This window comes from Rhineura floridana, chromosome 3 (genome assembly GCF_030035675.1).
Source record: "Rhineura floridana isolate rRhiFlo1 chromosome 3, rRhiFlo1.hap2, whole genome shotgun sequence".
Lineage (NCBI taxonomy): Eukaryota > Metazoa > Chordata > Lepidosauria > Squamata > Rhineuridae > Rhineura > Rhineura floridana.
The window spans coordinates 160,691,170-160,763,258 of NC_084482.1; the positions used below are offsets into that span (position 1 = coordinate 160,691,170).

Below are 72,089 nucleotides of genomic sequence, written 5' to 3' on the forward strand. Positions count from 1 at the left end.
ATTGTGAAGGTACTCTTTCGCCCACGCAGAGGTTTGCCATTTTAAAAATGGTGATACTGAAAACCTACGGTGACCCAACCCTTTACCGGAATTATTACAGGGCCCAGGCTGGAAATGCTCTTCCGGGGTACCATGGTACGCCTGTTATGTATGGGGCAGGAATCGGGGGGATATTCAGGAGCCTTTTTCGAAAAGCCGTACCACTTTTGAGAAGAGGCCTAGAGATTATTAAGCCACATGCTAAAACAGCTGCTGGGAATATTGCTAAAGATGTGGTAGGGCAGGTTACTCAGGCAGTTTTGAATAGAGTTAATCCACAACCCCAACAAGAGGGCTCAGGGCTGATGTATATTAAAAGGAGAAAGGCCTTGAAAAGAAAAGCATCACGGGTACAATTAACAGGCCCTCCTCGACCTTTTAAAAGAGCACCGCCGTTGAGGAAAAAGCCTCAGAAGCAGAAAACTTCAAGAAAGAAGAGGCAAACAGTACCGGCCCGAAAAAGAGATATATTTTAAACCAGCATGGCCTTCATCCATTGCAGTTCTGAGGAATGCACTAAATCTGAATTAGATCTATTCCAGATAGGGCCTACCCAGACCAGTATTGAGAGAAGCCTATTTATCGAGGTCCCTCCCTTGGCAGCGCTAACGGAAACTGCACCACTAGAATTCTACATTGCTGGAAATGGCGAAGATTATATGGATTTAAACAATACAATGCTATATGTGTGCTGCAAAACTGTGAACCACGATGGAACAAACCTGGCCAGAGATGCGAATGTGGGTTTAGTGAATTATCCACTGGCCTCCATTTTTAGTCAACTGGATGTGACCCTGGGAGACCGTCTCATCAGTCAGAGCAATAACTGCTACCCTTATAGAGCCTTCCTAGAATCTGTGCTGAACTACAGTGATGATACGCTAGCCACACAATTCTCTGCAGGACTATTTTACAAAGACACACCTGGAGAACACGAAACAGCAACCCTGGATGGGGATAATTTAGGATTTGTTAGAAGGGCTGCACTGACAGCTGAAAGCCAGAAAATAGACCTTCTAGGACATCTCCACGCTGATCTGTTTTTTCAAGAAAAATTGCTTTTAAACGGCGTGGATGTGAAAATTAAACTGACACGCAACAAAGACGCTTTCTGCTTGATGACAAATGATGCAAACAGCCGCCACAAATTGCAAATTTTATCAGCTTCACTTTTTGTAAAGAAGGTGAGAGTGACCCCAGGTGTCCGGTTAGGACATGCAGAGGCATTGTTGACATCCAATGCCAAATACCCTGTGGATCGTGTCAGCATGAAAGTGTTTAGCATCCCTGGAGGAAGCCGTGTCAGCAATCAGGAGAATCTGTTTTTGGGCCAGCTACCCAAGCAAGTAGTTATAGGGTTGGTGGATAATGATTCCTTCAGTGGAATATACAATAAAAACCCTTTTAACTTTAAGCATTATGACATCAGTTTTGTATCTCTGTACGTCGATGGTTTCCAAATTCCCACAAAGCCACATCAACCAGAATTTGAAACTGGGAACTGTGTTCGAGAATACATGAGCCTGGTGCAAACTGCTGGCAAACATATGAAAGATAGGGCTCTTTTCATTAACCGCGAGGAGTTTGCAAGAGGCTACACTCTTTTTGCTTTCGATCTGTCTCCAGACCAAAAATGCGGGGATCACTATTCTTTGATCAAAACAGGGAATCTGAGAGCAGAAGTTCGATTTGCTAGGGCTCTACCAGCTACAGTCAACATGATAGTGTATGGAGTTTTTGACAGCGTGATAGAGATAAATCACAGAAGAAATGTATTGTATGACTATATGTAAACATGGACAGCGTGCAGTTAACACGCATCCTCTCTTCAAACCCCTACACGCGAAAACCTTTCTACGGTGTGTTTCCATGTGACAGACTCCCCAAAGAGAGATTACTACAAAGACCTGTGGGGCTAGTAGTCAATACCCATCCAAACAACATGCCTGGAGAACACTGGCTAGCCATCTACCTGACAGAAGATAACAGTGGTGAATTTTTGGATTCCTATGGACATCCTCCAAACCACCCGCTGATTCCCAAGACCATTATAAAATTTCTAAGGAAAAATACCTCTAGGATTGCTTTTCAACCCCGACAATTACAAGCCCCAGATTCTGTCGCCTGTGGCTACCACTGCGTATTTTTTCTACAACAGCGTTGTAAGGGTTTAACATTTAAACAGCTTCAAGAACTGTATTCTTATGATTTAGAGAGAAATGATCAGATGGTGGAACAGATTGTAAACAAGAGAAATATGCCCAGACCTTCCTCATCTGTGTTTCAACCATTCCAGAGCTGTATATCCTGCAATGATTTTCATAGCCGTGTTTCCCAATAAAGCACCCTGAGGGTTTAAATAATTTATACTGTTGTGGTGGTTTTTATACCTGTAAAACAATCAGACACAGTCAGCATATAAGGTTAAGCACACATTTGAAAGTTTTATTTCTTTATAAAACATTCAGCAGAGATACTATAGGTCAAGCCATGCAGCAACATGTTTTTTAGAAGAGATAGAGGGGTTCTTTAACATGTCAAAAGATTCCCTGTTGGCAACATTGCCCACAACAAATGTAGGAATGTTTAGTTCAGCTAGGGCTGTCATAAAAACATCCCATCCTATGGGTCGGTGCTTTACAGAGAGGGCGCGGGACTGCGTGATTCCTTTAATCAGGTCCAAAATATTGGATCCATCTATAGCTTTGCCCTTATACACAAAGACACCATTGTCGTTCCACGTGGAAACACTCTTGTTCTGTAGCATTTTGTTTAACAACAACCTAGCATGATTCTTACATCTAGCAGGCAGACTGTCCAGTATTTCTTGAATGATTGCATCAGAATTTACAGGGGGTTCTGCAGAGGCCTGTTGGGGCTGTGGTAGAAACAGGTTTAGTTTTTCTTTCTCTGCCTCCCTATGTCTTACATGAATTAGATATCTCTGAAGCAGGGCAGCATAACGTCTGGCTTTTTCATCCTGAGATAAATCCACCCTGTGAAGAATTTCCTTCATTTCAGTATCGAGTGAATAGATAGTGGCTTTTCTGATGTCTTCCTCCTTAGGAGGGGTTCCTTTCAATTGTTCTAATTGATGGCTGGGAACCAGGTACATCTTTTCAGCATACTCCATCACTGTTTAGTTAACAGTCCTGTTATTAGAGGGATGGCAAAACTTAGTAGCAGTGCGAGAAAACCCCCAGACTGTTTGACTATTTGTTTCTTCCTTTTTATGGAGACCCTTTTGTTGCTGAGGCTTTTGATAAGGCTGCGTTTTTTTCTTAATATACGCACCTGGCGGGGAGACAGAGGAATATTGCCTTTTAAAGTATTGAGGGCTATCTCTGAGATTGCAGCAATGAGATCATCTGATGCTGCACATAAAATGGCTTTCCTCTGATGTGGAGGAGCCTTAATAAGAAGATTTAAGAGAGAGAGGTTTCTTTTTACGTGGCTGGACATGTTGACCAACTGGCTAACGAGACTCAAAGAACACAGAGCGGTTAAGCTACCGCCTTTTGTAACCACGAGTGGCCTTTTTCATAGCGTATACAACAGGCCAGTCTGGAGGGAAAAGCCCTGATCTTAATCTGTAAGATTCAGGTGTGCAGGCATTTAAATCAACAACCAGGTAACCATAAGGTTTTTGTGTTGCATCTAAGAACATAAGAACATAAGAAGAGCCTGCTGGATCAGGCCAGTGGCCCATCTAGTCCAGCATCCTGTTCTCACAGTGGCCAACCAGGTGCCTGGGGGAAGCCCGCAAGCAGGACCCGAGTGCAAGAACACTCTCCCCTCCTGAGGCTTCCGGCAACTGGTTTTCAGAAGCATGCTGCCTCTGACTAGGGTGGCACAGCACAGCCATCACGGCTAGTAGCCATTGATAGCCCTGTCCTCCATGAATTTGTCTAATCTTCTTTTAAAGCCATCCAAGCTGGTGGCCATTACTGCATCTTGTGGGAGCAAATTCCATAGTTTAACTATGCGCTGAGTAAAGAAGTACTTCCTTTTGTCTGTCCTGAATCTTCCAACATTCAGCTTCTTTGAATGTCCACGAGTTCTAGTATTATGAGAGAGGGAGAAGAATTTTCTCTATCCACTTTCTCAATGCCATGCATAATTTTATACACTTCTATCATGTCTCCTCTGACCCGCCTTTTCTCTAAACTAAAAAGCCCCAAATGCTGCAACCTTTCCTCGTAAGGGAGTCGCTCCATCCCCTTGATCATTCTGGTTGCCCTCTTCTGAACCTTTTCCAACTCTATAATAGCCTTTTTGAGATGAGGCGACCAGAACTGTACACAGTATTCCAAATGCGGCCGCACCATAGATTTATACAACGGCATTATGATATCGGCTGTTTTATTTTCAATACCTTTCCTAATTATCGCTAGCATGGAATTTGCCTTTTTCACAGCTGCCGCACACTGGGTCGACATTTTCATCGTGCTGTCCACTACAACCCCGAGGTCTCTCTCCTGGTCGGTCACCGCCAGTTCAGACCCCATGAGCGTATATGTGAAATTCAGATTTTTTGCTCCAATAGGCATAATTTTACACTTGTTTATATTGAATTGCAATCTGCAAAAATCTGCAAAAACTTCCATGAAGAACTGTGCATTTCTAGGGTACATCTGCCGTGCTAAAGTTGCAATCTGTAATTTATCTCTGGGATTCTTAAACAACACCATATATTTAGCGTTTAGGCTGATGGTGTGGTTGCTTTTTCCCTTACAGAAAATATTCTGCGTAATGAAAAAAATACTCAGATTTCTATGATGTACGTACTGTGTAAAAGCTTTTTCCACTTCTTGATCCTGTGACGCACAATTCATCAGATCATCAATAATAACATAATTTGTTTTATTAGGAGGCAGCAAATTGTCATCATCAAATTTCTCTGGCAAGCCCTTCACAAAATTAATAAAAGGGTATTTACATAGTAATTCCTGATACAACGGTTGCCAGACATTGTAAAACCATACAACATTATCAGGCATAGCTGCAAGTACGCTGTGAGCATTGTCCATCATGTTTTTTATTAAAAAAAACTTTTACCACAGTTACTAGGACCTGCTAGAATGGCCGAGAAGGGGTGGTGCCACCGTGTATCCATTTTAAAACCCGTAAGGAATGGTTTTAAACCCTTTGGTAATCACTCTCTTGTCATAGACAACCTTCTGGGTTTTCTTGAGAGTTTTAGTTTCAAGAGTCCAGGACCTTTTGTTTCGAACAATACCCGGTTGCTGTACCACTATCTCACACTGTGGCAACTCTTTACTGTCTGAGACGTGGGCAAAAACTAAGTCTTTCAGACTGTTGAAATTAATTTTTGTACAGTTATCAGCTGTCAAGGTTATTCCTTTGACCTTCAGGCATGCAGTCCCTCCTGACAATTTGTAACCATACATTTTAGGACCTGCGGAGACATACTCTGTGATATATTGACCTGCAAGGATTTCACTTGTGAGTTCCCCTAAAAAATCACCTAGAGGTGGAACCCATTGTCCCTTCTGACTCACGAATATAACAGAGTCTGTGTCATGATACAAACAACGCTCCTGCAACTTGTCAAGCAGGCTGTAGAGCTCCAGGCGAGCATAGGCAGTTGTAAAACATGCTATGAACACATTCTTCCCACCTGAGACTGTCATACGATCTTTTGAATGTTTCCAAGTCACACAGGCAGCATCATCATCAATAAATTCACACATCGAAACCTCAAAAGCATCAGAAAACAGAATGTTAAACAAGTCATCAGGATCTCTCAACACCTGGGTGTTAGCCAGATTGGGTTTCTGAGCAAATTTCCCCCACAAAGAATTTAAAAACAGTTTGGCAATATTACGCTTTGCTTTGTTTTCAGAGATCAGTTCATGGCGCAAGAACACCCCCTCTTTTTTGAGAAAGTCCTCTATATATTTCTGTTTATCATCTCCACTGACACACCATTCAGGGTACCCTGATGCCTCCTGTTTCTGATGCAGGTGCGTGTCTATATATTCTGAAAACAGCTGCGTGGATGTCCTTTCAAAATGCCACACTTCATAGATTTCTGCCACCCTATATCCCTTCTCTATAGCAACATCCAATTCCACTGTACACCACGTTCCTATCAGAGCCCGTTCCTCATCAGAATGGTTGCAGGATTCCATGTGTGCTTTTGCACAGGTTGCACAGAGGGGAAACATGAGTTTTCCATTCATCTTAACAGGTAGTACAGGGAAGAAAAGACCCCTGGGAGGGTACACCTTTACCTTCGCAATCCCAAAATAATTAGAGATGGGTTCAAAATTCTCATATATTACCTCTGGATGTGCTAAGGGATATTCTCTATTTTTAAGAACAAGTGGATACAAGCTGCAGACATCAAAATATTCTAAATGTTCTTCAGCATTTGGTTTATAATAAAGACTGATAGCATTAGTGCGTCCACCATAGAGAGCATCTCTAGGTTCTAGAGGCTCAGGAAACCCTGCTGAAGTCAGAAAGTTTTTAAGCTCCTCATCTGATTTCAACATTTGCTTCCATTCATGCTCCCATATGCTCCTGACCTCATACCCCAACCCTCTAAGTTCAGCAGTTTTTTTCTCTGTAGAGTTGTAAAGAGACTCGTAAGATTTACCCATCAAAGGATTCCTATTTTCAGGAGGATAACATAGGACACAGCCGTGCCAAAAACACCCATTAAATTCAAAAGCCATTTTCTTATTGTCTATGACTGCATAGCCATCAAGAAAATAATCACCAGCTTTGAATTCACCACCCTTTAGGGCATGCTGAATCTGAATATTTTCTTTATGTTCTAAGTATGATAACCATTGTACTGAAGAGGTAGAGAATCTCTTACACTGTCTGTGATAGTTGTCTGGTTGGGGTAGGGCTATGGTGGCCTTCTTCAGAAATTTAAACCGGAACATTGCTAAACTCACACTAGCCAGTGTGAGGTATTGGAATGGATCTATAGCGCGCCATTCAGTGCCAGACTTTGCTGCTTTCTGAGCCTTGGTCATTTCTATGATTTCATGTCTGTACTTGGTACAGCCTTGTACCAAAATTGCTACATCTGGCTTGCAATAAAACACCAACTCTTTCTGCATGTCAAAAATGTTTGATTTGTTCTTCTCATACCAAATTAAAAATTCCTCCCTTTCCTCAGGCATCATCTGATGTACACCATAGTCCTCGACTCTGGGCATCGGTCCCACATAATTCCAGTTCTCTGGAGTATTAAAATAATGGGGAAAATAGCCCTTACAACCCTCAAAACCCAAAGCAGATGGAAATTTAGAGAGGGCCATGGGTAAATGACTAAGGGAATCAATGAATTTGATACCTAGCCTGTTTACTGTCACACAGAGCAGTTTCCCCCCTTGAGCAACAATATCTACATCCATTTTTTCCTTGATCAATTGACTAATTATAAAATAACAGTCATAACCTTTAGAGTTGTGAGCTATAAATGTGCTGTTGCTGAACTGGCTATCCTTAGTGAAGGTGTTTATAAACTCAGCAAGGCATGACTCACCCTTAAACTCCCAAGATTTGCCTGCAGGGGGCCACTCATTCTTTTTCTGGCTTGGCTTCTTCCTCTGTTTGTTCCCCCTTTTCTTTTTGCAATCCTTGCGCCTACCCTTAAAACATTCCACAGTTTCCCCTGCAAACGCTTGTGCAAAACAATAATTTGGAATGTGAACGCCTGTTGACTGATGACATTCAAAATCATAAAACACGTATTTTACAGACACTTTAGGCTGCTTAATAGGTGCCATGTAACACTGATGATTCTTGTCCAATGTGATAAACCTCCAGCTAACACTACATTGCCTTCCTTTACATTTTTGGTCATCATGCCCTGGATTCTGGAGAGAGGAACACTTTACACAGTAGATTCTGTGCTCACATTTTACACTTTTCTTAGAGGCCAATTGTCTGTGTCTAAATAAGCAGGACGCAGATCTGCAAACCATCTTACAATTATTGCATCTCTGCAGTGTACCCACATTACTAGCACATTCTGTACTAAGACAAAGCCTACAGCGATACATGCAATTATGCATGTGTGTGTATAACGTATTGCAATACTCACAGTAGTTTTTAGATCCAAAAACAACTTTTACATTGTGTACTCCATAATAATGTTCATCATGGAGAAGCATAGTATAGGTTTTGGGGTATTTCGGTCCTATTGTGTGATACAGATTCCATCCCTTTTTTTTATTGAAGTGGCCTACTTGGATGTTGACCTTTAAAAGGTCTTCAAAAAAGGAAACATCATTAAGGGCCACTTTCTTTTGATCACTCCAGCCTAGTTCCTTATGCAACTCCCCTGCTGCTGTCAACAATTTGAAATCTGTACGGGTCTTCTCAGCCATAACAGCTAAGAGCCCCCCAGCAAAACAGAGATTGTTACCCATGGAGTTTAAATCTACCAGATATTGTCTTTTTTTACTGATGATTGCACTGTTGGGTATAGAACCTATTGCCCTATGGCCTCCACCATTTGGAGGCCTCACAATTGTAACAACCAAACACAGAGAGACATCTGCAAATATTTGTGCATTGCTCTGCAAGAGGTTGCTCATGTGCGTTAGAAAGTCCTCAGCATTCAGGTCATCCCTATTTCTTCTGACTGAAAATAGTGGATCTGATAGACCCCTACCCTCTAACCTTATTTGAACAAAATCCTCAGGAGCGATTCTACTATTAATATCCTGTAGAACCATCTGGATGGCATTGTATAATTCTGATACAGTGTGGGCATATGATCTGATACGGTCTAGATTAATAAATCGGAATACCTCAGTAACGCGCAATGCTTGGAAGCCTTCAAAATGTCTTTGGTATGTAGCAACACGTTCTACATATACCAGCCCCTCATGATCACTGGGTGCACATTCACCTTCACTATCTGGGGGTGGTGTAGATGAATGCGAGACAGTCCCTATAGGCTCCACATCCTGAGCTTGTGTAGACATGTGTGAACCTGAAGACCCTGCATCCTGTGGTGTTTGGAAATGTTTTAGAACTGCTGTGCCTAGAGGAGGAGTATTTTTACAGCCTTTTTTACCTGACCGCTTATGGCTTTTAGAGGCTGAGAGTGTTTTTTTAGCCATGCACAGTATTTTTTTAATCCTCCTTCTCCAGTACAGCTGGGACTGGGTTGGTTTGCTTTTCCTGAACCTTTTTTTGGGTTTACCGCCACCCCTTTGTACATGCTTAGCAATACTATTAGCACTGCAGTGATACTGTTGTTGTTTTTTAATCTCTTTAAGAAGTGTTGTCATGGCTGGGGAATCAATACAGCCCCCTCTACAAAACTGATTTGCAGCTGTTTGATACTGTTTGGCATTCATCATCAGCATGCTAGCTTTTTAAAACATATTCCTAGCTTTTTTAACCATGTTCTCAATAGCTTCATATGTGTTTGATACTAGTCTATACTGCTCAACGCAATTATGTAGATCTTGCTCCTCAGGCCCTTGTGTGGGAATCCATAATTTTAGGGATCCTTGTGATGAATGTAGGGGGCTGTCACACCTTCTCTGTATAGGTTCTGGATCAGGAACAGCCAGGATCTCTATGTCTGTAACTTCAGCTGTTGTTGTTGGTGGTTTGTTGTACACTGTGAGGAATAACAAACATATTAGCTCTTTTGATGGTTTCCTTATTGACCTTAAATGACCACTACAACTTGAAATATCTTATTTACCTATACCATCTGAGGTCTGCGGTCCTTCTATGTGGTGCGTTTTCTTTGTTTTTTGAAGGGACGGTCCTGCCACCTCAATTTCCTGAACCCTGTTACCTACAGCCAGAAAACATATCCGCGTTACACGTATGAGAATTTTACTGAAATTAGAAATTGTTTCTTTTCATAATCCTTTATCATACCATTATTTGAGATCCTGGAAGCGGTGGTGCTTATCTTTCTCTTCAGTTTAGAAACATTGCGAAAGCTTGGACCTGGAGCTTCTGAAGATAAGGAATACATGTTGAGACCTGCCCCCTTGGAACCAGTATAGAGCATGACTAGGGTTTAGCAGCACATTCAGAAAAAAATGGAGAGCCGACTTCCGGGAAGGGTGACTTCGCTTGTGCCTGCTTTTGAGACGGGCTCCCGCCTCAAAAGAAGCTTAATCAGATATAAATCAGTCAGAACATTTTTTTTTTGACTGATGAAATTTCTCCCGGGCAGGGAGAAACGTAGAGATCAACCTCAAAAGCCTGTTTTTGTTGGGAGGACTGGATTTCATTAATTTATGAGAAAAGGTCCAGCCAACAATGCCGGATGGACTTCCAAACTTTTGCTCTATCTGTTTAATGCGATACGTTTATCTTTTCTTCAAAGAGAAAACCGACTAACAGGCAAGCACCCTTCTTTCTATTATTTTTCTTACTTGGTTTAAATTGTTGCAGCAAAAGGAGATTTGTCAGATTGATCGGCTTTGAAGTACTTCTGGGTGAGCTATAACTCTTCTCTGTTATTCACGAAATTAACAGCTTATCTCTGTTTCTGTTGCAAAAAGCTGTCCTGGAAGTGCATTCTAAAGATATAAACAGAAGAGGGATTTCTATTCCGAGGAATGTTATATTGTCTGGGACTATTCTCTTTTTGGTCTATTTTATTTCGACGAATCTGCTTCTTCACGACGCCACTAACTGTTTTGATGCTGGGAACCAAATTTGTTTTGTATTCTTGAACATAGAGAGATAAGGCAGGTTGCTCTGTTTATACTGTGATGTCATCAAGCCTGGAATATTAACCCAATTGTTGCTGAAATAAGAAGTGGTTCTTCTTTACTTCTGTTTTGCTTTGTTTTCGTGGTTTTAAAAATGGCAATCAAGAAAGTGGCTGAGAATCTGGAAGTAATTATGTTTCAGAAAATAATGGATGAGATTGAGATAATGAAACAAACCCTGCGACAGGGCAGTAAGGAGCTGAAAATTGAACTGAGCAAAATGACGCAGGAGCTTAAAGAAATAGGGGATCCTGTGAGAGAGGAGAATGAGATCAGAGATGAGAAAAGAAAAAATAAAGGGAAGATACAAGCCCTGGAGATTGGAACAAATGTGGAATTGGAAAAAGATCTGGAGTTTATGGATTTTAGAAATAAAATCTACTGTTTGGAATTTAACGTTATCTCTGAAGAAATTAATGAAGATATTAGAGATAAAGTTATCAATGGCTTGGATAATCTTCTGGACTGGAATGATGTGATGGAGTTTGATATAGTGAAAATCTATGGAATTAACTGCAGCCATGTGACAATGGAAAAACTCTCAAGAGATGAGCCAGTGCATTTTGTAAAAAAGAAGAACAGAGATATGACTTTACAACAGTACTTCAGCAACTTATCCAGAATGGATGGCAAGAAAATATTTGGGATAGAGGAAATTCCCATCAGACTCTTATTATATGACTATGGCTATGACAGCAAGATTATTATGGAATACTGATAATGGAAGATTGGACACTGAAATTACTGGACTTAACAGGACTATTGAAGATGGAAGATAAAATTAATAGGGATAATGGAATAATGGCTATTGAAATTATTGGACCTAACAGATTTTGATGAGATGGATTAATCGAAATGTTTATTTGGAGAAAAATTGATAGATATATTTCTTTCTTTTTTTACAATAATTTTTATTCAAATTTTCATAAAACATACAAAACAAAATCATAAAACATTCAAAGACAAAAAACAAAACAAAACAAAAATGATTAAGCAAAAAAATAAAATATTGACTTCCCATTTGTCACATATCAAATCAGTTATAGGTCTACAATATATAACAATCCTGTCTCTTAAATTATATTATAAAATCACTTTCCTCCAGTAGTTATCTTAATTAATCATCAAATCTCATAAACAATACTTTATTCTTTCCACAAAAAGTCAAAGAGAGGTTTCAATTCTTTAAGAAATATATCTATCAATTTTTCTCCAAATAAACATTTCAATTAATCCATCTCATCAAAATCTGTTAGGTCCAATAATTTCAATAGCCATTATTCCATTATCCCTATTAATTTCATCTTCCATCTTCAATAGTCCTATTAAGTCCAGTAATTTCAGTGTCCAATCTTCCATTATCAGTATTCCATAATAATCTTGCTGTCATAGCCATAGTCATATAATAAGAGTCTGATGGGAATTTCCTCTATCCCAAATATTTTCTTGCCATCCATTCTGAATAAGTTTGAGAAATTAGCTGCCTTCAGCCATAACAATAAATACTCTCTATCTTTATTGCAGGAATACGGTTTTGTTAAGCATTTTGAGAGACCTTTCCACAATATGAAGATCAGAATCATGGACTTATTCAAGAATTACTATCTGCTGTTTTGGTTAATATTCCCTGTTTAATATATCCTGTATAATTTCTATCTGAGAAATAAATGTACAAACCCAATAACAAGCATAAATTACCTTCAAACAGATTGGATGAATTTTGCTGCATTGTCTTTGATGCTTTCCCACCCTGAAGAACAGAATCTGTGGAAAAAAGGGGAAATTCTTCACGTGGGACCAGAAATAAACTATATGTTGCAAACTTGATGAGAAAAAAAAGAGAGCTTACTTGCAGACATTCTCTTATGATGCTGGGGGCTTTTTCTATACTATATTTAAAAAGAAAAGTAATTTTAAACCCTGTTATTGCAGCAGAGCGCTAACAGCCTCAAACTTTTTAAATTGTGCTAGGAAACTGCATATACTTCCAATTAATAGCTAGAGACTATTCTATACTATGATTAAAATATGTATCATATTAATGATATAAAACTATGTATCACAATAATGAAATAAACATGTGTCTTCTAGAAGCTCAGAGTGTGTTTGCAGAGAGAAATAGCCCAGTGGGGAAAAAAGAAATTTAAAAAGGGCTAGAAACAGCTTCAAACTTATTAAATCATGCTAGAAAAACAATAGATGTTTAAACTATGCATCGCATTAATGATTTAAAAAGGTCTAGAAACAGCCACATGGTCTCAAACTTATTAAAACGTGCTAGAAAAACAATAGATGGTACTCACCAATGCCAGGTAAAAGAAAGATAGATCCTGAGCTGCGTAGGCCCTTTTATATCATCACACCTAATGTATGCAGACCTTGGCTTTGTCATTGGTTTACACTACACCCTGGAGAGCTGCTGTTTTTTTTACCTATAGAGAACATCCTGTATTGGCCGTTCCAATACCAGGTGATCTCCTCTAGAATCATATGACCATACCGTGTGGTCGCGGCCATTTTTTTTCTCCTGGCCCATGTGGTCGCTGCCATTTTTTCTGGCCCATGTGGTCACTGTATGGCTGGCTATTTTCTAGAGTGCCATGCAAAAACCATGTGTTTTACAAAAATAACCAGGGATAACTGCATCCTGAAAAACAGGGTATCTTTGATCTGTGATTGGTTCCACAATATTACAGGTATGTTGCAAAGTGGCTCTTTTTTGTTGTTGTTAGGGGGTGGGGGTGTTATAACTGAAGCTCTCTGGTAAGCCTGAATTTAACACAGTTCATTCAGATTATACAGTATAAAAACCCTACATCTTACAAGCATGCTGCATGCAGGGGCAGCTTCTTTAGCTCACGGGTAACCCTATATTTTAGTTTTCCGAGATTTACCTAGAGGGATATAAAAAACAGATCCTGTACATTTATTCTGTTTAAACCGTAATCTCCCCAGTTTGAATTAAAACCTAGGAGAAGCTAGGATTCAATATAGGATTAAATCCTAGGAAGCTGCTCATGGTCAGCATCCATTATATTTATTTACTTTTGGCATTAAAGCAGAAATGGTGAGGATGATTAACTCACCACTGTGAGGGCTGCCTAATTTAATCATTCATGTGTTCCACAGGAGGAGATTATTTACATCTTTATTTTAAAAAAAGAAAGAAAAACACACTGTTTCCAAAAGAGCGTTTTATTTAGAAGATTCATTGAGAGATGTAAGAAAAGTTTTGTAACTTCTGTTCTTAATAACATTTAAAATGTGGCTTAGATATGACTGGTCAGTGTCTCTCAGTATCTTTTCAACAAATTTGACAGACTTCTGGGAATGGCCTACTCTTGTAACAAGGGTTAATACTGCATCAACAGTTGCTTGTGTTAGAACAAGACAATTCAGACTGTATGCTGCTAAGATAACAACATGGAGCACACTTTTAAAACAGATCTTTCCACATATAATTCTCAACATTCTAGAAAGGATAGGATTTGTCCAGGTCAGACAGTCATGTCTTTTCTGAGATGGGGCCTGAATTAGGCACCCCTCACAAGAATTATACATATTTTGCATTAAACATTGCTTCAAAATGGCATACACAGTTGCTCTGACAATGCATTTCATTGCTGTCTTCCGTTTTCTTGGTAAAATATTGTCTGTTTCATGGGTTTGAATGCCAAGGATGCTTCTAAGGATGAGATGGCTGGAATGATTTCTTGGCAGATCAGCAGAGTTCTAAAAAAGAAAATAAAAAATTAGAAAAATCAAACACATACCTCTGTTTGTTTTTATAATACACATGCATATAATCCCACTACAAACCTGCATGTGAATGTTTTCTATTGATACCGTCTTCCATAAGGGTGTTGGACATGGCAGGGAGTCATGGCAGCAGAGTTTTCAGTTACTGAAGATCCCTAGAAAAGTAAGGACATGTTTTCACATTTTTTTTGCCTCTCCTATATTTTGCAGTTCTCCACGCATGGAGTTCACACTTAAATCTTACCGGCATTACAGCATTATCTGTTGCAATGGCCTCCAACATGCTGTTCCACATTTGGCTGTTCTCTTCCTCTTTTAGCAGTTTAGTTGGTGAAAAACGTTCATCTTCATTAGAACTTGTGCTAATAAAGCGCTTTCAAGGGTTAGGCCTCTCTGCGGGTGGTGGCATAGTTAATTCCGTAGGACTCAAAGGGGTGCTGGCAGGTTCCATGTTCGATCCTCAGAGCGTGTCTGGGCATGCATAATACATCTCTGTACCAGGTCTCTCCGTCCTCTCTCCTGATTGGTTGGGGAATCAAAACCTCCCCCTTGGGTGACGTAGCTGTAGAGGGGTTACTTATCCCTATTGGGCTGCTCTGGAGAGGAGGGGGTGGAAATGGACCCCTTTGGGGTCCATTTCCGGCACCCTAATTTCACCTAGGGGTTTTAAACCTCTTCAGATTGGTCCCCAGGCATCCACGTGCTCGTAGAGGGGTCACATGCCCCTATAGGGAGCAGTCTGGAGAGGGGCAGAAATGCACCCCTTCGGGGTGCAATTCCGGTACCCTGTTTTCACCTTTGGGGTTTTAAACCTCTTCAGATTGGTCCCCTGGAGACCACGTGCTTATAGAGGGGTCACATGCCCCTATAGGGACCAATCCGGGACCCCGTTTTGAGTAAAAATACGCCCATTGGTCCAGCGAGGACCACGTGCTCCTGGGGGGTCACAGGGCTACCGTTTCTGGGGTGGGGCATGAGGGCTGGGGCTTCTGGGGGATGGGATATCCGGTGAGGTCATCAGGGGAAACAGAAATGGCGGGGTGGGCCTTCCGGGGTGGGCCTTCCGGGGGGACTTCCGCTGAGATCACCCATCAAACTCAAAAGGGGCGTGGCATAGCGGTTTGATGTGAGGTGGTCTAGTATTACTACTGGCGTTCTTAGTCAGTCGCCATCTTGGTTAAATATATTTTTATCTGCAGTTTTGACTAATGTACACATTTTTTGCAAGCAATTCATCCTAATATAATGCATCTTATATGTTATTTTCACCAATATATTCATTTTCTGCACTCCCCCCCATGTGTATTTTTGTTAAAATTGCTTGGTTGGAGAAGTGCATTGCAAAATTCAGATAAGTGCAAATTTTGAAGGACTTTTGAAGGATAAGTGTTTCAGTTCTCATATTGCTTGGGGAAATGAAGATTTAATAAATTTGGCTTTAAATGTGAATTGAATTGAATTTCTCCCCCTTCCCAACAAAGGGGAGAGATAGTTCATCGGACCCCACAACCCCCTTCAACACATTCTTTAAATGTGTAGGGAGAAGTTCATCTGAAGTTGCTAAATATTGTTCTGAATCATAGAATCTGTTAGCTCACAGGATGCTGTGAAGGTGCTCACAGAGCTTTTATATATTTAAAACAGGGCATGTGTCTAGCCTTTATGATTGCTTCAAACGTTTGGATGGATTCTGCAAAACTGCTTGGATCCAACTTAGATCGAGTTTGCTCATCTTCCATGTCAGTAAATAAATAAATGTATGTAAATAAAAATGTAAAAACTAGTAAGAATCTGGATGGGAATTTCATTGGCTGGTGGGAAATACTGTTTCTCATGTCATGGATACCAGCCTGAACTCTTTCCATCACCCCTCTTCATAAAGATTGGCCTGGACTGTTCTGTATGTTCCAACAACCCTTTCTCAATAACTCATAGAAAACCAGGGAGGAAATTAAATACCAGAGGGAAGGAAATCTTTGTATATCCAAGATGAGAAAGAGCATACATAAGCAAATTTACTTGCATAATTTATTCAGAGAGCAAAAGTTAGGGGATGAGGTTAGAACATTTGGATTTTTGTAGGGAAGTGAATGTAGAATTAAAATTTCCTTTGAAGTTGCCAGTCCCCTTCCATCCCCCACAAATATACAAGGGTATTTGTACTCTTCTAAATAGAATGTCAGTCCCCAAGAGCTGGATCCTATCTCTTGTCTCCCTATTTTCAGTAAATACTGCAAATAGGAAAGCCGCTTTTCATTAGTGCCTGACATTCTTTTATGTAGTCTGATTGTCAACACAAAAGGAGAGTAATTAAACTGCAGCTCCAATCCGGACTAGCAGATGGGGCTCTCCCTCCAAGCTTTTACCACACAACTAAATTGTTACTTCAAGAAATCAACATCTAATCTATTCACTTCAAAGAGCACCCATCTGCCTCCCATTTTCAAGCTCTTGGGGATGAAACTATCTCCTCGTTAACAAAGAATTAGGGAAAAGGCAGGAAATGCAGCTGAACCAAAACATTCATGCCTTTCAGTTGAATGGGGAAAAAATTCTGCCTAAATTAAACAATTAAGGAGAGGGGAAATTCCCAGAGCAACTCAGATGCATTTAGTATAGGACACTGTTCTTCAGCCTTGGGTCCCCAGATGTTGTTGGACTACAACTCCCATCATCCTTGGCCATTGACTAAGCTGGCTGGGGTTGATGGGAGTTGTAGTCCAATAACATCTGGGGATCCGAGGTTGAAGAACACTGATAAAGAACAATATTGAAAGGAGACAGTGAGGTAAATTGAGAAAAGTTGTAACAGAGTGAATAACTGCTGTGACTCAGAGGAATACCTATAGTGCACCCACACATGCATCTAAGAGCCCTCTCACGCTCAGCAGATTTCCCCCAAACTATTTCTTAAACTCCATGGAGTTAAAACAATGTTTTTGAAGATTTGGTGTGACAACTGCTTAAACAAACAATGTCACCAGGACTAGTCTGGAGCAAAGGAGGTGAGGCTGATTGCACAAATCCAGAAAAGTGCCACTCCAACAGATCTAGTCACTTCAGATGTCAACCTAGGAGAAAACCTCTCTTCTTACTTCAAAGAATTGTCTCTTATCTCCAAGCATATAATGTGTGAAGTGGCTCACAAAAACACTTCCAGGTCTTTGAAAATGTAAAGTGTGGCGTCTGTTTCTATGGGAAAATTGATCAAAAACTGATCTGCATCTAGAAGGCATATTCACTTATCTTCCTCTTGGATCTTTGCTCACTGTTTTCATACAGTCGTCCAGAGAAATGCAAGGGCCTTGCCCTTGACCAAAGGAATTTTAAACACTCCCCTTTTGAATAGGTGGCAGCAGGGCCAGTTCTAAAGGGTGGTCAGGTGGGGCACTGGCCGAGGGCCTCTGGGGCCCCTGCACTCCCCTTCTGCAATCCATGGCAGGATTGCTGCTGCGGATAGCAGGGCAGGAGCTTCAGAGCTGCCCGCCATTCCCCTGTTTCACCTACCTTTCTCTGTGCTGTTTTTTGCAGCTGCGCGCACTGCGCATGCAGGTCTGCCATCAATCAAGATGGCAGCCGAGGTTTCCCTAAGGGGCTGAAGCCTCTGCCGCCATCTTGGTTGATGGCAGCAATGCGTGTGTGTAGCACACATGCATGCCATCAACCAAGATGGCGGCAGAGGCTTCAGCCCCTTAGGGAAACCTCAGCCGCCATCTTGATTGATGGCAAACCTGCGCGTGCAGGCGCGCCACCAAAAAAACAGCACAGAGAATGTTAAGTAGAGCAGGGGAATGGCAGGCGGCTTGGGATCTCCCGCCCTGTGATCCGCGGTACCAATCCTGCAGCAAATCACAGAAGGGGAGTGGCAGGGCCCAGGGCAGGCTGGTGCCCAAGGGCCCTGGCATGCCTGGTGCTGGCCCTGGGTGACAGCTATGGATGGGTGGGAATTTCAATTCAGTTCACATTTCAATCAAATTCCCATTTTCTGAAGCAATTTTCTGAAGCAACCTAAGCACAGCCATCCTTCAAAATTCACACTTTATTCAACCAAAAAATGTTTTCAAAAATGCATATATTAGGTGAAAGTGGGCAGAGAAATGAATATATGAGTGAAGATAACATGCAAAAATGCATTATATGATGAGAAGTTGTTTGCAAAAATGTGTACATTAGTCAATATACCAAAATGCTGGAGAATTTTCATAAGGATTTTTTTTTAAAAAAATGCCAAATGCTGCAGAAATGTGGAGAACTGAATTTAATTTATTTTTATTTTATTATTTGATTTATATCCCGCCCTTCTCCCAGCAGAAGCCCAGAATTTAAGGTTAGAAAAATGAGAAACAGAGAACAAAAACAGTCAGATCTTTCAATCTCTAGAGACAGCCACAGTTCCTCATTCAGTGGAGGCTGGTTCATTAGACCAAATGGGGCCCTTCCCCACCAACCTCAGTTTGCCCTCAGCCAGCTCCTACCTGCCTTATCACATATAACCCATCCAGAGGGTGGCCTTGGCTGTCGGCTTCTTTCTCCTTAGTCTCAGTTTTGCCCTTGCGCAGCACAGATGTGAGGAGGATGGGAACAAAACTAGAATTCATTGGCTCTGCCTGTCATCAGGCCCACCTATTGTTGGCTTCCCTGCTTCCCGCCCCACCAGTCCCAGTTAGGGTTGCCAGGTTCTTGGCCTGAGACTGATCCTGTATCTTTAGGAGAAGAGAAAGTCAGCCAAGTACAGGTGTTTGTGGAACCCTATAATGAGAAAAACCACAAGGTGGAATTCTTTCTTCCCCCTGCACAACTTTTAAAGATACAGAAGACCTCTTGGAGGCTGGGCCTGGCAACCAAGAGGTCTTCTGTGTGGGGTGGACTGAATGAACAGCATACGTTGGCAAACCACGCTGCTGTTCTCAGTACACTATCTCTCAAGACATTGCGATCTGACCAGTGGAAAAACAGGATGTGGTTAACTTTATGGCTGTAAACGATACTGACATCTGTAGTGGTTAAATAACTGCCTGCATATTGCCACGTAGATATGCTGTTGTCCTATGTATGTACGTGATGTTATACAATAGTTAAAGGTCATAGGCTGTTTATGGAGAAAAAATAATCCACGCCTCCAGGCGGAGGTAATAATAAAAGCGGAGACCAGAATTACGAGGGGGGCTCCGAAATTGAACTCTGGTCTCACCGTGTCTCACTGTGTCGTGATATCTACATCTGGTGACCTCGACGTGATTCAGAACAAACACCCTCGTACCCACTGGCAGGATCAGCCAACGGTGCACCTCAGCGTACAGCTCCCATTCGTGAGTATGGGGGGGGAATTGTCAGCTCAGCAGAAGGTTCATGCACAAGAGCTACAAAAAATTTTAAAACAGGATACCTCAGCTTTTATAAGTCGTTCTCACATTGAATCATTGTTAAAAACAATTCAATGTCAATGTCCATGGTATCCAGAGCAAGGATCACTACGTCAGTCAGATTGGATAAAGATAGGGAGAAAATTACATGAAGAACCAAGAGCACCTATTCACCATCTCTTATTATGGCAAAAGTGTGCTGAGGCCATTAGTCATTTAGGGATAAAAGAGACATCGCTGTTTGCCAATTCTGACCAGAAAACTCCTCTTTATCCCCAACTTTCTTTACCTACACCTGAAAAGGATATTGAGAAATTTGTAAATGCTCCTCCATATAGCCCTCCAGTCCAACAAGAACAGGTTACTGGGAAGGTTAAAGCAGCCATAGCTCAGGCTGCAGCCTCAGGATTATTATCTATGGAAGAAATGGGAGACTGGGAGGGTACAATTTCAGCTTTTCCCGTTACATATCAGCCAGATCCTAATAATGCTAATAATCGCATAGCAACTTGGACAGCTCTTCCGTTTTCTGTTATTAGAGAAATAAATAAGGCAGTAAGAGAATATGGGATTACGGCTAATTATGTACAAGGGATGTTGGAAGGAGTAGCTACTGGATATAACATGATCCCTCAAGATTGGAAGGATCTCTTTAGGATGATTTTGACTCCTTCGCAATATGTAGTTTGGGACCAAGAATTTAGACATGCTGCTATAGCAGCTGGGGATGCTAATATCATTCCCGAGCAAATTTATGGGTCAGGTAATTTTGCTACCATAGCACAACAAGGGGTATTGCCTGAAGCCGCATTTCATCGAACTGCTGAGTGTATACAGAAAGCATTTAAAAAGGTGCCTGCTGGGAAAGAACCCTTACGTTCTTTTACGAATGTACGGCAGCAAGCAACAGAGCCCTATTTTCAGTTTGTTGACCGTTTGAAAGAGGCTCTGACACGGCAGGTTGATAACCCTCAGGCACAAGGGGAATTATTGTTAAAATTAGCTTACGAGAATTCTAACACAGACTGTAAAAAGATTTTGAAAAACATTATTCATAGACCTCAATATGAATTGGGAGACATGATTCAAGCTTGTGCAGAGGTAGGTACACATGTTCATGCCATGACATTGTTAGCTGGGGCATTAAGACAGGGTAACAAACCTACAGGCAATTGTTTTAATTGTCAAAAGCCTGGTCATTTCAGAAGGGAATGTCGGGCTCCTGGCGGAGGAGCATTTAAAGGTGGGGGCACTGTTACAAACCGGCCAAAGAAAATCTGTCCGAAATGTAAAAAGGGTTATCATTGGGCTAATCAGTGTCGTTCAGCTCCCACTACCAATACCAATGTGTCTTCCCGTCCTATTGAGGGAAACTGAACTTGGGGCAGGCTTCCAGCCCCGAATCTCAAGGAAGTGTACCCACCCCTGCTACTCAAGGAAGCGCTGGAATTGATTTAATACATGCAGAGTCAAAAGATGTTCCTTTGCCTGGAGCAGTTCTTTTAATGCCTACCACACTCACTGGCCCTTTACCAGAAGGCACCGTAGGCCTTGTACTACCGCGATCCTCTGCTTCCAAGAATAATATAATGGTGGTACCTGGTGTTATTGATTCTGATTATCAGGGAATTATTTATATTCAGTATTGGAGTCACCTTCCCCTTCAGTTGAAGAAGGGAGATTCTTTTGCGCAACTATTGTTATTGCCATATCGTCTTTTCACATCGAACACTTCCTCCCAAAAACGTACTGGTGGATTCGGATCTACAAGGACGAAATCGCCGAGTGTGAGTATTTCAGGTAATCCTTTCCATCCACAGGTAGCTGCAGTACTGGCAGAAGTGACCAGGGAGAAACCGGTTCGTAAGTATTGTTTAAACAATGTTATTTTTGAAGGTATTATAGATTCTGGGGCAGATGTCACAGTAATTGCTGAACATAACTGGCCATCCTCTTGGCCAGTAGAAGTGGCCCCTTCTGTGTGGGGAGTGGGCGGAGCTCAGGATTCAAAACGGAGTAAGGATTGGATACAAGTTGTTGCTCTTGATGGTGATCGTATAGCCCACATTCGCCCTTGTATTTTGGACATTTCAGTAAATCTGTGGGGAAGGGATTTACTGGAGCAATTCCAGACCACCATTGTTATTAATGATTAGCCAACAAAAGGCAGCTCTTCCTTTACAATGGAAGACAGACATACCCATTTGGGTAGAACAATGGCCCTTACCCAAAGAAAAATTAGAAGCTCTGCACCAACTGGTAAAGGAGCAACTGGAAGCTGATCATATAGCAGAAAGTAATAGCCCTTATAACACCCCAGTGTTTGTGATTAAAAAGAAATCTGGAAAGTGGAGGCTCTTACATGATTTACGAGAAATAAATAAATTAATTGTGCCCATGGGTCCGCTACAATGTGGGACGCCTAATCCAAATTTAATTCCATATGACTATTCCTTAGCTATTATAGACCTGAAAGATTGCTTTTTCACAATACCGTTACAAGCGCAAGACGCACCGAAATTTGCGTTTACTGTTCCCGTATATAATAACTCTGGCCCTGCGCAACGATATCAATGGAAAGTGCTACCTCAGGGCATGTTAAATAGTCCAACCCTATGTCAACAGTTTGTAGACATGGCCCTGCGACCCTTTCGGGCTCAATACCCTACATTATTGGTCTACCATTATATGGATGACATCTTGGTGGCTGGGAGAACCCTCCCATCTATGTGGCAACAACACCTTACTGATCATTTGTCACAGTCAGGGTTGCAGATTGCCCCTGAAAAGGTACAACTCAAAGAACCATTTCTGTATTTAGGACATAAATTAATGCAATCCTACTCCACTCCTGTATTGCCCTGTCTTACTTTGTCAATGAAGCCAACTTATGTAGAACTACAACAATTCTTGGGTTCTATTAATTGGATTCGACCATATTGTAAACTTACCACTCAAGACATGGGGCCTTTATTTGAATGTTTAAAACAAGGACGTCAACCTGCAGATATTATTACTTTAACGGAACAGGCAAGGCAATCCCTAGAATTAGTTTCTACAACGTTAAAAGCTATTTGGGTGGATCGACAAATATTGAATAAACCACTGATTTTATTTGTTTTATTTGATGGAAGCCAACTTTTTGCTGCACTCACTCAGGAGTCAGGCTCCAATGCTACACATATAATAGAGTGGCTTTACTTAGCCCATACACCAAAGTCATCTATCACAACTTTGCCAATGCAAGCAGCAGAAATAATCCAAAAAGCACGATTACGATCAAGGCAATTATTAGGTATCGATCCGGTTGAAATTTCGTTGCCTCTTAAACTTTACACATGGGAAAATGCTGTTGCACTTTCTGATGACCTTCAATGGGCTTTAGTCTCTTATTTGGGCACAATTTCATGTCGTTCCTCATCAGATCCACGGCTTCAAATTACACAAAAAATTCCTATCCAGTTTCAATCTGTAATCAGTTTACAACCCTTACCTGCGGTCACGGTCTATACTGATGGCAGTCCAACTAGAGGGGTTGTTGCATGGCACGAGCAGGGGGTTTGGAAGACAATTTTCACCTTACCCCAAACTTCCGCTCAGAGATCTGAGTTGGCCGCTGTTAGTATGGCGCTGTTGACTTTTGCAAATCAGGAGGTTAACATTATTACCGATAGTCTTTATGTTAAGAATGTTGTACTTGCATTACCCGGTAGTTATGTCTCTCCCATGCTGGACACTAATCTACTTGCTCTTATGCTTACACTTCAAAAACTCATACATACTCGGTCTTGTCGATTTGCTATATTTCATATTCGCAGTCATCAACCTTTCCCAGGATTGTTAACAGAAGGTAATCAATATGCTGATCAGGCTCTTCGTGCCCTCCTTTGCACACCCATAGAAAGTCATGCCCTTCATCATCAAAATGCTAAAGCACTCCAGAAGCAATTCCATCTTACTGCCCAGGAAGCCTCTGCCATTATTCAACAATGTCCCCAATGCACACAGTTAACTCTATCCCCAGAACCAGGAGTGAACCCACGAGGTCTCATAGTTAACCAGTTGTGGCAAATGGATGTTACACATTTTCCTACTTTCTCCCCATGGAAGTATTTGCATGTTACAGTAGATACATATTCCGGATACATATGGGTAACTCCTCAGAAAGGGGAAAAAACTAAGAATGTTATTAATCATGTCATTCGTTCTATTGCCATCATGGGCCAACCTCAGACGATAAAAACTGATAATGGTCCTGCATATGTTTCACAGCAATTTGCACAGTTTTGCACTAAGTGGTCCATTACACATTTGTTTGGTATTCCTTATAATTCTACAGGTCAAGCTGTCGTCGAACGTACCAATCGTACCCTTAAAGAGCATTTGCTTAAACAAAAACAAAAAGGAGGAGTACCACTGGGATTGGCCACCAAAGAGGAGTGGCTGGCACAAGTGTTGTTTACCATTAATCATTTAAATTTGTCTCAATCTCCCAATACTCATTTTTCCTTTTCTACTCGAGCGCAGCGGCATTTTCAGCAGTCGGAGTCTCTACCTGCCCCGCGGGTGCAGTTTCGGCAACTACCAAATCCAGAGTGGAAAGGCCCAGTTCCGCTTATAACGTGGGGTCGAGGTTACGCGGCTGTGTCTACGCCTGACGGTCCTGTGTGGGTACCTGCTAGGTGTATCCGGCCCTGGAAAGACGATGTCCTGGCACGATAATCTTAAGAATCCCATCCCTAATTTTTCTCTGCAACTTCAGGATACTGGGATGTCTTCCAGGAAGCGTGGTCGGAATGTTCCGCAACCTCCCGTGACTTGGGGCCAAATAAAGAACTTAGCAACACAAGCAGAAAAAGCAATGGAACAAGCCGGGGTGGACAAGACAACTGAGAATACCATTCTTGCTTTAATTGCGTCTTTAAATACAAATTCTATTTTTGTACTTTGCATTTGTTGGATTTTAGGAAGCGCTGGGGCTGACAGGTTGGGGCAGGAGTTGGGGATGCGGTTTCAACACAATATCTGGGTTCAGTTAGCAAGAATGACAAATGTGAGTGACTTTTGCATGACTGAACATGTACAGGAAATGGGTATGTTGGGAACATGTTTAATACCCGTATGCAAAGCACCTGGGGATATTGGGAACATTACAGGACTTGGGCGGTTCATGAATACTTCAGAGATTAAATATCATACTGTTTCGAATTGGGGAACTCCAACCTTCCAGCTGCCTGTTAATGCTTTTCAATTATTTACATCACATGTTGCAAATTCCATTAATAATACGTGTGCTCGGATGGCTAAGTCAGATTCTTAGATATGCTATTCTTTTACTCATTTTAAGTATAGGCTTATGCTGTTTTTTACAATACCTTTTCCAGACGTGTACACCTGTTGCTCCGCGACCATTACGTAGTAATTACTTTTTGCTAAAAAATAAAAAAGGGGGAGATGTGGGGTGGACTGAATGAACAGCATACGTTGGCAAACCACGCTGCTGTTCTCAGTACACTATCTCTCAAGACATTGCGATCTGACCAGTGGAAAAACAGGATGTGGTTAACTTTATGGCTGTAAACGATACTGACATCTGTAGTGGTTAAATAACTGCCTGCATATTGCCACGTAGATATGCTGTTGTCCTATGTATGTACGTGATGTTATACAATAGTTAAAGGTCATAGGCTGTTTATGGAGAAAAAATAATCCACGCCTCCAGGCGGAGGTAATAATAAAAGCGGAGACCAGAATTACGAGGGGGGCTCCGAAATTGAACTCTGGTCTCACCGTGTCTCACTGTGTCGTGATATCTACACTTCTGTATCTTTAAAAGTTGTGTAGGGGGAAGAAAGAATTCCACCTTGTGGTTTTTCTCATTACAGCGTTGCAAGAACACCTGCACTTGGCTGACTTTCTCTTCTCCTAAAGTTACAGGATCAGTCTCAGGCCAAGAACCTGACAACCCTAGTCCCAACAGGCACCAGCTGCCACTGATCTCTCTTCACTTTCAGAAGCAGTTTGTCATAGGGCAAGCTCTACCAGTAGGCAGAGTGAGGTAGTAACTTCAGGCAGCTGAAGGTGGAATTCATGAAAGGTCAGCAAATGGTCTTTTATTTATTAGTATTGTCTTTTGTACTCTCAGGTAGAGGTGCTTATGGGATTTGCTTTGTCTCAAGTGCCAAAATTACTTAGCTAACCTTGGGTTTTATATACATTGATTGTGTGTGTGGGGGGGTGCCATTTGTTGTTCTGCCTCAGGAGCACTGAACACAGCAACAGCCTGGTGAAGGGGTGGCGGCAGCTATGTAACTTGTTTGATAGAAGTCACTTTCAAACCTGGGCTCTGTTGATTTTGGTGTTCTTTGGGTCCTAGCCTGTATTTTTTCCACACCTCTTAAGACACAGCTGTGTGTAACTGTGCACATCTAAAACTAATTTGGAAAGCAGTCTTTGCTGAGTGAGATCTCAATCTTGTCTCCTGAACGTTTTACTCGTTTACTGGGAACAGGAGTGAAGAGGTGGCCTATTGCGCCACCTAATGGAAAAATGAAACTCCGCAACGATTAGATAGTAGCAGCATATTTTGTTCATGAATGACTCTGAAGGGCTGACTGCAGCCTCTGCTCCTCCTCCTTCTCTCCCCCCCCCTCCACTCTGTCCTCCTGGATTCATTTGAGAGCAAACTTGTGGAGCAGCTAGACGTGTCACAGGGCAAACACTCACCTGATATTCTTGGGCAATCTCATCTGAAGGAAGTTAGCCTTATATATTCCATTTTGAATGGAAAAAAGAACCCTTCAGCCAAGGAGTTTCCAAACGAAAGAAAGAGTTAAAGGTAAGAGGAAGGATTTCTTTTCAAATGAGAAAGGCATGTTTAGCAAAAATAGATTGTGTGTTTGGGGTGGTGGTGCACACACCTTTCTCTGCAGGTACTGATTAATACATGTATCAGTCTAACTGGAATTGACACTGCAGCCCAAAAGGGACTCAGCAAGCCAATGAGCAATAGCTCATTGTTGCGTTAAAGTACGCTAGAGCAACTCATTGAAATAACTGAAATGATCCTGAGAGTGAATGAGTGCTTAGTGAGACAGCAGTGTTCTGGGAAGGTTTTAGCATTAGGAGGATGACAAGGATGCTGTGCGATACTGATTTCTGGTAAAAAATTACTTTCCTTGCTTTTTTTGTGACTGCTGTAGGAGCCCAGGAGTAATTTCAGACAGGACAGAGTTGTTTCTCAGACCTTTTTAGCTCCAGACTTCCTTCAGGACGACTAAGCCTGCGGAAGGAAAGGACGCTCACAACTCCACACCTCCAGGTGCAAACACAAGTGAATGACCCAGATCGAAACCCAAAGGGAGTAAATGGGATTTTCAAAAAAAAAAATGAGACAAAAGACCAAATGGGAGTAAGTGGGCATTACCACAAAAGGAAAGTAGGCCTGGTCCCAAGAAAAGGAAGACTCTAAAGGGGACTTCAGTCAACAGACGGAGGCTCTCATCTCAGATCAATCTAGCAAAAGGCACCGGATGGAAAGCAGCCTACTATGGATCCTCTCTGCTTATTCGGGAATGATTCATGGACTTATAACTGCTCCTTGAGCAATTCCAGTGTAGAGAACCAGACTTCCCAAAGCAACAGAACCTCCCACGTGAAACGGAATGAGAATGTTGCTAAGGTGGAGGTGGCTGTGCTCTGCCTCATCTTCTTCCTTGCCCTGACTGGCAACCTGTGTGTACTGCTGGCTATCCACACTACCCGCCATAAGCACTCCCGGATGTACTTCTTCATGAAGCATTTGAGCATTGCTGACCTGGTTGTGGCCATTTTCCAGGTCTTGCCTCAGCTCATTTGGGACATCACCTTCAGGTTCCTTGGGCCAGATTACCTCTGCAGGTTGATCAAATACCTGCAGGTTGTGGGAATGTTTGCTTCCACTTACATGCTCTTGCTAATGTCCCTGGATCGGTGCTTGGCCATCTGTCAACCTTTGAGGTCTTTGCACAGGAGGTCTGACCGGTTGTCTGTCCTCCTCACTTGGATGGTGTGCCTTCTGTTCAGCATCCCACAGCTCCAAATATTTTCCATGAGGGATGTGGATAATGGGGTGTTTGATTGCTGGGCACATTTTATCCAACCCTGGGGACCTAAAGCCTACATCACCTGGATAACCTTGACTGTCTACATTATCCCTGTGCTTATGCTGAGCATCTGCTATGGTTTGATCAGCTTCAAAATTTGGCAGAATGTGAAGCTAAAAACACTTCACGAGACCAATGTGAATCTGACCTCTAGGAATCCCCATGGGGGCACACTCTCCAGGGTCAGCAGTGTCAAACTCATTTCCAAAGCAAAGATCCGGACAGTCAAAATGACCTTCATCATAGTCTTAGCTTTCATTATGTGCTGGACTCCTTTTTTCATTGTGCAGATGTGGATTGCATGGGATGAAAATGCTCCAAAAGAAGGTACAGTTTGCTTTCCTCCTTTCTTGTGTCTATATAAGCTTTGCGCAATAAGTGTAGAAATTGTCACACAATAATTTCTTTTAAAAACTGATGGCCCTCAATTGAGCATATTATCAAAGCAGTCGATCTGCAATGTAAGAGGTAACATGAAATTGACATTTAAGAGGTATTTCAGCAAAAATGAAACAGAGGCATTATTAAGATGGTATGACAAGGAGACCAGTTCACTTGCTGGGGTGATAGGATAGGTGAAGGATGAGATGCAACCCTTGGCAACCTTAGGCATTATTTATGTGACCTTGGATATGTTTTACCGGTATCTCTCTTCTTCACTGCCTTATCTGCAAAACAAGGGACTTTGATGTTTTGGAAATGGGAAACAGGATAGGAAGGTAAGTAAGCAGGAATAGGAAGAATGTGCATATAGTATATTATGAACTTATTCATTTATGTTTATTTAACAAGATTTCTATACCGCTTACTCAGAAAAAAGTCTAACTGGTTTGCATAAAACAATATAAAATATTCATAAGAAAACATCAGTTCATTAAAAAATACTAATGGCCACATAACTTCAGAAAAGTCACTTTGGGCTCATTTATTTATTTATTATTTGATTTATATCCTGCCCTTCCTCCCAGCAGGAGCTCATCCTGAAGTGAGATCAAATGATAAAGAGATTGGTATTGACTGATTTCTGAATATTGGGATTTAACTTGAAGGGCACAGGAATTTTATGAATTGGTGGCCAGGTTGTCACTGACGGTTGTGTTTAAAGCTGAATGGTGGGCAGACAAGGAGGTCTCCCTGTGCTGTGAATTGAGATAACCAGGTGAGTCTTCTTGAGTACCAACAAAATTACAGTGATGGGCTTCCTTCAATAAAAAGTGTAACAGCTGTTCCAGTTTTCTTTTGCTTGTAACAGCTGTTTCCCTCTTGCCTACAAGGTGTTGTAAGTGGTCTCTTAGCAAATGGACCATGTAGATACAATGTCAGTGTTTGAGTCTCAGTGACCCATCATCTCCATCTGTTTCTTTGCCTTTCTATGGCAGTGAGAAACTATATTTAGGCAAGGGTTCGAGGTTCTAAGTTCTTCCTCTGAAAACTGTTGGTAAAGGCTAATGGGTGCATTAGTAAGGGGGTTAGCTGGTCTCATCCCAGTGGTATCTGTGGCACCAGGATCATGGTTCAGGATTAGCTCTATGAGGGGAGGCACTCATTGCAATGCGAAGTTCTCTCTTTTCTCTAGGTAGGTCAAGGCCACCTTTCTGAAATCTTCTTAGCCACACATAATGTATCCACCAGCAACCCCCAATAAACTCTACAGAAAAGCTACTCAAGACTATCAACTAGTTCATACATGTGCATTCATCATTTGATGACTCTAGCATTAAGTGGCGAGTTACATGCGTGAATAAACCATCAGGGGTTAAACCCCACAAACAGAACTGTCATGATGTTGCCCCAAATCATGTCAAACACTTATGTACCTATGCACATTCCAAAGGCATGGATGACTTCTCTAGGTTCAGGGGCCACAGTGGTCATATGGGGGTTCAAACATATTTTATTGTACAACCTGAACCCCTTAATGGGACATCAAGATCTGTTGCAAAAACAATGTCACTTAGGAATTAGGGCTTTGGAGTTGCCTTGAGTATGCAGCCCGGCATTTCTGGGGCATTATATACAAACCCCAAAGAGATCATCTATCTGTTATAACTTGGGAGGGGCAGGAAAACAGTTTCCTTACAAGTGAATGTAGGCAAATTATTTAACATCAAGATTCTGAGAGCTACGTAAGACTGGATGCTAGTTAGTTGTCTAACTGTGTACAAAGGGGACCCATAAAGTATCTTCTAGTTCTGTTATTCCAAGCTTTAATAACTGGTGTCCCTTTGAAAGCTACAAATATGAGAGCCATAACATCCTGCACACTCAGCTCGTGGGATCTAAATCAGGGTTCATAAATCAGGAACCCCCTTTGTGTTAATCTATTGAGTTCTAGGTCCCTTCCCCATCTTTCTTTCTTTAAAACAAAAAACAAGCTGACACTGCAAGTAAGCGAAGGAACAACAGGAAGGCTTGCTTAACACTTTCCCATCTGACCATTTCCCCATTCCAATGTTCCTCCAGTTGGATTTTTCCCTTGTGAAGCAGAAGATACTTGTGTTTCTTCTAATGTGAATGGAGAGACAATGTGCTGCCGTGGCAAGAATGCTGGGTTTGGATGTGAGAAACCCAGATTCTTTCCAGCTTAAGCTGTGAAGCTCATTGATCAGGACACTTTTGTCAGCTGAGTTTCTTTTAGTCTACCTTAGTTCACAGTGATGTTATGAACGTAAAACCAGATATGCCGATGGGTGCCATGCCACCTAAACTTCCTTAGAGGAAGGGCACAATATGAATGCAATGAAATAAATATCAATACTGATGTCTGAGTGCTGAGTATTGAAGCAAGACATTCTCTGGCTTTCTTTCCTGCTGCACTATACTTTCAAAACTATATTCAGGAATCCAGCATGTTCTGCTATGTTTCCAGCTGGCATAAGCCGGTGGCCAGCCAAAGCATAGGAAGTCCTGTAGCTGTTGCTCCACCCAGGTAAACATAATACTAGTTTTCTGGGTGGCATTGCTGTGACAAGGATAACCCCTAGCTCTTTTAAATCTGCAGGCTGTATTTCCCCAGCATGCCCTGCTTGGGTAGACCTACTGTATGTCCTCACTGCTATGATGCCATCTTAGCTGTATGCTTGGGAAAACTTGTACCTCATCTACTGTAATCTGCTAATATTCAATTTCTTATTTTCAGGGAATTAAATACATCTTGTAAATGTTTCCAATATTTGGTACATTTTGTTTTCATTTCAAGCATCTGGAAGACTGAAGGATTTTTGTCAGACTTTCTGAAATAATTATATGTGTACATTGCTAAATGTACCAGAGGGACCTTAGTCTTATTCTTTACTGAGAGCATTGTTTGAAAACTTTTCACAAGTCCTCTAGCAAAAAAGATGTTGAATTTATCTGCAAAAGGTGATAGACAATGAAAAGCATGGACTGGAGGAGACAGTAGGTGGGAAAGAGGGATGAGAATGGGAGAGTGCAAAGAAACCATTGTTATCCCTCAGCAGAGATAACAAAATGAAAAGTGTGGAGGAAATTCAGTTGTGAATAGGAGTGACAAAAGGTATTAAGTACTTCCCAGTATTATGTGCAGAGCTTGGAAAAGTTACTTTTTAAAACTACAACTCCCACCAGCCCCAGCCAGCATGGCCACTGGATTGGGCTGGTGGGAGTTGTAGTTCAAAAAAGTAACTTTTCCAAGCTCTGATTATGTGGCACAGTCTGAACCAATGTTGCTTTTTTCTCATATCCTTACTCAGGGCAGCTAAGTTCATGAGATTTCCTTACCTAGTGTTTTATTGGCCAAAAATTATAAAAGAGTTCTTCAAACCAAAATATTTATTTGAAATACTTTGCCAGCCAATTATTCCAAAAGTTGGCAAAGGTGCAGGACAAGGAAAATGGACTCTCTTCATCTTGTGGTTGACCTTGAACTAATGATATATGAGAAACAAATTGAAGGCAACGTACTTCAATTATCCTTCAAGCAAATAAGGACCAAAATCCCTTTCAGAAAAGCTATTTCCAAACAATGGAGCCCAAGGCATCATCATGTACTTGCACAAAAATTATGGGAGTGAGTGCATGACATCCACCTAGATATTGAGACTGGTCCTTAATGGCAGCCTGCTGTTCTAGCCAGTTTCCTCTATAGACATGAAATATATTGTCTTCAGTGTTAGACGCACTCAGAGCAAACCCATTGAAAGTAATGCACTTGAGTAACTTATGCCCACTCATTTCAGTGGGTTTACTCTGAACTTAGTTGGATACCATCCATGGGGCCATTGCACAAATATGCAACTGGTCCACACACACATTGATTTGTTTATTCACCATTTGATGACTCACAGCAGTAGGTCAAGAGGCAAGAGTTTGCTCCCCATGACCGTTCTATGAACGTTGCTGGTGTTCTAGTCTGATTATTCCTAATCTGGTAACCATAGTTGTCTCCATCATGGAGTTTAACGAGAGCCAGGACAACCATGAAGGAGGTGCATTTCTTGCTCAGAGAGGCCTAAAGCAAGGATAACATCCTAGCAAACTAGGATCCAGATGCTGATCGACACTTTATGAATGGTCATTTCAGCTGTAATCTAAAAGGCGCCTGTGGAAATTTATGAAACTTTAATTGTCCATTAAACTTTTCTGAGGAATGTTCTTTAGCAGTTCTAGATGATAACTAATGCTAAAAAATAGTGAGAAACCCCCACATTTGTGGTTTACCTTTTGAGTGTTTTCCTAGAATCTAGACGACAAAAATCATAGGTGGCCATGTTGGTGCATGGGGGGGGGGGGACGACCAAAAGCCACAGTAGGTTAATACCATTGTTATTTTTGAATTGCTTCCCATAAAGTATCCTGAAGCAACTTACAATATAATAAAAACATATATAAAAGTTACATACATAAAAACAGTTAAAACAATTTTTCAGAGAAAATTGAATTTAGTTGTCCAGGAGACGAATCCAAGAAGGTGATGATCTACCATCTAAAGAATGAACTTAGATTTTAGGGGTTACATGTCCTGGATCAAACACTAGATAAACACTACCCCAGTTCTATTGACTATTTACCTAGTGAACTGCCTAAAATTGGCTTTTCAGGGCTATCTTTCTGCTCTTTGGACCTGTCTCCAAAGAACCAGTGTGTTCTGCTTAGTGCTGGAGGCAGATCCAAGTAACTGCTAGCATTTATATTTTCAAGGAAAAATATTTTAAAATGGGAAAACAGCCATTGTTGTTTCTTTGTTCTGGTAATCTTTGTTGCAACCTGAAATCTATTTTGTACCTAGTACGATCCAAATTCATTAGTACTGAATTAAATATTAAGTCATGCAGAATTAAAACGGTTACAAATGGCAGATTCAAAGGCTTTTTTATCATGCCCAACTTTCTCTCTCTCCACCCAGCCCCGCGTTGCCTGCAGTTGTTTTCTTAACTGTCAGCCTTCTAGCCAGAAGAAGAGTTAGAATCATAGAACAGTAGAGTTGGAAGGGGCCTATAAGGCCATCAAGTCCAACCCCCTGCGCAATGCAGGAATCCAAATCAAAGCATTCCCGACAGATGGCTGTCCAGCTGCCTCTTGAATGCCTCCAGTGTCGGAGAGTCCACTACCTCTCTAGGTAATTGATTCTATTGTCATATGGCTCTAACAGTTAGGAAGTTTTTCCTGATGTCCAGTTGAAATCTGGCTTCCTGCAACTTGAGCCCATTTTTCAGTGTCCTGCACTCTGGGACAATCGAGAAGAGATCCTGGAACTCCTCTATGTGACAACCTTTCATGTACTTGAAGAGTGCTATCATATCTCCCCTCAATCTTCTCTTCTTCAGGCTAAACATGCCCAGTTCTTTCAGTCTCTCCTCATAAGGCTTTGTTTCCAGTCCCCTGATCATCCTTGTTGCCCTCCTCTGAACCTGTTCCAGTTTGTCTGCATCCTTCTTGAAGTGCGGAGACCAGAACTGGATGCAGTATTCAAGATGAGGCCTAACCGGGGCTGAACAGAGGGGAACTAATACTTCACATGATTTGGAAACTATACTTCTGTTAATGCAGCCTAATATAGCATTTACCTTTTTTGCAGTCATATCACACTGTTGGCTCATATTCAGCTTACGATCAACAACAATTCCAAGATCCTTTTCACACGTCGTATTGCTGAGCCAAGTATCCCCCATCTTATAACTGTGCATTTGGTTTCTTTTTCCTAAGTGTAGAACTTTGCATTTATCCGTGTTGAATTTCATTCTGTTGTTTTCAGCCCAATGCTCCAGCCTATCAAGGTCCCTTTGAATTTTCTTTCTATCTCCCATGGTATTAGCTATGCCCCCAATTTTGTATCATCTGCAAATTTGATAAGCATGCTCTGTACCTCCTGGAAAACTCAAAAGCTTGCTTACTCCTTTGTGAAATTTGACTTGGTCTTAATAAAAACATCATTCTAGTGTAGTTTTTAAATGTTTATCTAGAGATGTGGTGTGATATTATTTGGTTCTGGATGTGATGAGTTGTTTTTGCAATGCATCCGTTAATGGAGCAAAAGAAGTTTAAAATGACCCATGTAGTGTGCAAGATAAGTTGGGGTGACACAAAAGCTGTGCCTGTACTTGTAAATATCTTTCTAACTGTTAACTAGAATTCCAAAGGTTTTTATTTCCATTTTTGGTAGGAGGAAAGATGTTTCAGCAGGCAACATTTCTATGAATGGGTTTTTTATGCAGTTTGTGAAGGACCACCATGGGCTGCCCCCCTGCGCCCCCCCCATGTTTCCCTCCTGTATGGATGCAGGGTTGGGGCCTTAATTAGAAGGACTTGCTGGGTGAGAATGGCTAGGAGGCAAGTCTGCAACCAGACAAGACCCACCATTTCCCTTCCCTGCTATGGGGCCTGATAAGGCAGATAAAGAACAGCTGTTGGGGAGACACAGCTGTTGACAGTAAGGCTCCAGAGTTCCTTATAACTGAGCAGGAAGGGAAGGAGCAGGGGAGAGAGGGCCTGGCTGGGGTCTCCAGCTGAGAAGGTGTTTGGGGACGAATTGGAGGACCAGGCTGGCCAGTATGGGATGGAACACCCTACCTCTAGAAGAGCCATAGCTTAAGTGGTAGAGTATCTGCCTTTCATGCAGAAGGTCCCAGGTTCAATCCCCCAAGGCAACTCCAGACAGGGCTGGGAGAGACTCCTGTCTGAAACCTTGGAGAGCTGCTGCCAGTCAGTGTAGACAGTGCTGAGCTAGATGGACCAATGGTCTGACTCGGTATAAGGCAGCTTCCTATGTTCCTAAGCAACTGTGAATTGAACGCAGTGATTGAGGTGTTCTTCACCAGTGGTTGCAGTGACTTGTATGTAGGAAGAGAAGGGCTGGCGGAGGGGTGGGCACAGGGCCTTTTGACGTACCGCTACCCATGGGAGCCAGACATAGTCCATTTGCTCCATTTTCTTTTCTTGTGCAAGTATGCAAACCAATCCATAATTACCTGTACTTAACCCATATTACAAGGCTATGAATGAGTCAAGAAATTAGTCCAGAGAGGTGAAACAGTCAAGAGAAAGATCCCTAAAATTGCAATCCTAACGTAAGTAAATCCTGCAGATTTACTATGGAGTAAGTCCCATAGCACACAGTGACACTTTCACCTGAGACACCAAGATTAGGATCATGCTATAACTATCAGAGCATTTGTGGAAGGGTGCTATGCATTCAGTTGGAAAGGTGTATCTAAAGTGCACAAGCTAACAATCTGCCAAGCAAAGCGCTCTGATTAACAGAGGCATGGCTGGTCAGATGTTTGGAATACAAAAACCCATTTGAGAGAGCAGCAAGCTGAAAAGTTTCCTAACAAGCAAAATGTTTATCTTCCAACCTCTACATGTGGAGCTATAAAGAGCTTTTCTGGAGTTGTTGTGCCCCTATATTAACAAATGTGTGTCAGAGGTGTTGATACCTTTCCCCCTGCACTCTTCAAATAAAATGTCTGAACATTTTCATTAATGGATCCTTTTTGTTTTTCACTATGATTAAGCCATATGATCCAAAAGAGCCTGGAGCCTGCAATCACCTTTGACCCAACTACACAAATACATGCATACATTATTATCTATGTCTTGGAACACTGAAAGGATTGTTTAATAAGCATTCCTGTTTGCAGAAATGACAACCTATTCCTAACCATTTCTATCTCTAGTGGTAATAAAGGACAAATTATCACAAACGCCATGGCAATCATTTTGCGTTTTTCACAATGCTTAGCATAATATAGCTCTTTAGAAGGCTGAAAGTGCCTTGGATATGATTTCAATAATCATTATAAAATACTGGGAGAATACTGGCCTCCTTTAGGAGCAAGGACAGGACACTAATAAATAAATAAATGGTGGCTTGCCTCAGAGCATCTACTAAATTAATTTCATGGTGGAGGTAAGAATGGGAGACTTCAGAGATGATGATGTTCTTACCCAATGCATCAGGTGTGAGGAATTTTTTTCAGTCCAAGGGCCTCATCCCCCCATCTGCTAACTTTCCAGAGAACATCTGGAGGCTGCATGCCACAGGTGGGTAAGTCCAATGCAAAAATGTAGGTGGGGCCTCCTCACACTCTTCACACTTTTTTCTCTCATCCACACAAGGCAACCAAGAGGTCTTCTGTATCTTTAAAAGTTGTGCAGGGGGAAGGGAGAATTTCATATTGTGGTTTTTCCCATTACCGTGTTGCAAGAAAACCTGCACTTGGCTGAATTTTCTCTTCTCTTAAAGATACAGGATCATTCTCAGGCCCTGAGCCTGGCAACCCTACATGCTGCCCCCAGAAGGTTAACCACACAAGGGAATGTGGTCCTTGGCCTGAAAAAGGTTCCCCACCCCAATTCTAAGTACATTTCCTTTGGCCTTTCACAAACCATAGCTCAGTGTTTCTTTGCTTTGCTTAGAAGCTTGCACATATATCTACTGAGTGGCAGAAATAATCTTGGTTAACTGAATATTCTAAAGAATAAAATAAGACCCATATGGCTCTAAAACTGAAGAGAGGCCACATTTTAAAATTCCAATGTGAAGTTGACTGAGCATTTTCCTTTGACAGAACAGTTTATTGTTTCTGCAGCAGAACACCCCCCTCCCAAAAAGTAGACTTCTTGATCACTTTTCATGGACACTCTATTAATTCATGGTCTTGCTTAAAGGTTAAATTCCAAGGGAAACAGGCAGTTCTGTATGTACAGCCGCAGGTCTCTCTGGTATCTGGGTGAGTATGAGCTGCATCATTAGGGATCACATCTAACCTCCTCTCCTACCCCCAAAAACACTGACAGATTTTTTTCTACTTCAATTTTTCTGTTTCTGAGCTAATTTGGAAGAATTATCCTGCAAATACATACACATATTACTCTTACAATTTGAGAAAACATGTATGGCATGCAGATCCTGTTTAAACATTGTTGGGAGTGAATGAGCAACATCATGAGTTGCCCTGCCACATACAGATGGTGTCACTATATTAGGATGAATTTGCTTTTTGATTAGAGACTTGGAAGAGTGTCATGCTGCTAGGAGGATGTATGAACATTTAGAATAACAACTTTTTGCACTAACTTCCAGAGGGATAGCCAGGCCATGTTAGTCTGTTGCGGCAAAAATAATGAAGTGTATTGTTAAAAAAGACAAATGTATATATTTATATTTATTATTATTATTTATTTATTAGATTTATATCCTGCCTTTTTCCCGGTAGGAGCCCAGGGCGGCAAACAAAAGCAATAAAAACACTTTAAAACATCATAAAAACAGACTTTAAAATATATTAAAACAACCATTAAAAACATATTAAAACATATATGCTATAAACATGCAGAACTTCTGCTGTTCAAGACTGAGTTGAATGGCTTGTTTGTTTGTTTACATTATTTAAGGCAGTCAGAGTGGCTTAATAAATAAGTTCTGAGATGATCCGTGCCCTCAGAGGAGAAAGGAATTGGAGGAAGGAGAGAAAAGGAAGTTTGTGCACAAGTTTATACAGTTACAGTTCTTAACATTACAGCCAATGTCAGTGCTGGTTCTGGCTCCCTTGCCCTTGATGCTCTTGATCAACAGTAGTTTACCTCCTGAAGCACTCTTATTCCCAGATCAGATCCAGGAGCAGAGCTGGTGACAACGTTCAGGCCAGGAGGACAGGGCAGCGCCTTCCACACAGTTCTTCCCTCAGGTTGCTGACTTGATGAATCTTTACAGGAGGCAGCTTGGTGGAGTGACCCTCCTCTCTTGCCAATGTCAGGGGCAGTTCTGGCTGTCTTGCTGTCCCCTGAAGCACTCTTCCCTCCAGATCAGATCCAAGAGCAGAGCAGGTGACAATGGCCAGGCTAGGTGGACAAGGAAACTTCTGCCACCCTGGTTGAAATTTGCATGGAGTCATTTTCCTATAGATTTTCCCCTTATTTCCTCAAAGTTCAGGCTACTGAATAGAGGCCTAAGATGTTCATATTAAAATTCAAATGATGGACCCAAATATATTCTACATAAGATTCTAAATTTTGCTTATAAATTATTTTGGTGAAGAATGAAAATCAGAATACAAATACTTAATGCAATGCTAGTCCAAAGATGTTAAAAATAATATTTATTATATAAATGGAGTTTTTGACTTTTTAAAATTGATTATGGACTTGTTTCATAGTAAAGGGTAGATTTTCAGAAGGGCACACTTACTGAGAATACTAAACACAGCTCAGTTTTAAGCATGGTTACTGAGAAAAAAACTGAACTGATTTATTTTATAGTAGACATGTTTAGGATAGCAATGTAAGGCAAGTCCATGGTATGTGAAAGGTTTTCAAGCTCTTCCCCCACCCCCATTTGTTCATGGTAACAAAGAGTGTTCTCAATATCTATGGATTTATTATTATTTATTTCTAAAATGTCCTGCTGTGCAATAACGCAACTGCAGCAGGGTTGGGTGTTTTTTCTTTCTTTCTAATCAACATTTCATGTAATATATAGTAAATGCAACCCACTACATTTTCTATAAAACATTTGTAAATCTTTGCAAAGAGAGGTTGCCGGATATGAATCTGACTTGTTCCCATAACATTGTGTTTGTCAGGATATTGTGCTATTTTTCTTAGTTACATAAGTCATATTCAATAAATTAGATATTTTTGCCAGTCTAATCAAAATGCATGAGCAGTATGTGTCCATTTGTAGTGGGCCAAGCAACAGTGAGAATGAAAACCTTTCCTCTTATGGGTCACTGTAATATTTATATATGTCTATCTAAGTCATCGAGCATCGAGATCTGGGAAGCTTTGGCTCATGAGGGTCCCAATTGGAGGTCGGCCATTATCAAAGGTGCTATGGACTTTAAAGAAGCACGAGTACAGGGCGAAAGGGACAAACGAGCTAAGGGGAAGGCATGTCAAGCAAATCCTCATCGTGACCATCTTCCATCTGGAAACCTATGCTCTCACTGTGGGAGGCTGTGTGGATCCAGAATTGGCCTCCACAGTCACTTACGGACCCACTGTTAAAGACAATCTTACTCGGCCACGAGTGATCGCCAATGAATGAATGAATGATCTAAGTCAGGGCTGGTCAACCTTTGACCCTCCAGATATTGTTGGACTTCAGTTCCCATCAGCATGGGCAATGTTGAGGGATTCTGGAAGTTGTAGTCATAAGAACATAAGAACATAAGAAGAGCCTGCTGGATCAGGCCAGTGGCCCATCTAGTCCAGCATCCTGTTCTCACAGTGGCCAACCAGGTGCCTGGGGGAAGCCCGCAAGCAGGACCCGAGTGCAAGAACACTCTCCCCTCCTGAGGCTTCCGGCAACTGGTTTTCAGAAGCATGCTGCCTCTGACTAGGGTGGCACAGCACAGCCATCACGGCTAGTAGCCATTGATAGCCCTGTCCTCCATGAATATGTCTAATCTTCTTTTAAAGCCGTCCAAGCTGGTGGCCATTACTGCATCTTGTGGGAGCAAATTCCATAGTTTAACTATGCGCTGAGTAAAGAAGTACTTCCTTTTGTCTGTCCTGAATCTTCCAACATTCAGCTTCTTTGAATGTCCACGAGTTCTAGTATTATGAGAGAGGGAGAAGAACTTTTCTCTATCCACTTTCTCAATGCCATGCATAATTTTATACACTTCTATCATGTCTCCTCTGACCCGCCTTTTCTCTAAACTAAAAAGCCCCAAATGCTGCAACCTTTCCTCGTAAGGGAGTCGCTCCATCCCCTTGATCATTCTGGTTGCCCTCTTCTGAACCTTTTCCAACTCTATAATATCCTTTTTGAGATGAGGCGACCAGAACTGTACACAGTATTCCAAATGCGGCCGCACCATAGATTTATACAATGGCATGATGATATCGGCTGTTTTATTTTCAATACCTTTCCTAATTATCGCTAGCATGGAATTTGCCTTTTTCACAGCTGCCGCACACTGGGTCGACATTTTCATCATGCTGTCCACTACAACCCCGAGGTCTCTCTCCTGGTCGGTCACCGTTCAGACCCCATGAGCGTATATGTGAAATTCAGATTTTTTGCTCCAATATGCATAATTTTACACTTGTTTATATTGAATTGCATTTGCCATTTTTCCGCCCATTCACTCAGTTTGGAGAGGTCTTTTTGGAGCTCTTCACAATCCCTTTCTGTTTCAACAACCCTGAACAATATAGTGTCGTCAGCAAACTTGGCCACTTCACTGCTCACTCCTAATTCTAGGTCATTAATGAACAAGTTGAAAAGTACAGGTCCCAATACCGATCCTTGAGGGACTCCACTTTCTACAGCCCTCCATTGGGAGAACTGTCCGTTTATTCCTACTCTCTGCTTTCTGCTTCTTAACCAATTCCTTATCCACAAGAGGACCTCTCCTCTTATTCCATGACTGCTAAGCTTCCTCAGAAGTCTTTGGTGAGGTACCTTGTCAAACGTTTTTTGAAAGTCTAAGTACACTATGTCCACTGGATCACCTTTATCTATATGCTTGTTGACACTCTCAAAGAATTCTAATAGGTTACTGAGACAGGACTTTCCCTTGCAGAAGCCATGCTGGCTCTGCTTCAGCAAGGCTTGTTCTTCTATGTGCTTAGTTAATCTAGCTTTAATCATACTTTCTACCAGTTTTCCAGGGACAGAAGTTAAGCTAACTGGCCTGTAATTTCCGGGATCCCCTCTGGATCCCTTTTTGAAGATTGGCGTTACATTTGCCACTTTCCAGTCCTCAGGCACGGAGGAGGACCCAAGGGACAAGTTACATATTTTAGTTAGCAGATCAGCAATTTCACATTTGAGTTCTTTGAGAACTCTTGGGTGGATGCCATCCGGGCCCGGTGATTTGTCAGTTTTTATATTGTCCATTAAGCCTAGAACTTCCTCTCTCGTTACCACTATTTGTCTCAGTTCCTCAGAATCCCTTCCTGCAAATGTTAGTTCAGGTTCAGGGATCTGCCCTATATCTTCCACTGTGAAGACAGATGCAAAGAATTCATTTAGCTTCTCTGCAATCTCCTTATCGTTCTTTAGTACACCTTTGACTCCCTTATCATCCAAGGGTCCAATCGCCTCCCTAGATGGTCTCCTGCTTTGAATGTATTTATAGAATTTTTTGTTGTTGGTTTTTATGTTCTTAGCAATGTGCTCCTCAAATTCTTTTTTAGCATCCCTTATTGTCTTCTTGCATTTCTTTTGCCAGAGTTTGTGTTCTTTTTTATTTTCTTCATTCGGACAAGACTTCCATTTTCTGAAGGAAGACTTTTTGCCTCTAAGAGCTTCCTTGACTTTGCTCGTTAACCATGCTGGCATCTTCTTGGCCCTGGAGGTACCTTTTCTGATCTGCGGTATGCACTCCAGTTGAGCTTCTAATATAGTGTTTTTAAACAACTTCCAAGCATTTTTGAGTGATGTGACCCTCTGGACTTTGTTTTTCAGCTTTCTTTTTACCAATCCCCTCATTTTTGTGAAGTTTCCTCTTTTGAAGTCAAATGTGACCGTGTTGGATTTTCTTGGCAATTGGCCCTTTACATGTATGTTTAATTTAATAGCACTGTGGTCACTGCTCCCAATCGGTTCAACAACACTTACATCTCGCACCAGGTCCCGGTCCCCACTGAGGATTAAGTCCAGGGTTGCCGTCCCTCTGGTCGGTTCCATGACCAACTGGTCTAGGGAATAGTCATTTAGAATATCTAGAAACTTTGCTTCTTTGTCATGACTGGAACACATATGCAGCCAGTCTATGTCCGGGTAGTTGAAGTCACCCATTACTACCACATTTCCTAGTTTGGATGCTTCCTCAATTTCATATCTCATCTCAAGGTCTCCCTGAGCATTTTGATCGGGGGACGATAGATCGTTCCCAGTATTAAGTCCCTCCTGGGGCATGGTAACCCCACCCACAACAATTCTGTGGAGGAGTCTGCCTCTTTTGGGGTTTCGAGCTTGCTGGATTCAATGCCTTCTTTCACATATATAGCGACTCCGCCACCAATACGTCCTTCCCTGTCCTTCCGATATAGTTTATATCCAGGGATAACCGTATCCCACTGGTTTTCTCCATTCCACCAGGTCTCCGTTATGCTCACTATATCAATGCTCTCCTCTAAGACCAAGCACTCCAGTTCTCCCATCTTGGTTTGGAGGCTCCTAGCATTAGCGTACAGGCACTTGTAAGCAGTGTCTCTCTTCAAGTGTCTTTGGCACTTGTGGTTTGGCCTGTGGTAATTTTGCTCTTCTGAATTTATATCCTGTGCCCCTGCTCTCACAATGCCTACTTCTAGGCCTACCCCTTTTAAAATTTCATCATTTCTTTGGTTTTTATCCCAGGGGGGAGGTTTATTCTGAACTGGACCTTTCTCAGCTCCTGTCGGGTTTCCCCCCTCAGTCAGTTTAAAAGCTGCTCTGCTACCTTTTTAATTTTAAGTGCCAGCAGTCTGGTTCCATTCTGGTTCAAGTGGAGCCCGTCCCTTTTGTACAGGCCCGGCTTGTCCCAAAATGTTCCCCAGTGCCTAACAAATCTAAACCCTTCCACCCGACACCATCGTCTCATCCACGCATTGAGACTGCAAAGCTGGGCGTGTCTGGCTGGTCCTGTGCGTGGAACCGGTAGCATTTCAGAGAAAGCCACCTTGGAGGTCCTGGCTTTCAGCATCCTACCTAGCAACCTAAATTTTGCTTCCAGGACCTCACGGCTGCATTTCCCCATGTCGTTGGTGCCAACGTGCACCACGACCACTGACTCCTCCCCAGCACTGTCTACCAAACTATCTAAACGACGGGCAATATCCGCAACCTTCGCACCAGGCAGGCAAAACACCTTGCGGTCTACACGCCCATCACACACCCCACTGTCTATGTTCCTAATGATCGAATCACCCACTACAAGGATCCCTCCACCCCCTGGAGATATATCCTCGGCACGAGAGGATAGCTGCTCATCCCCCAGGGAATGGGTCCCTTCTAAGGTATCATTTCCCTCTTCCTCAGCTGGATGCTCTCCTTCCCCGAGACCATCATTCTCCATGATAGCAGGAGAGCTATCATCCTTGGAGTGGGACACAGCTATAACGTCCCTGAAGGCCTCCTCCACACACCTCTCTGCCTCTCTCAGCTTTTCCAGGTCTGCCACCTTGGCCTCAAGGAAATGAAGTCGTTCCCGGAGAGCCAGGAGCTCATTGCACCGAGAGCACACCCACGACTTCTGTCCAACAGGCAGATAGTCGTACATGCTGCAGGCGGTGCAAAACACTGGAAAGCCCCCACACGCCTGCTGGCTTCTTACCTGCATAGTTTTGTTTGAGGTTTATTATGTCAATAGGTTGGAGACTGTGGTTTAGTTGAGGTCAGGGAACAGAACGTCTGGAGGGCCAAAGGTTTCCCACTCCTGCTCAAATGTTACACTCATGGGATAAAGAAGAGGTATAGCAACATATGCTTGCCAGGGGCAGAAGTCAGGTTTAGCAAATGTACCTCTTTCATTTCTTCTATATAAAGGAAAGGCTGCATTCACACCCATTGGGAAAGCTAAAGGATTGCACTTGAAGAAACCTGCCTTCCACTTCTACAGCTAGATAATCTGAGCTTCATTTCTAGCAGTCCCATTAGTATCTGTATATATGTGTGTAATATGCATGTGTATAATATCTATCTATCTGAGGTGCACTACACAGGGACACATACCCAGAGATCCTTGCAACACACAAAGCCTCTGTTCACACTCACTCACACTATCCAATATAGTGGTGGGCATTTTGCTAGTTACATGGCAATAACTAAATCACTGCTTGGATTATGATTTCTTATCCTTCTTGGACAAGGCCTCAAATGAGTTCTGCTTTCTTGGCAGATATATGGCAACTGAAGGCATTTGTTCCACAATAAGTATGGCTCAACTTTTTTTTTTTAAAAAAAACCTTTTAAGGAGAAAGGACCATAACTATGGTATGCCGGAAGTGATCAGTTAGGATGTAGGATTGTAGCACTGAAAAGGTAAGCAAACACGGTCCATCTGGCTCAACCCCTCTGTTCTACAGTGATAGCCACTTGCTTATAGTATGCTGCTAACAAAGAAAAGATGCAATTGAGATGAAGGACCTATCAACCGTGTATGTTGGTGGCCTTACTTAAGTGAAGTTAAGAAATCACGTAGATCAGGCCAATATAAGCTGCTTTCTTAGAACTGAAATATATAGCCCCACTCTATAAAGATATTGGAGACTTTCTTGTATACTTGCAACATTAGGAGATTCTCCCATTTTAAGAAAACATATTTATTCCAAATGATCTCTTGGGTTTAATGTGTTTTTTTTCTTACCTACTACCTCTGTAATTGGTTAATTGTGACTGAGTGTTCATAATACACAAAATAGTTCTTAGAGGTGTGATATGCTATTTTGGGATTAACAAATCCTCTTCATTGTTTCAAAGCTATGAAAGGTTCCACAGTAAGCCAAGAGTGATGTGTTTTGTTGGGCACTCTTTTATCTTGAAAGATTGTTCAGTGTTACATTATACAGCCACGACAATGGCTGTATACTATAGTCAGCGGGGATTTTTCACATTCCGCAATGTTAAATGGAAAATATCCCCCCATGCCATTCTGAGGCTTCCCATAAGCTCATTTCAAAACAAAACCTTACAAAACTTATAGTTCTGAACTCAGAAACGCTTGCTTAACAACCCTGTCAATTTTCATGGCGATACACAAAACAGTCAGAGAGAATTGAGAGTTCGAAGTCTAAAAAGAGAAAAAAAAACTCAGAGCCCTTTTGGACTTTTTTCTGCGAGTTCTCATAATCTGTTGAAATTCATTAAAAATCAGCCATGTTCACAGAGGACCTGTAATCCTAATACTGACCTTGCCCCACACTCTGAGCTTCATCTACTGCAGTTTAAAAGTTACAAAAATGCCTGGTTGATTTTTAATTAATTTAAGAAATTTTGGCTGGAAGCCTATTATAACGCTGGGCATGCTCAGTAAGAACCAACTGTCAGTGTTCTAAAAGCCTCACAGCTGCTGGGCTTCGCTAATCAGAGGGCCATACCCACACCAGACTTGATTTCACTTGAGACAGTCATCGCTTCCCTCAAAGAATCCTGGGAAGTGTAGTTTGTGAAGGGTGCTGAGAGGAGACTCCTATTCCCCTGAGAGAATGGTTAACAGTCAGCCACTCTGATTAAAGGTCTGTGAGAGAAACAGGGCATCTCCTAGCAACTCTCAGCACCCTTCATTAACTACACTTCCCAGGATTCTTTGAGAAGCCATGATTAGCTTTGAGCCATGGCTTTGAGAGAAGCCATGATAAATTCTTTTGAATTGTTTTTAAAAGATGTGTTTTTTAATTTGTATATTTGTTTTTAATGTTTTTAGTTATTGTAAACCGCCCAGAGAGCTTCGGCTATGGGACGGTATATAAATACACTAAATAAATAGATAAATAAATAATGATTGTCCAAAGTGTAATAGAGGCCTGGTGTGGATGTGGCCAGGGACAGCTTTGTTTTAAATTTGGGTGGGAGGTAGGGTTGCCAGGTTCAGGGCCTGAGACTGATCCTGTATCTTTAGGAGAAGAGAAAGTCAGCCAAGTGCAGGTGTTCTTGCAACATTGTAATGGGAAAAACCACAAGGTAGAATTGTCCCTTCCCCCTGCCCAACTGTGAAAGATACAGAAGACGTCTTGGTTGGCAGGCCCAGCCTGGTCAGTTTTACCTATCCTAATCATGATTGCATAGGTGTATATCCTATTCAACTCAATAATCATACAAATGATCAGACCTGCCTTTTCTCTCCTTCCCCATTCCTCTCCCTTTCTCTTCCCCTCTTCCTTCTTCCACCTCCCCTGCCCACTCCAGCCCTCCGTCCCTCCCCCCCAGCCAGTTTTACCTATCCTAAGCATGATTGCATGGGAGTAAATCCCACTGAACTCAATAAACATGCAAACAACCACATCTGTCCTTCTTCTCCTCTCCCCCTCCTGCCTGCTCCCATCCCAGTCCTCCCCTCTGCCTTTCCACCCCTCCCTCCTCCCCCTCCTCCCTTCCCCATCCCCTGTGGTCAGTTTCACCTATCCTAAGCATGATTGCCTGGTGTGTGTGTGTAAATCCTACTTAACTCAATAAGCATGCAAATGATCAATCCATTCTCAGCAAACTTGCACAGGATCCCATTTCTTACCTCCCGGATTAAAAAGCAGGGAAATTCACTAATAGGCAAAAAAACCTTGCGGTTTAAGAATGTACCTATAGCCCACAGATATTTCTACCAAACTTTAAAAAGCAGGGAAATTGGGCAGCTATAGTGAATGCACCAGGGGAGCAGGAGACCTGAACTCCTCTCTGAGATATTGGACTGCCCTACAAATTTGTCAAAATGGAAACACCATTTGGGTTGGTCTTTCACAGTCCAATCCACTTGCTGTGTAGCTTGGAAGAATTTGGTAACATGTGCCTGTGAGCATATGGTGAGTGGTGGCAACACCTGTAATCAGCCCAAATAATAGAAAGAAGATATGTCCTGTGCTGATCTTGTTTTAGCCGGGAGGAAGCAACTTTATTAAGACAGTTGATATAGTTCAGATGGTCACTTTAAATATGTCTGATTTACTTTGCAATTTTAGTGAAGTTTCCTATAGGAAATCGTTTTCTTTTGCTTTTGTTTCTATGAATATGTGAAGTACAGCAACACTTTGCAAAATTTATACTAAAAAAACTCCAAACGTAATTGTGGAATAATGGCACTGACTTCTGCAAAATAGTCTCCAGTGGACCTCAGAAGTGTCTCAATTTGCACAAGATAAAACAGTGGGAGGTGAAATATATTTTAGCAAAATTCTAGGTGTGCTCTATGTTTTTAATTGATTGTGAACACCTTGCCTTAAATAAAGTGGTTTAAACATAGCAGGCTGAAAACATGCATCCTCTTTTTTCCAACAACTAGAGTCATTGCTAAAGTAGCAGCATATTGTAATCAGTCTGATTTTACATTAAACTGCAGTTTCAGGTCCAACTGTTAATGCACCCAAAATAGAAATAGACCATAACCTCCAGTTTGAAACAAAAAAGGCTATCTTCACCATCATATGACATTGACCAATAAAAAGGCTTTGAAATTAATAAAAATAAATTTGACGCAGATTTCTAGGATGAATAATGAGGGAAATAAAATTTTCTAGTTTAGATTCTCTGTAGAAACACTAGTAACACAGGAAAGAAGCAAAGTGAGAAGAACACCAACAAACATACAAAAATATAATTCTCCATCTTTGGAGATGGCAGGTGTTGCCACCACTCACCATATGCTCAGAGGCACGTTACCAAATTCTTCCAAGCTACACAGCAAGTGGATTGGACTGTGAAAGACCAACCCAAATGGTGTTTGCATTTTGACAACTTTGTAGGGCAGTACAATATCTCAGAGAGGAGTTCAGGTCTCCTGCTCCCCTGGTGCATTCACTATAGCTGCCCAATTTCCCTGCTTTTTAAAGTTTGGTAGAAATATCTGTGAGCTATAGGTACATTCTTAAACCGCAAGGTTTTTTGCCTATTAGTGAATTATATATAAAACATTTGCTGTAGTTTTGAAGAGTTTTGTCAGGTTAGGAATAGGTGGCTGTGGTGAATGAGTATTTTTTGACATCTGAAAGAAAAATGAAACTGACAGAATTATTTTCTTCTTGATCTAAATATCCCCAATCAAGTTTTTTTAGTATGACTGGACATTCTTGGAAAATTAGACCTCACAGACCTTATTGATGCGTTGGCAATATGTCTGGTAATTTATAAAATAGTTAATGAATGGAAAAGTGCCTTTGCCATTCTCCCATCTGGCATGCTGATAGTTTCCAAGAGGCCTTATTTCCTCGAATGTTAAACAGTTGCAAGCAATCATACTATAATTGCTTTTTAGTGATTTTACACCTTCGTTGTAGCACAAACAAAATAATAGGCCATAAATCCTGTGAGACAGTACAAACACAGTTTTGGCCTTGCAATAATAGTTTATTACAGTTAGTGCAAAGCCAAAACCTGACAATTTCCTGAAAGCACTGAAGCGGGGGTGGAGGGAAATGTTGCATTTTACTTTGCACACAATGATGTATCTATGTGGTCCTTGGGGCAGAAGCTACCCCTTGAGTAAGCTTTCAGGGATTAAGCCTACCTGTCTGGAATACAAGAAGATTTTTACCCACTTTATTATTGAAGTTGTGCTATTTGTAGTAGGGTTACCAAATCTCCATTTTTCAGCTGGAGATTCCCTTCCTGGTCTCCAGGTAACTCACCTCAATCTCCTTGGTTTCAGCTTTCATTTTATAAAAAAAAGTTTCTAGGTGGTCTGATTCCAGAGATATACATCAGAATGTCAACCACCCCCCTACAACTTCTTAGTTGCTCTAAATCCAGCTCTAATCCCTGCCCTTTCAGGTTTTTAGCCAATAAGAAGTCAGGGTTGTGATTGACAAAGAATTATAGAGCCAAAAATTAATAGAGTCAAATTGAATTGTCTGCCTTCAAGTCGATTCTGACTTATGGCGACCCTATGAACAGGGTTTTCATGGTAAGCGTTTTCAGAGCGGGTTTACCATTTCCTCCCTCTGAGGCTGAGAGGCAGTGAGTGGCCCAAGGGCTCAGAAAAAACAAGTATAAATAGTTGGAAAACAGCTTAAAGCGGCATGATTTTGAATTTTATGTTGCGTGAATGAAGTTGCTTATCACTTGAGGTTGCAGTTCTGTCCGTTTGAGTAAGCCCCACTGAATACATTGGGACTTGCTTCTGAATAAATAAACGTAGGATTGCACTATAAATATATTTACAGGTCATGTAAATAATAAACATATTTGATAGTCATGCTTATACAAATATTTCTTCATTTTTCATATTTTTGGTTTTTGGTTAGGAATCCTGACTGGTTGTGGGATGCTTAGTTTTCTGCCTTACCTGTAGGAATCGTGTGGTTGGTGTTGCATTTAAGAAATCATCACTGTCTTTTGTTTTTCTTTTCTATTTGCATTTTATTTACCTTTATCCTCACTCCTTTTCATCCATAGAAGCAACAACCATGCGCTCTGCTCAACTTTCTTAAACCCACTGATGAACAAACCTTGCTGTTTGTTTCTTGTCCAATAGTGGTAAAAGAGAATTCACATAGTGGGCAGCATGGCTGCAGTTGTTGTTCCCAAGCTGCTGCCTATGAAGGTAGACCAAATCATGTGTGCTTTCTCCCTGTCAATTATATTCACTGGAATTGGGTTGGTTGATGAAGGGATCCAGAGGGGATCCTGGAAATTACAGGCCAGTTAGCTTAACTTCTGTCCCTGGAAAACTGGTAGAAAGTATTATTAAAGCTAGATTAACTAAGCACATAGAAGAACAAGCCTTGCTGAAGCAGAGCCAGCATGGCTTCTGCAAGGGAAAGTCCTGTCTCAGTAACCCATTAGAATTCTTTGTGAGTGTCAACAAGCATATAGATAGAGGTGATCCAGTGGACATAGTGTACTTAGACTTTCAAAAAGCGTTTGACAAGGTACCTCACCAAAGGCTTCTGAGGAAGCTTAGCAGTCATGGAATAAGAGGAGAGGTCCTCTTGTGGATAAGAAATTGGTTAAGAAGCAGAAAGCAGAGAGTAGGAATAAACGGACAGTTCTCCCAATGGAGGGTTGTAGAAAGTGGAGTCCCTCAAGGATCGGTATTGGGACCTGTACTTTTCAACTTGTTCATTAATGACCTAGAATTAGGAGTGAGCAGTGAAGTGGCCAAGTTTGCTGATGACACTAAATTGTTCAGGGTTGTTAAAACAAAAAGGGATTGCGAAGAGCTCCAAAAAGACCTCTCCATACTAAGTGAATGGGGAGAAAAATGGCAAATGCAATTCAATATAAACAAGTGTAAAATTATGCATATTGGAGCAAAAAATCTTAATTTCACATATACGCTCATGGGGTCTGAACGGTGACCGACCAGGAGAGAGACCTCGGGGTTGTAGTGGACAGCACGATGAAAATGTCGACCCAGTGTGTGGCAGCTGTGAAAAAGGCAAATTCCATGCTAGGGATAATTAGGAAAGGTATTGAAAATAAAACAGCCGATATCATAATGCCATTGTATAAATCTATGGTGCGGCCGCATTTGGAATACTGTGTACAGTTCTGGTCGCCTCATCTCAAAAAGGATATTATAGAGTTGGAAAAGGTTCAGAAGAGGGCAACCAGAATGATCAAGGGGATGGAGCGACTTCTTACGAGGAAAGGTTGCAGCATTTGGGGCTTTTTAGTTTAGAGAAAAGGCGGGTCAGAGGAGACATGATAGAAGTGTATAAAATTATGCATGGCATTGAGAAAGTGGATAGAGAAAAGTTCTTCTCCCTCTCTCATAATACTAGAACTCGTGGACATTCAAAGAAGCTGAATGTTGGAAGATTCAGGACAGACAAAAGGAAGTACTTCTTTACTCAGCGCATAGTTAAACTATGGAATTTGCTCCCACAAGATGCAGTAATGGCCACCAGCTTGGACGGCTTTAAAAGAAGATTAGGCAAATTCATGGAGGACAGGGCTATCAATGGCTACTAGCCATGATGGCTGTGCTCTGCCACCCTAGTCAGAGGCAGCATGCTTCTGAAAACCAGTTGCCGGAAGCCTCAGGAGGGGAGAGTGTTCTTGCACTCGGGTCCTGCTTGCGGGCTTCCCCCAGGCACCTGGTTGGCCACTGTGAGAACAGGATGCTGGACTAGATGGGCCACTGGCCTGATCCAGCAGGCTCTTCTTATGTTCTTATGTTCTTATGAGTTTATAGCAGCCCATAGGGGAGACAGAAAAGGGTAGAGAATCTTCTTACTCATTCCTCAGACCTCTTTCTGAAGTGAAGGGTAATAAATAAATAAATAATAAATCTGTAAAGATATTTGGATGTTAAAAGGTAGGGGCAGGGCATTCCAGGCAGGGGTTGCCAACCTACTTGGATATGGATATTTTTGCAGAGGACCCCTAGTCAAGCTTTTACCAACAACACAATCCAAACCATATCTACTGAGAAGTAAGTCCTATTGAGTTCTATGGGGCTTAGTCCCTTAGTAAGTGTGTTTAGAATTGCAGCTCTTCGGGGGCATCCATCTTTACTCCTGAGTGCTCCCACCTAACATCTCCATGACAGTAGGCTCTTTTCTTCCTACAATGGCCTTCTGGTGACTGTCCTGTCCTGTCCTGAGGGCACTTGAACCTTTTTGCCAGAAGCGAATTGGCTAGATTAAATGTTCCCTACCCAGGCTCCATCTTTTAGCTAAGATTTCTATCTTAATTTCCAATCAGATAACTGTTTTTGTATGAATTGTATGCGCCAAGCAACTGTGGCTTAATGTATCATGCTTAATGACATCACTTGGACCCGCCCCATGACATCACTTGGGCACGCCCCATGACATCACTCCCCCCAAATCTCAGGGTTTGGGATGCTGCTGACCTGGCAACCCTAGTTTGCTGGTAGCCTATTCTGTGCTCATGAGAGCACAGCTTTTGGATCTACAGCTTTAAGCTGAAGGGGCTTTTACTACACCCCACTGAGGCTGCCATTGTTGCTCTTTCATCCTCCCTATCTTCCTGTGCCAGCTTTCTCTGCTACTGACCTGTGATTCCATTGCTTTCTGATATCATTGCTGCCATTGCTCCTGCCTACCATAGTAGAAATGCAGGAATGTGTGTGAGTTGGTGGGGACAGAACGGAGCATGGCTTGGGAGCCATATAGCTGTGAAGATATTTGACTTTAAAATAATGACTGAATCAGAGCAGTTCTGACTATCCCAGTTGAGACTAATTAATATTGAACATGAAGTTTCTTATCTAGTCCAAGTGTTAATAGTTGCAAAATATTTGAATTTTCTGTTGGATGAAACATTGGGGAAACCCATGCCCAAAAAACCAAATGTTAGCCAGTTAATTTTCTTTCTGTAGTAACAATGGATTACCCGGATTTTAAATTTTGGGGAATGAGGAAACAGTGTGAACATCTGCGGGACTTGGGGTGCAGTTCAACTTGTATTTGCACTGAGCTGGAGGGAGTTGGATGTGGCAGATGCCTGGCTGAGCTGGCAGGCTCCTGGCACTACCAGGCTCTGCCGGCAGAAGCCCCTCATCCTGGCTGAGCCGTGCCACCACCGGGATCCTGCTGGCTGAGCCAGGAGTCCGATGGGGAAGCCCAGCCCGGTAGACGGAGAGCTGGCAGAAGCCAGCGGAAGACCTGAAAACAGGGCATTCCAGGGGCATGGCAGAGCAGGAGCTGGGGGGGGACGACTTACATATCCTCCTCACATTCGGAGTGCTCCCGTGGGTCCTGATCCAGGTTTGATTTTCCCCTGCCTGTTGGCCAATGGAGTAAAATAATTTCAATGGTGGTCAATGGGGAGTGCTTACTCCCTGGTAGGGATATTTGCAGGAGCTAGCTTCTGTTTTTCTGGGTCCCGCATGTGTGAGCCAGCATTTAGCTGACATGGTGGCTATCGAATGGGGAGTGGATGCTGCAGAGCTTTCTGCTGGCTCCCCCTCCGCCAGCCCCCTCCGCCAGCTTCCTATGATTTGGATTGCTCTGTTAGGCTTTATGTATGGGGGCCTCCTCCTTGAAGACATTTGCACTGTACATGCAGATGCAGTGGGAGGGGCTACTCAGAGGACACAATGTAGATATCACCGTAGGGATTAGTCATCTTCTCCCCCACACAGCAGCATGTAGAGGGTAATGGAGTAACCTCCCCACCTTTGTGTGCTGCTTTAACATGTATATAGAACACCTGAACAGGATTTTAGTGACTGACAATTTTTTGCTGTTTCAATCACCTGTACTAATTGTACTGGCTGCCAATTAGCTACTGGGCTGGGTTCAAGGTGGTGGTATTGGTGTACAAAGCTCTATACAGCTAGGGACCAAGATACCTAAAAAATCATCTTGTCTCCTACATACCCAAATAATCTTTGTGTTCTGCAGGAGAAGGCATCCTTGCAGATACCAACCTATCAAGGTGTCTGTACCACAATGTCGGATTTGGACATTATGTCGGCACCTACCCTTAGGAATTCCATCCCATTGCATATCAGACAGGTGCCTTCTCTATTGTCTTTTTTGGCACCTGGTAAAGGTGTTCCTCTTTCAATAAGCCTTGTAAAATCTTTATCCCAGTTTGTATCTGTTTTGGATTTGAACTGAATTTATGTATGTGCTGTTGTTTAAATTGCTTTTAATTTCTAATTTTTGTTTTTATATATGCAACTGTTTTAACTGTTTTATATATGTTATATTCTAAATCACTTTGGAATGTCTCATGGAAAGCGATTCATAAATTAAATAAGCAAACAAACAAATAGATAATATGTCAACATTTGCCATCTGAGGCAGATTACTCATGCTGCCTAATGTTGGGATCAGTCCTCCTTCTGCTGAGTCACCATATTCAGGCCACACAACCAGGACCTAGTCACGTTTCTTGCCTTCCACCTCTCTATTGTTATTGAAAGTATTGTAGGACATGTCATGCTGTAGGAAAGCCAAAACCAGGCATACGCAGCGCCTTCCAGTTTGTCTCTGACCCTCTTGGGGTGGGAATTTGGGCCAGGTACCTTTCTTTAGAAAATTCTGCCGTACCTACAAATTCACAGAACTGCACACTATTTTTTTATTTCCTTCTTATGCATTTCTCCCCTACAGAACTATCGTTCATCATCACCACACTCCTAGCAAGTCTGAACAGCTGTTGTAACCCTTGGATCTACATGCTTTTCACAGGCCATCTTTTCCATGACCTCTTGAATCGATTCCTCTGCTGCTCCTCTCAGTACTTAAAATCTCGGCAAGGATGCGACCTGAGCGTTAGCAAGAAAAGCAACTCCTCAACCTTCGTCCTGAGTCTCAAAAGTTCCAGCCAGAGGAGCTTCACTCAACCATCCACAGCATGAAGAAAAACCCAACTCTCCATGAATTGTACCACAATTAGTTGGGTAGATTGGCCTTAGCATGTACATACTTAAAAATCTGAAGGAGAGATAAACAGGAGTGTTTGGATGTAAATACATACATACATACATATATTACATTATATAAAATATATTAAAGTGTGTATATAATGTGCAGGCTATCCATTATTTAGCAGAGATAATAGAAAGCCGGCTATAGTCTAAGTAATAGTTCACAGAATAGATAATTCAGGGCTCTAGTGCTGTATTTTTCAAAAACATGATTGGCTACATAAGGCAGTGAAGCCACAATGGTAACATCTGCCTACAGGAATGGGAGAAGAGCTTCTGCTATTTGAGCACTATTAAGAGTATAGATCAGAAGGAAGTGGTGGAGTTTTGCAAGCCAAACTTCACATGCCAGCAGAATAACATTGGAATTTTTTCCCTGGACTAAACTATTCAGGTTGGGGGGTGGGGTGAAATTAAATGTTCCAATGCCCACCACAAAATGAACTTTCAGCTAGAGATGACTACATCAGTCTTGGACTGTTCCATCCCACCTTCATGCCCCCAAAGAGCAGATTGTCTTGTCCCATATCTGCATTTAATGTGATTTTAAAAAAATGAAATTAAGACTTTGGGGGGGTCTGAGCAATGGAGTTGCCTTAATTTTCCCCCCTTTTTAAAACAAGTAATTACCACTTGGAGCGCTTGAAAGCAAGCAGGATCTGGGGACTTAGGTATCAAAAGCCACAGAGATCCAGCAGAAACAACATAGTCACACACCCTCTGTTGCTTCCCTGGAAAAGTTCAAATATAACTGAATGCCAAATAGAGACATACAACACTCAGAGAATATTTGAGCATCCATCAAAATCTCCAAAGGACAATTTTTAGGACATTTTTTGGATAAAATTGGCCTAGAGATTCTCCCCTTTACATTCTGTTGTGGTACAATGCTAGAAAATCCATATCGTGTGACTCCACTGTATGCATTGATTGGCTGTCACTTTAAGGCAAGAACCTTTTACATTACAGTTCTATGCCTTTTATTCAGAAGTAAATTCCACAGTGTTTAATGGGACTTATCCCCTTGTGGAATAAGGATATTTTAATTGATTATTTTTATCTGCTTTTCAGCAGGGTGTCGTGTTTGCGGTATAAATGAGTCTAAAGTGATAGGGGTTGGATAGACATTTAAAAAATAATAAACTATGTTAATAGTAATGAACTAATTATCTTGTCAGAAAGAAGAATCCCAGTAGTGGTTCAAAACATGAACACTGGCTGGCTGACTCCAAAGTAATGCAGCTTAGGGATATCAAATCAATAGGTTTTGATTCAGAAATCTTTCTTTTAACCTTTTTTTTAAGGTGAATGTTAGTCTGTATGAATATTGCATAAAGTCTGAGCCTATAAGGGCTTCTTCACTTAAGAAAATGCATTGGACAAGTTGGCAAGACATTCCCTGGCTTTTTCAGAGCTGTATCAATGTGACAATGCCAATATAATTTGGCAGGAGAATCACCAGTGTCATTCAGGAGTGATTCTACTGACCTCTGTTAATAGCAGTAGAAGTGTGCAGAGCTTTTCTTACATAGCCATGCATTTTTTAAAATTAAAAATTAAAATTAAAACTGTGGGTTGGATACAGAGAACCACAAGCAGCTAGGTACAGAAAGCAGCTAGCAGAAGGGGACTTTTCCGTTCCTTCCTCCCTCTCCTCTGCAGCCCCCTCTGAAAAGCTTCACCTGAGGGTTGGGGGACCTTCCTAAATGGCATGGCATGGAGTGGACAAAATCAGGTGCAGGCACCGTGAGTGGAGCTCTGCCTCATCCCAGGATGCTCAGGAAGGTCCCCCTATTCCTCTTTGCAGGGTGCTGTTGGGGAGGGTCAGGAAGGAAAGTTGCAGTCTGTGAACTTCTTTCCACTCACAGTTCTCAGGATCCAATCCTATCTGTAAACAAATTGTTTAGAACGCTTTATTTAAGATTAATACTTATTTTATTGTAGATAACTCTGCTAAACATTATGTGAATATAACTTCCTTTCTGTGTGACTCATGCAAATACTTAAAAAAGGTTTTATGTAAACAAATGGTTTTGTTCTTTAATGCAAAAACATGGCAAATAAAAGAAATGGATGGAAACACAAAAGAAGTGCATCACACACAAAATGTAGATCATATGCAAATACAGCAACATAGCAGCATACATTATGCCATGCCTTATTAAACAAGCACTCATTTTGTATTTATTGAAACTTTCATATAGTTACGGTCTTTTCATTTTTCCTTTTGGATTTCCTGGTCCTTTTTATGCAGTGGGGGGTAAAAGTGTAGTCCTTCTGACTACAGTAGGTTGGGGAAGAAGATGAATAAATGGGATATGGGGCAAATAGAGCAGGCATTCCTGTTTCAATTGGCTTGGAGTTTTTAAAGGTATAAGATCTCTGAGTTTTTAGTTCTATTTTCATGGCCTGAGAACCAAGATGGAAATTAAGTTACAACCAGCCTTGAAAAAACCCAGGTAACAACAATAACCTAACTCTGTGGACTGGCAGTTATGGGATTAAAGGCCCATATTCTTGGCATACATGCTGCTGTCACAGTACACTCCTCTGTTATGGTTCCTTACAACTGTCAGTGGACACCAGAGAGGTTAAAACAATAATGCTACTTACTGGCCAGATCAGAGGATCAGAATACAGATGGGCAGCTTGAAATGTAATGGGAACCAAATCCAGCACTGCTAAGGAAAGAAAGGAGATTGAGATGTGTAGGAAGGATAACACAGAGAAGCTCTAACAGAGGAATGGACCATTTGCCTCCATAAACTATCAATATACCTGAGCATTTTATCTTCTGTCATATCTACTATTACTACTACTACAACTGTCATACGTTTTCAGAGGTGCTGGGTTTAGATGCCAGGGGAGTGTGAACATAAGAACATAAGAACATAAGAAGAGCCTGCTGGATCAGGCCAGTGGCCCATCTAGTCCAGCATCCTGTTCTCACAGTGGCCAACCAGGTGCCTGGGGGAAGCCCGCAAGCAGGACCCGAGTGCAAGAACACTCTCCCCTCCTGAGGCTTCCGGCAACTGGTTTTCAGAAGCATGCTGCCTCTGACTAGGATGGCACAGCACAGCCATCACGGCTAGTAGCCATTGATAGCCCTGTCCTCCATGAATTTGTCTAATCTTCTTTTAAAGCCGTCCAAGCTGGTGGCCATTACTGCATCTTGTGGGAGCAAATTCCATAGTTTAACTATGCGCTGAGTAAAGAAGTACTTCCTTTTGTCTGTCCTGAATCTTCCAACATTCAGCTTCTTTGAATGTCCACGAGTTCTAGTATTATGAGAGAGGGAGAAGAACTTTTCTCTGTCCACTTTCTCAATGCCATGCATAATTTTATACACTTCTATCATGTCTCCTCTGACCCGCCTTTTCTCTAAACTAAAAAGCCCCAAATGCTGCAACCTTTCCTCGTAAGGGAGTCGCTCCATCCCCTTGATCATTCTGGTTGCCCTCTTCTGAACCTTTTCCAACTCTATAATATCCTTTTTGAGATGAGGCGACCAGAACTGTACACAGTATTCCAAATGCGGCCGCACCATAGATTTATACAACGGCATGATGATATCGGCTGTTTTATTTTCAATACCTTTCCTAATTATTGCTAGCATGGAATTTGCCTTTTTCACAGCTGCCGCACACTGGGTCGACATTTTCATCATGCTGTCCACTACAACCCCGAGGTCTCTCTCCTGGTCGGTCACCGCCAGTTCAGACCCCATGAGCGTATATGTGAAATTCAGATTTTTTGCTCCAATATGCATAATTTTACACTTGTTTATATTGAATTGCATTTGCCATTTTTCTGCCCATTCACTCAGTTTGGAGAGGTCTTTTTGGAGCTCTTCGCAATCCCTTTTTGTTTTAACAACCCTGAACAATTTAGTGTCATCAGCAAACTTGGCCACTTCACTGCTCACTCCTAATTCTAGGTCATTAATGAACAAGTTGAAAAGTACAGGTCCCAATACCGATCCTTGAGGGACTCCACTTTCTACAGCCCTCCATTGGGAGAACTGTCCGTTTATTCCTACTCTCTGCTTTCTGCTTCTTAACCAATTCCTTATCCACAAGAGGACCACTCCTCTTATTCCATGACTGCTAAGCTTCCTCAGAAGTCTTTGGTGAGGTACCTTGTCAAACGCTTTTTGAAAGTCTAAGTACACTATGTCCACTGGATCACCTCTATCTATATGCTTGTTGACACTCTCAAAGAATTCTAATAGGTTACTGAGACAGGACTTTCCCTTGCAGAAGCCATGCTGGCTCTGCTTCAGCAAGGCTTGTTCTTCTATGTGCTTAGTTAATCTAGCTTTAATCATACTTTCTACCAGTTTTCCAGGGACAGAAGTTAAGCTAACTGGCCTGTAATTTCCGGGATCCCCTCTGGATCCCTTTTTGAAGATTGGCGTTACATTTGCCACTTTCCAGTCCTCAGGCACGGAGGAGGACCCAAGGGACAAGTTACATATTTTAGTTAGCAGGTCAGCAATTTCACCTTTGAGTTCTTTGAGAACTCTTGGGTGGATGCCATCCGGGCCCGGTGATTTGTCAGTTTTTATATTGTCCATTAAGCTTAGAACTTCCTCTCTCGTTACCACTATTTGTCTCAGTTCCTCAGAATCCCTTCCTGCAAATGTTAGTTCAGGTTCAGGGATCTGCCCTATATCTTCCACTGTGAAGACAGATGCAAAGAATTCATTTAGCTTCTCTGCAATCTCCTTATCGTTCTTTAGTACACCTTTGACTCCCTTATCATCCAAGGGTCCAATTGTCTCCCGAGATGGTCTCCTGCTTTGAATGTATTTATAGAATTTTTTGTTGTTGGTTTTTATGTTCTTAGCAATGTGCTCCTCAAATTCTTTTTTAGCATCCCTTATTGTCTTCTTGCATTTCTTTTGCCAGAGTTTGTGTTCTTTTTTATTTTCTTCATTTGGACAAGACTTCCATTTTTTGAAGGAAGACTTTTTGCCTCTAAGAGCTTCCTTGACTTTGCTCGTTAACCATGCTGGCATCTTTTTGACCCTGGCGGTACCTTTTCTGATCTGCGGTATGCACTCCAGTTGAGCTTCTAATATAGTGTTTTTAAACAACTTCCAAGCATTTTCGAGTGATGTGACCCTCTGGACTTTGTTTTTCAGCTTTCTTTTTACCAATCCCCTCATTTTTGTGAAGTTTCCTCTTTTGAAGTCAAATGTGACCGTGTTGGATTTTCTTGGCAATTGGCCAGTTACATGTATGTTTAATTTAATAGCACTGTGGTCACTGCTCCCAATCGGTTCAACAACACTTACATCTTGCACCAGGTCCCGGTCCCCACTGAGGATTAAGTCCAGGGTTGCCGTCCCTCTGGTCGGTTCCATGACCAGCTGGTCTAGGGAATAGTCATTTAGAATATCTAGAAACTTTGCTTCTTTGTCATGACTGGAACACTATGCAGCCAGTCTATGTCCGGGTAGTTGAAGTCACCCATTACTACCACATTTCCTAGTTTGGATGCTTCCTCAATTTCATATTACATCTCAAGGTCTCCCTGAGCATTTTGATCAGGGGGACGATAGATCGTTCCCAGTATTAAGTCCCTCCTGGGGCATGGTATCACCACCCACAACGATTCTGTGGAGGAGTCTGCCTCTTTTGGGGTTTCGAGCTTGCTGGATTCAATGCCTTCTTTCACGTATAGAGCGACTCCGCCACCAATACGTCCTTCCCTGTCCTTCCGATATAGTTTATATCCAGGGATAACCATATCCCACTCGTTTTCTCCATTCCACCAGGTCTCCGTTATGCTCACTATATCAATGCTCTCCTCTAAGACCAAGCACTCCAGTTCTCCCATCTTGGTTCGGAGGCTCCTAGCATTAGCGTACAGGCACTTGTAAGCAGTGTCTCTCTTCAAGTGTCTTTGGCACTTGTGGTTAGGCCTGTGGTAATTTTGCTCTTCTGAATTTATATCCTGTGCCCCTGCTCTCACAATGCCTACTTCTAGGCCTACCCCTTTTAAAATTTCATCATTTCTTTGGTTTTTATCCCAGGGGGGAGGTTTATTCCGAACTGGACCTTTCTCAGCTCCTGTCGGGTTTCCCCCCTCAGTCAGTTTAAAAGCTGCTCTGCCACCTTTTTAATTTTAAGTGCCAGCAGTCTGGTTCCATTCTGGTTCAAGTGGAGCCTGTCCCTTTTGTACAGGCCCGGCTTGTCCCAAAATGTTCCCCAGTGCCTAACAAATCCAAACCCTTCCACCCGACACCATCGTCTCATCCACGCATTGAGACTGCGAAGCTGGGCCTGTCTGGCTGGTCCTGCGCGTGGAACCGGTAGCATTTCAGATAAAGCCACCTTGGAGGTCCTGGCTTTCAGCATCCTACCTAGCAACCTAAATTTTGCTTCCAGGACCTCACGGCTGCATTTCCCCATGTCGTTGGTGCCAACGTGCACCACGACCACTGACTCCTTCCCAGCACTGTCTACCAAACTATCTAAACGATAGTGTTGCTGTCACAGCCATGACTGTTTTTTTAAAACCAGTTATTCTGGAAACACAGAGGTTTACGGGCTCCTCAAGAACTCCTTCGAACCAGTGCGCCTCCTCACCAAATGCACATTCACACTTAACGGAGAGAAAAGGCAAGGTCCCCCCACCATTCTTTCCCTTTCCTTTCCATAAAAAAATGACCTGAAAGATCATCTTGCCCTTTATATACCCAGCTGATAGGATGGGGGAGAATATTCACTAATTCAAACTTAGTACTGGATTCTGACTGAATTTGATAGTTTGCTATCTTTTTGGACCAGCAGTGATTTCTTGCAGTGGGCCGCAACTGTAATCGGCATGGATTTTGTGGCCACAGCTGCAATCGGCACAGATTTTGTTTCTGAATTTTGGTGTTGTAGCATCAACACTTTGGAATTTCCTCCCCTTAAATATTAGACAGGCACCCTCTCTGTTATCTTTCGGTGCCTCTTAAAGCCCTTCCTCTTTCAACTAGCCTTTTAAGTAGAGACCTTATCCCAATCTGTGTCTGTGCTGGAATTGCTTTTTAAGATGTTTTTAAAGCTGTTTTTAAGATGTTTTGTTTTAATATGTTTTCAAGTCTTTTGTCTTCAAGATGTTTTAGAGTGCTTTTAATGTTTTGTTTGCCGCCCAGGGCTGCTTCTGGGAGGAAGGGCAGGATAGAAATTTAATAAATTTAATAAATAAATAAATGAACCATTTATGTTAACTGAACAAGAAGATACAAACGGAAACGCATTTAAAGAAAAATATGGACAAGCATAACTCAGGCATAGTTTTCACTGTTGGGGGGTGAGTTGGTCCTTGCAAGTCCTACAGATGAAATGTACATAGCAAACTAGGATGTCAGGAAGAAGGCTATGTTATAATGCTTGCTCCAGGCTTTGTGGTCCATTCCCTCCCTGAGATTATCCTCCTCCTCCTCATTGCTACCCATTCACTTGCCCTCTTTTCTGGGCCAAGAGAAAGAGGCAAGTACTGGCTGCTGCTCTTCTCCTTACCCCTGTCATTACTCAGTCATTCAAGGGTCCTTGAGAACGCAGTTCCTCCCTACACAGTGCATGAAAGGGCTCTATGTGTGTGCCAGTGTAAGTGCATAGAGCCCCTTACAACCCACTCAAAAAGTGTAGGCTGTGGGGGTGTGGCTGCTGGGAGCAGTCCTCCACATGTCCCCATGATCCCCTTCGCACATTCTTTCAATGGAGGGGGCAGTATTTGAATCCACCCATTCAGTCATGTGACCCTTACCCGCAATTCATAGTACTTCAGTCCAGGCACACATTTACCCCCTCTGGGAAAACTAGGCACAGTCTAACTGTAAAGGTTTTCTGCTCTGCATGTGGGTCAAGTAACCCAGGGCACCTTTGAGCTTGTAAATTACTTTGCACGTAATTTTCATCTGATGCCACTTGGCATTTGTATCAGTTGGCTTTCCAATCCCTTGGCACCAGGTGTCTCCTGGAAGAAGTCTGCCAGCATCAAGCATGCCCACAAATAGTAAACAAGACCTCTGATATTCAAAGCATGTTTTGTTTTCTGTCTATCTGACGAGAGAGTCCCAGATATTGCATGTGCTCATTTTTCAAGATTCTTGTTAATTAGTGTGAAGATAGTTATGTGCATTTCCTTGCCAGTTGATCAAAGCAGACTGATCACAGTTTAATTAGCATTTAGCATGCCACAACCATGGTTCATTCAGCATTCAGTTACATTATTAATACCTTTGTTCTCAACACAGTTGTGCTGGTGGAAGCTTCCCTCCTCGATGAGGGAAAAGTGAGAGATCAGTGTTGTTGTTTTTAAAAAATAACAACAGCCCAGCAATCTCCACAGCTGTCATCAGGTAAGCATGCTTCTTCCTATTCCTATTTTTACAAAGAGTTTGGGTTCTGCATTATTAGTCAGGAATCCAGACGTGCGAGAGGCATCACAATCAGGCAGCAATGGAGAAGCAGAAGGGGCTGGTGTATGAGAGATATAAGTCCTCTTCAGGCATTATCACCCTAAGAGAGGAACTGCAAAATTTACTTTAATCATGAAAGGAGCTGGGAGGGGAAACATGACCCCAGGGATGGGGCTAAGAATGTGCCCCTGTAGCCTCCCTCCCCATCCACATTGGAAGGCCATTTCCTGTGGCTTGGCATGCTGGATCCAGGCTGCAGGTTTTAGGGCATATCCACAAATTGCCATTTTCTAAGACAGGATTGACTAGTGTCCTATATAAGGGAATGTCTCTAGATTGTAAACTTTCTGTAAAATGAACCCTCATACTGGGGTGTGTGTGTTTGTTCACAAGTAACATTATTTATGACAATAGATTTCTGTAATGTACATAGGGACATAAGTATAGCTCTGCTGGGTCGTCTAGTCAGGCATCCTGTTCTCACAGTGGCCAAGCAGATACCTGTGGGAACCCGGAGAGCAGGACCTGAGTGCAACAGGACTCTCACCACTCATGATCCCCAGCAATTGATATTCAGTCACACTGCCTCCAACAGTGGAGGTAGAATATAGCCAATATAACTTGTAGCCATTGATAGCCTTGTCCTCCATGAATCTGTCTCATTCTCTTTTAATCCAAGTTGGAGACCATCACTACCATCTTGTGGGAACAGATTCCATACTTTACGTGCTGTGTGAAAAAGTACTTTCTATTGTCTTCATTGGATGGCCTTGAGTTCTTGTATGATGAGAAAAACTTCTCTTTATCCACCTTCTCCACCCCATGCACAATCTTATACAGTTCTGGCACATCTTCCCCTGCACTTACTTCTCTTTTTTTTTCTAAACTAAAACTCCCCAAATGTTGTGAACTTTCTTCGTAGGGGAGTATTCAATGTATTCTATGCAGAGTTGCCCTTGATGACATTGCAGATGAGATTGTTTTTCACATATCTAGGGGCCTGTTGTGAATGAAAAAAACCCCACATAGAAATGCGTGGAGGTAAATCTAAGGTAGTTCACAGATAAATCACTTGATTTCTCATCATGAGGACTCAAGTGAACATTGGCTGCTTTCACACATGGGGCTGATTGCGTAAGTTTAACGGATTAAAAAGGTAGTGCTTCTGTCCCGATTTCTAAAATCCCTTTCACACTGCAGTACCTGTTGTGTTAAGGAACAGCAGCTTTTTAGCCAATATACCAGCATTTTGCGCAACTGTCTTTCACACGGCTTGTTTTCGTCCCTCACCCATGCACACTGTTCCTCACTGTGTAGGAGGTCTAAGATCTTATCCCATCACCATGCAAGCCCTCTCCCTTTAGGATCTGACTTTTTAAATTGTTTTAGTTGTATCAAAACAGGGGTATGTGTGGGAAATGCTGCTGCTATCTGCACTGATGCTGGAAGACTGGTACAACGGTCATCAGGCAAAAAAAAAAAAACACCAACCCACACGACTAAAGGGTGGGAACGCACTGCATGCTGGGATGCCTGTCACATGAGCGGCTGCAGCTAGCAATAAACTCCTGCAATCTTCCAGGTTCCCTGCCTTGCTAACTGATTATTTCTGGTATCATTTATCATGGAAATTAGCGCTAAACTTCCACTACATTCCACTAGAATTCTGGAGCTAGCTTGTGCATTGTGTGAAAGATCAAATATAATGCACAAATTACCAGGTAAGAAATCATCAGATAACGGAATAAAGTGCAGTGTGAAAGCAGCCATTATGTGGTAACTGCCTTCACCGAGAAGAATTTTCACTAAGTTTTGATACTAACACTGCTTTAGGAATGAATGGGTAACTTTTTAAGTCTTGAGGCCCATACACTTTGGTAACAGTAGAGGTCAGTCTGTTGGGCCGAATGGGGCATCACACAGTTAACCTCCATCTGTCCTCAACCAGCCCCACCTTCCTTCCTTCTTATTTACAGTCAATCAGGGGGTGGCTCTGCCTGTTATCGGCTTTAGTTCCATCTACTGTTGGTCTCCCTGACTTCTGCCCTACCAGTTCTAATGGACACCAGCCACCGTTGTTTGGCAACCAGCTGCCCAGGGGCTCATTAAATTGGTAACACCTCAGTAGTTTTCATAGGCTAAGGACATCTAACTATTTGTGGGGTAATGGTGACATTGGACCAGTGACTACCTCTTAGCCTAACCTACTTCACAGGGTTGTTGTGAGTATAAAATGGGGAGGGGAGAACCATGTACACCACCTTGAGGAAGAAGGGTGGGATATAAATGTAATAAATAAATAAATTTGCATACCATGGAATAAAAAATATGTATTCTCCAGAGTTGCATAGAACTCCTGTCCAATGGACAAGCCCCTTGGCTGTTTGTGACCTACAGATTTTTGCAAACGTTCCTGTTCTTAAACAGTTAACATTAGAAAACTGAGATGAAGTAAAGGGGAAGAAAAATATATTGGAGAAAATTAGCAAAACCACTTTCCATAACACACTTTTACAAAAGAGCACATACTCAAATAAGGTACAGTGAGCAACTGAAATTGCATTCTTTGCATGGAAATAGCTCAAAAATACTTCAGCACAGAAGAGTGTTTAGCTAGCTTTTTCATTTGCATCAAAATCCTCATATCATCTTCCATTACACTTTTGTATTAAATGAAAAGAAACCATACAAAGCACTTGTAATAATGAAACTATTGAAAAAGAGTTTTCAGTATGTAATCCATGGACATTTTTTTCCAAAAAGAAAACCCCAGCAACGTCTCAACAAGTTTAAGAGCACCTCTTTTAAAATGCCTTTTAAGGGCAAGGGAACACATCAAGACTGGCTCAGGGTAGAGAGTACCCACAGCAAAGTGCCCCTCCTACATTGCTAGATTCTCCAAGTGGGCTAACTTGATGGTGGTGGCTGTGTAGTCTTCACTGAGCAGCTGTGACCTGCCTGTCATTTTAATTACCCATAATGACACTGCATGATGTCTATGCTTTGCCTTCATGGTCGTGGGCAACAGGGCTGGGTCCAAAGGACGGCCAGGTTGGGCACTGGCTTGAGGGCCCCGCAGCTACAGGAGCCCCTGGGGGGCCCCTGAGGGGCCCTCTGCTCCCCTTCCATGATCCGTGGCATGAGCCGTGGCGCGGATAGCAAGACAGGAGCTTCTGAGCCACCCGCCACTGCCGCCCGGCACTCGCCACCATCCCCCCGCTTCACCTACCTTTCTTGCTGTTCTTTGCGGCTGCACGCACTGCGCACGCAGGGTTGCCATCAATCAAGATGGCAGCTGAGGTTTCTGTAAGGGACTGAAGCCTCTGCCGCCATCTTGCTTGATGGCAGCAATGCGCGTGCTGTGTGCCATCAACCAAGATGGTGACAGAGCTTTCAGTCCCTTACGGAAACCTTGGCCGCCATCTTGATTGATGGCAACCCTGCACGTGCAGTGCGCGCAGCCGCAAAGAACAGCAAGAAAGGTAGGTGAAGTGGGGGGTGGTGGCGGGGGGTATGGTGGCAGGCGGTGGCAGTGACGGTGGTGGTGGGTGGCTTGGAAGCTCTTGTCTTGCGATCCGCAGCGCAGCTCGTGCCACTGATCATGGAAGGGGAGTGGAGGGGCCCAGGGCAGGCTGATGCCCAAGGGCCCCAGCATTCCTGGAGCTGGCCCTGAGAGGCAATATACTTCTGAATACCAGTTGCTAGAAACCACAGGACAGGAGAGTGCTCTTGTGCTTAGGTCCTGCTTGCGGGTTTGCCATAGGTATTTGCTTGGCTATTGTGAGAATAGGATGCTGAACTCGATGGGCCACTGGCCTGATCCAGGAAGCTCTTCTCATGTTCTTATAACTGTTGGACAGTGTGGGCAATTCTAATAGTGGACAACTCCCAGACCCAGCTTCCCAGTGTCAGAAGCCTAGGTCCAGTGTCAGTTCTGGGGTCTTAGTAGCTGACCATGGATGCCATGTGCTCACACCCTTTCTGGAGCCCTTATATCATGAGCTGAATGAATGGGGGATTTTAGGGGAGCTGAAAAACTGGACACGGGGTAGAAAGGGAAAATCTTCCTGCCATCCTGCTTCTCTCTCACATGACCATAACATGTGCTGATGGAAGATGAAGGGAGTCTTCTAATTCCTTTCATTATCCTCTGCATTGTAACAACACACTCTAAAGAACAAGGAAATGCAACCCACATAGAGTCTGGTATACATCTTTGATGTGCAGAGCATCTGAAAAATATAACGTGAAGTAGCACTTGAAAAATGTCTCTGAGATGGTTTTGTGGCTCTGCGAAGCTTCTCCTTCTCCAGCTTCAAAGAAGCCTGAATGGTGTGGAATTTAAAAACCATTAGCTTAACTTGCGCACTTCCAAACTGGTCTGAGGTGGGAGTCACAAGCACTATGTCTCCAGTCCCTGTTATGGCACCCACTGAAGCAGAGCTTCCCAACTGTGGTCTGCAGACCGCCTGTGGTCCACAAGCTTCACCTAAGTGGCCCATGGTGTATCTGTGAATTTGTGGTTGAAGACGGGAGATACCACATCCATTGCATTAAATATTCATATTGATTTTAACTGTATTTTAATTGTTTATTTTATTGTATGGTATTGTATTACAATCTGAACTCCATGGAACACAATAAAATACTATATATGAGAAAGCTTATATAAGCTTATTTTGCTTATTTTGTATTACTTTATATTTTGTAGCATTATAGGATGATAGGATGATTACTTCTGTATATTTTTGTCATTTCTATGGTTGTAAACTGCCTTGAGTGCAGTGATGTAGAAAGACGGTATACAAATTAAAAATGAAAAGAAATGAAAGAATCAATAAAATGCAATTAAAAATCATACAACCTCTAGCATAGTGCATTGCAATTGCTACATAGGCAGAAAAAACATTAAGTGGTCTGTCAAGACCCTCTGCAGGTAGGTCCATAGGAAAAGGAGTTTGGGAACCATTCCACTAAAGGCCTCAGTAAATATCCCCTCCAAAATTCTGCTCAGTTCCTGTTTATACTCTTTGGCCTCTCTTGTGCAAAACACCCCCACCCCCCACCATAAACATGCCCAATTTCATTGGATGTCAAGATTGAACACCCATTCTCCCTTCCATTCTGAATGGAGGAGGGAAGCAAAGAGCTTCTCTCTCTGAGCAAGAGTAGTGGTGGCTGATGTAGGTGCCCTTTTTCCATTGATGGGGGGGCATGCCCACACCATTTTGTGTTCCTCTCTCTTTTTCTGCTCGTTTAGATGTGGCGGCCATTTTGATTTATGTCACATCCCAACCACTGCCATTTTGTGTTAACCCATACCCCAGTGCAGCCTTTTTGTGTTATGCCTCAAACACCACAGCAGCCATTTTCTAATTGGTGCCCACAGCACTCCCCCCCCCCAAATTCCAAATAGCTCCAAAAGGTTGGCAACCCCTGGGTGAGATGTTATTAAACTGCTCTAAAACCTACTTAGCCTTCCTACCCTAGGTTACTCAGAATGGCACCTCTACTATCTAGTCTACTACTTCCACAACTACCTCATATGGGGAGCATGAGAAAAGGAACAGAAACCTTGCAACCCAATTATTTACTTTCCAGTCAGGCTACCAATTAGGGAATCGTGTACAAGGAGCTCCTGCCATGCATCGATTTCTAGTCCTGTCTAACACATTTTTGAGCCTGAGGTGGTGCAGTACATGGTGTCCTCCCCTCCCCAAGTCAGAGTATATAGCACTTTAAACCAGCTAAATTGTTTTGGCACCAGAAAATCCCACAAGTACCTCTCCTATTTCCTGCCAGTAAAAATGAAATATTAATAAATTAAACCAGGGGTGAGGAATCTTCCAGTCCCAGTGAGCCAGATCTTTGTCTCCTTTACCCTAGCAAGCCAACTTTGATAGGTATCAAAGTCATCAGATGATTGACAGGTGGGTGGTCCAACCCATCTGTCAGAATTGGCCCACAGGAGTGGGAGGAGAACCTGCACAGAGCTGATGCGTGCAGGGAGGGTGTGTGTATGTTCAATCCTGCTTTGTGCAGGGTTCAGATGTGGCAGCCAGCTTCCAGCAAGAACTAGCTGGTATGCTTCAAGGATTGAGCAGACGTTCTCACCTCCACCAATTACTCTGTAGAAGCAGGACTGAACTTGCTGTGCATCAGCTGATGAGTCGGGTGTGTGTGTTCATTAATGCTTTGTGCAGGGTTCAGGTAGACTCTCAGCAGGAACTGGCTGGTGTGCCCCAACCAAGTAGGATTATGTATGGTTTGTGTGTGTGTGTGTGTGTTGCAATCTTGCTTTAGCCATGTGTATAGCTGCCCCATACCTGATGTCACATATATTGGGTGTGGAGCAGGTAAGCATGGTTATATGAAAATGGATTAAGTTCAGTGGTAAAACATCTGCCTTGCATGCAGAAGGTCCCTGGTTCAATCCCCAGCATCTCCAGGTGGGGCTGGGACAGAACCCTGTCTGAAACCTTGAAGAGCTACTGTCAGTCAGTTTAGACAATATTGTGCTAGATGGACCAATCGCACTTGCTGGATCGTCACCTTGTAGTGGTGAGTGCGTGTTCCAATGAACCCTGTGAGTGATGCTGTCCGGAGTCATGTACTCCCAGCAGGGTCACCCATGGCGGTAAGGTCAAGGGAGAGGAACCAGACAAAGAACGATCCAAGAAAGTCCTCAACGGCAGAACAGGTGGAGGATAACAATGTGTACGTTACAATGGCTGTGGAGGCAGACGAAGGCTGCAGCAGATAAAAGACTTCCAATCATCGTGGTATCCATGCCATTGGATCAAAGCCTTTTTCTGTCAAGATTATGTGTTGACCATTGTGCGCCGATCTCCCCACATAAAACAAATTCACGCACAGGCGTCTTCCAAGCAAAGCAAACCAAACCAAAAATCCCATGGCGATCGGCGAATGGCGACGGGGGCAGGACTGTGAAATCTAGAAGTCCCTAGTCATGGACCGACACATGGGCGGTGGATACAGACTCAGTTGTCCTGGAGTTGAGTAGTTCAGCAGCTATATCCACGACTGAGCAGTCCTACTCAGGATCCACTCTGCTCACCCCGTATGGGGAGGGAGCTAGAAAAGGTGCCCTAAACATAGTCTGCCTCATCTCTCTCCCTGACTGGATTACCGCGTCCAGTGGCGTCACCACTTAGCGGTCGGAAAAGACAATTGAAGTTTGGAACATGCAATATATGGACATTGCTGGACAATACAGATAGTGAACATCCTGAACACAGGACTGCCATCATCGTGAGGAAGTTGAGACATTTTAATATTGATATAGCAGCACTCCAAAAACCTCGAAGAGCTGGTGAAGGACAACTGAAGGAAGAAAAAGGAGGTTATACCTTCTTCTGGAAAGGATTGCCTGAACAAGAACAATGAATACATGGAGTAGACTTTGCTATTAAAAATAATCTTGTGAAGCTCTTGTCAGAAGTTCCTATTGGCATTAATGAACGAATCTCAACTCTCCGGTTAAAACTTGCCAGAAACCAGCAGGCAACTATTCTAAGTGCTTATGCACCAACATTAGATGCTGATGAAGACATCAAGGAAAATTTTTATAACCAGCTGGACACCATCTTATCAGAGATACCTAAGGAGGATAAAATTATCCTCTTGGGCGATTTCAATGCAAGAGATGGGCGTGATTTCGATTTATGGCCAGAAACCATTGGGACAGAAGGAGTTGGCAATAGCAACCTGAATGGCATTCTACTTCTGACTAAATGTGCAGAGCATAATCTTGTTATTACAAACACACTATTTTGCCAGAAAAATAAATTTAAAACATCATGGAAGCATCCTTGGACAAAACACTGGCATCTCCTGGATTACGTAATTGTCTGTGCTAGAGATCGTTGTGATGTTCTCTTCACTAGGGCCATGACGAGTGGCGATGACTGCTGGACAGATCACTGATTAATTCGATCCACTATGGCCATTAATATTGTTCCTCAACGTAGGCTCCAAGGAAGAAAACCAAGGCTTAAAATGAACACCCATGCCCTTCAAGATCCTATTAAGCAAGCCTGTTTTCAAACAACTCTCAAGATACATCTACTGATGGAATTCCCTGAAAATGTCGAGGAACACTGGATTAAACTGAAGACATCCATTATTGCAGCATGTGAACCAACTATTGGATACCAAACTAAGAAACATAAGGATTGGTTTGATGAGAATGATAGTGAGATTGAATATATCATTGACAAGAAAAGGAAAGCCTTCCAGATATGGCAGAAAGACATTAACTGTGCTGCTAAGAAAAACATCTATGCCAGTGCAAAGGCTGAGGTCCAAAGAAGAACTAGAGAACTTAAGAACGCCTGGTGGATAAAGAAAGCTCAAGAAATCCAGCACTTTGCAGATGCTCACGATGCACTGGGCTTTTTTAATGCCACAAAGGCCATCTATGGGCCAACAAATTACAGTACAAATCCCTTACGTTCAATGGATGGTAGCAAATTTCTTAAGGATAAAGAGTCTATTGCACTGCGCTGGAAAGAGCATTACCACGATCTCCTTAATCGTAACTCTATTGTGGCTGTTGAGGTCTTCTTGCAAATTCCACAACAACAAACTAGAGATGAGCTTGCAGTATCCCCTAATTTGGATGAAGTCAGCAAAGCCATCAATCAAATGAAGAACAACAAAGCTATTGGTCCTGATGGGATTCCTGCTGAAGTCTTTAAAGAATGTGGGCCTGAACTTACACAACAACTTCATAAGCTCTTCAAAAAAATCTGGATGAGGGAGGAGATCCCGGAAGACTTTAGGGACACCATAATTATCACCCTTTTTAAGAAGGGTGATAGAGCAGATTGTGGGAACTATCTCTGTTCTTGCTACCGCAGGTAAAATCCTTGCAAGGATCCTCACAAATCGCCTCCTGCCGATCTCAGAGGATGTCCTCCCCGAATCTCAAAATGGTTTCTGCCCTTCCAGGGGGACAGTGGACATGATCTTCACTGCACAACAGCTTCAAGAAAAATGCTGGGAGCAAAACCGACCTCTGTATATGGTGTTTATTGATCTGACTAAGGCCTTTGATACTGTGAATCGAACCACTCTCTGGACCATCCTTCTGAAAACTGGATGCCCTGATAAATTTGTAAATATTTTGCAACTCCTTCATGGCAACATGACAG

General features: G+C 42.3%; 1 protein-coding gene and 1 long non-coding RNA gene across 3 annotated transcripts; both read left to right on the top strand.

Annotated features, from left to right (window-relative positions):
• The first annotated feature begins 19,402 nt into the window (after nt 1-19,402).
• On the top strand, nt 19,403-24,711 carry LOC133382350 (uncharacterized). The gene is made up of 3 exons (XR_009761917.1): nt 19,403-19,849; nt 21,724-21,766; nt 24,431-24,711. It is a non-coding gene; the product is annotated as an uncharacterized LOC133382350 (long non-coding RNA).
• Nucleotides 24,712-25,858: 1,147 nt separating this feature from the next.
• On the top strand, nt 25,859-56,656 carry OXTR (oxytocin receptor). Of its 2 annotated transcripts, none has more exons than XM_061618528.1 (3): nt 25,859-26,000; nt 27,106-28,374; nt 54,178-56,656. In XM_061618528.1, the coding sequence occupies exons 2-3, from the start codon at nt 27,453-27,455 to the stop codon at nt 54,423-54,425; spliced, it is 1,170 nt and encodes a 389-aa protein (XP_061474512.1). In that variant the 5' UTR covers nt 25,859-26,000; nt 27,106-27,452; the 3' UTR covers nt 54,426-56,656. The 2 variants fall into 2 exon arrangements, with proteins under 2 accessions (XP_061474512.1, XP_061474511.1); XM_061618527.1 differs by lacking the exon at nt 25,859-26,000 and adding an exon at nt 26,019-26,741.
• Nucleotides 56,657-72,089: the final 15,433 nt, after the last annotated feature.

Excerpts from the sequence above, each read along its gene's own strand:
- OXTR (XM_061618528.1), top strand. The coding sequence starts at position 27,453 with ATGGATCCTCTCTGCTTATTCGGGAATGATTCATGGACTTATAACTGC. Across the intron at positions 28,375-54,177 it reads TGAAAATGCTCCAAAAGAAG|AACTATCGTTCATCATCACC; the intron begins GTACAGTTTGCT and ends TCTCCCCTACAG.